Below are 63242 nucleotides of genomic sequence, written 5' to 3' on the forward strand. Positions count from 1 at the left end.
ACTGATATGCTGAGAAGCATAGAAGTTGAAATCTAGAGTAGCGAAAAATACCATGCATAGTAACCAAGTGCGTAATACATAATCTATAGTCTCTAAAACAAGTAACAACTGATAACATGTCTCAGGAATTATTGTAATAAAATGTCGGTAGCTATATCCAGAAAATAATAATAATCATCGCAAATGATGAGTTTTAATGCTAAAACCATTATTAGTATCCTTTAAACACAACAAAATGGTCCACGACAAAAGACTGGTTGTGATTTGAATTGTATTTCAACTTACTAAAACCAATTCAATCAGTCAGTCATACGTAACACAGACCCTGAGAACATATATATATATTGACCACAATTAGTTGTCTGATCAGTCTTCACCTTAAGGACTAAAAGTTGTGGAAACTTAATAAAAAAAACGTCAAATATTTTGACTTACTATCTAAGGTCTTAATGCAGAAGGAACTGCAACTTATATGCTCCTCAGATCTGAATTGTTCACAGGGTAATGCGCACGTACAAACACAGAGATTTCACTCGGAATTGTATGGTCCGAAAGCCATTTTGTTAATAGATGCTATTTTAACTAAATGTCAACCTAAGGTGAAAATTTAGATGTAAATGTCTGAAAAATGTGTACAAAATAACCGTTTCCTTTTATCTTTTATGACTAGTTTCGTAAACCATATCAATACATCCTTTATTGAATGACCATAATCCTAGATAAGAAAACAACTTTTAATGATTGCTCTGAAAACCGTGGTTATTATAATTACACGGGACAATGAATGAAACTAAATCAAGCACACATTTATCATAATTATTTACTAGGTATGATCCACACCGTTAACGAACTCTCTCATCAATGAAAATAAATCTTAAGACCAAGAAATTACCTTTAAGTGCGACCAATCAGCAGTATTGTCTCCAGTCCAAACAGCTGCTGTCTGTTGTGAACCAACAAAAAACGCACGGGTCAACACAAAAGGACGTTCTACGCCGTTCGACCTCAACATGAGTCCATCCCAAGTTGACTTATGTACGTATAACCCATATAAGTTATGTATATCACGATGCTCCCAATTACCTGCATGCTTAGCATCCTTCAAGCAAAAATGGAAACACGTAACAAGGAAAACTGGCAAACAGGTAAATACGGAGATATTCGACTTTACAAAATGAAACTGATAATTAGTTCGCATTTCAACCGACTGTTTAGTAGATTTTTAATGTAGACGTTATTTAGTGGCTATTCTAAAGTTGTCTGTCTTAGGATTACAAGTTGTTTAATAAGAAAACACAAATAACGCAAGACCTGACACGTATTTATCACTCTGTAGTGTCAGTTATTATATTAAGCCCATGTATCTTATTCTAGCTTTCGGACATTCCATTCTATTCATCCTACTTGAGTCATATTTTGACCTTGTCAATTATTCGCTTATCAGTCTTGGCTGTTTTTATATGAGCGTATATGTGTGTACAATTCATATCCCATGACTCATCACATGTCTGTAGTTTATTTTGTCTGACTATAAATATTGAGTAACGCTCGACTAAAATGGAGTTGGCTTCCCAGCCATCTTCCCTGCGTGTCATTTTGCTTTGCTCTGTTTCATTCGCTTCATATACGAAATATATGTGTTCACAAGTCAATTCTCGTTATTCGACTTATTTAATTCCGTTATTGGATAACTTGATTTAAGTCGACGATTGTATACGAGAATAGGCGATAGCAAACATTCGTACGATCTTGGAGTCAGGTCCATGGGCCACTAAAATGGTGAGCCCTTCAACGAATATCGTCGATCTAAATGATGACAAAACCAAACTACGGGCCTCCACTAAAACTCTTAGTCACTACATTCCACATCAAGATCATATAAAATTGAAGAGGGTGAAAATAATATCAAAAGTTGTGGGGAATTGAACATTAATATTTTTAAAGGAGTGAATAAAATCGAGAGATAAAACGTTGAGAACATTGATATGTTTAAAACTTAGTGGGAGACGAGTAATCAAAAGACTTATACTACTGTGACAGATCTTGAGCCAATATCTCAGAATTTGGATTGCAAAATACTAATATTTCAACTAACACAAGAGTTTCCCTTGATAACGCTACTGAGACTAAGGATTGTTAGCTTTATCGATTGAGGTCAGATCATAATTTGACAATCTTTAGGCTTTTTCAACCAGCTCCTATGGTGATCAGCAAGTGTGCACTAGAATCTTTCATACACCTCATTTTGGTGAGGGCTAGTAGTTTAATCAACCACTTCTACCTAATAATCTACATATAACATCAATATTGTTCACTCAGTAGTTCTATTATGGCGAGGCAACGTTTTAAAGATACTGATGATTGAATGGCATCAACCTACCCATGTTTTCTAAGCCGTCCCTTGTACTCTTAATACAGAAGGAATCAGAATTTATAATAGAAAAGCCCCCAAATGCCCTGGTACAGTCGAGGGTGGGGACAGGGTCAACTTATTAGTCTCCTGCTGTCAAGATACATGATAACACAAACCATCTTAGGAACATTAAATTCGAAGAGAAAGAAACATAGCTTGTACAGTATCGCAACGTCACTTGAGACGTTTAAAAGTACATCACTCTTATAAGCTATCAGCAGACAAATGCATACATTCTGTGTACATCACATTGTTGAAACTCTTTAGGTAAATCAATACCTGAGAAATCAGGCAAAAGTTACCCATAGGAGGATATCCACAGAATTATGTTAAAATGTGGAAGGCAGACATCTTCAACAGAGCAGTGGCTTAGTGGTCAAAGCACCTGACTTCCAATTATTATATAGCTGGTTGCAGCTTTGGTCTCAACAGTCAACTTTCATACAAACTGCAGCTTAAGGCTGAGTGTATGAAAGCGCACTCGGAAAAACGGTGACATCAATTATCAAAGAACTAATGGACACTACTTGGTCCTATAAGGTTCTCTGATAACGATCTTTAAGCAAAGTGCACATTTGTGTTACGCCACTTAAGATGACAAAAACATTCTATAGAGCCCATTGACTGACAACGTTTGATGGTGACGTCAAGTCAAATAATTCACCAACAGCAATCAATGATGGAAAACTTGAAAATAACACGAATTCATCTTTTGTGGAAATTCCATTGTTAATTTGCGAAAAGTATTAAATTTAGGATGAGCGGGTTAGGTTTCACAGGTATAGACCAAGACTGCTCTCAATAAAGCGTTGTAAACCCTAACTTTAACAGCCAAACTGACATCAGAAGGGCACCAAAGATGACCCAAATAGTCACACGCTGTTTTGGTTTTTACTATATATAGATTGATCTCATCTACAGAGCGACCACATGCACTTAAAAAACAACAGAAATACACGAACTCTTCAACTACGTGCAACGGCACCCCACAAAAAGTGAGTGCAGGTACTGGCTCCTACCAGTCTTGTCCAAGTACTGTGGACTTAAGTGTTCAAGCATTTAGTGGCGAGTTAATATATGATCTATACATCCACAACCTGAACGAAAGCCAACCTACTCCTCAGGAGTCAGTCTTTGACATGTTCTGTAGTATGGTGGTAGTCAGTCAATTAAACGATAAGATATACCTAAATTATTTTCACATAAATCATGTGGGACGTTTCAAAAGATGAATACGGCAATGTCCTGATTCGAATACTGGAGCATCATCAGTTCATAGTTTTGCACAATTCAGCTAGTTATGAAACCATTATGTCATCTTAATTCCGGAAAATATTGAAAGCTATGGTTTAAACCTAGTTCAAAGTGATACTTGATTTCAATTATAAGTCCAGTTTATTCAGACAGAGACTCTAACCCATGTCTAAACAATGACCCATATAGATACCTTACATTATACGAAGTAAGAACAGTATTAAAGAGACCAGGAAAATATTTACAACACATATCCCGGTTTGTGCAAGCCGTAGCCAAGGTCAAAGACAATAGTCCACAAACTTTAGTGGCCTGCTTACTTTATGCATAGTGACTTCAGGACCATTAAAAACTGATGGTTCACCCATGTCATTCCAGGTAAACATCGAATCTTTGCAAACAGGTTCATAAGTAAGGAATAGATTTGACCACCACTGCTGAACAGATTTATCAGTGAAATCAGGCCACGCACTAGATCCAGGCCAACACCAACCATCGAATTCGGTCCCATCTCTAGTTTTGACGAAAATCCCATTATTTTGGGAATTACTGAGAAAAGATTAAAAAAGAGGTTTCCATTAAGTATAAATTTATTAGTCAGAATGATGCGTTTATGTTCACAATACTAAGAAATGTTTAACACTGATGAATAAATTCACCCTAATGCCAGATAATTTACTGGTAACTTCATTTATGAAAACGGTTTGATAAAATGGGTTAATTTAGTTTCTGAATATAATCACATAATAATAATAATAATAATAATAATAATAATAATAATAATAATAATAATAATAATAATAATAATGATAATATCAGATGACAGTAATGCTGTACACTGAACGACTGAGTACTAAGTGACAGTCTCTTTTTAATTTATCATTTGCACCAACATCCGTGTCCAAAATGTGACTAACAACTATACTTACAGGTTTCTTTACCTTAAAACCATTCACTTATTATTACCCCTCTTTGAGAGAAGGATAACTTAGATTCTTGAGAAACTTCGTCTATGCTCAATACCTTTTGTGGAACCACTTCAATATCATCTAACAATAATGTATGACAGTTTGACTACTAAACATGCCTCCAAAACCCCGAGTCAAGTATATGAATAAAAATAAACTGTAGGACTGTTTAGCAAAGTTAATTAACATAGAATCAAGACGAGAAACTGAAAATAAACTAGTCAGTATTGTCCCAGATATCAATATCTTAGAAAATGTTTGATACATTATAAAGTAGGTTTTACGTATGCAGTATCGAGAGGGCTATCACAGACACCATGAAGTTTACAAACGTTTCAGATAGACATTAACAAAGTCTTCGTAATAGGACCAAAAACTTCTTTACTATCTGCAAGTCTTGGATGTAATTGTTTCGACATAACTACACACCTCAGATTTGACAATTTTTATCACCTAATTGGTGATAAGGCAATTATGTCAAAGATTAAGTAAAATCTTCATCGTAGTGGGGAAGTTTACCCACAGAACATTGTGTTTAAAGGAACCATACATAAACAACTTTCATCAAATGTTAAAATGTGGGAAAATTACCTGAATAAAGGCCAATTCGAGTCACGCTTAATGTGAGGATCAACAACCGTAACGAGCTTTCGACCTTTAACATTCAGTTTATCAACCATTTCTTTTGGATTTGGAAATTTAGTTCTATCCCAAGTAAAATAACGTTTTCCATCAGTGTGTTCAATGTCTAACCACAAAACATCAACAGGCATTTCATATTCATCAAAATGTTTGTCCACAGAAAGTAAATCAGCTTCATCATTATAGTTCCATCTACACTGATGATAACCAATCGCAAACAGGGGTGGTAACTTGGTAGTACCTACCACACTAGCATAAGAACGCATTGCTTCAGATGGAGTACTACCCATAAACACATATAAATCTACTAAGCCGGACTCAGATATCCATCTCGTTTGTACTGAAGATTTCTCTGGTTTCTTCGAAAAGAAACCTGAAAATATTCCGCTATTTTGTGAGTTCGAATGATCAATGTCGATCCATGTCTCCGACGGATTCAGCCACAAGACACCCACAGTATTGTTTTGATTGTGTCCCCACATAACAGGGACAGAGCCATATAAGGCCATTTTATTATGGACCTCATATTCGAATACATCAAGATTATAAAGTCTGTAGGGGTCGCCATCACTTGTAGTTTTCAAAACGAATCCATCAGCATGTTCTGGGATCCCATAGACGTGACTGAATCCCTGAAAGTCGAAATCCATCGAGATAGAGTTTAAGCCGTGAGGTCTTGTGTCAAGATGTTCCTTGAAATATTCTGACCATGACTGATCTTCCGGAACTGTGTGCTCTGTATCTATATGATCTTGTTTTTCATCTTCTTTGTCTTCATCGGTAGTGGAGTCTTTTGGTACATCTGTATTTCCTGAAGAATCTTCGGAACTATTTACAGTAGAAATATCAACCTCATGATTTTCACTTGGTAATGTACGGTTGTCATTTTGAGATACCTTATTTTTATCGATAATCGGTTTTTTCCTCTGATGTTCAAAATTTAAAAGACTTCTCTTATTTGCTGATGCTACAACAATGTTATTCAGGAAAAAATCGATATGAAAAGGGTTATAATACACGACTGCCTTGTATCCAGACTGTCCATCCAACACTAAACTATTCTCAGCAAATTTACACCTGATAGGGGCCTTTTCAACGCCTAGCAAAACGTCTCCTGTAGGCACGCGATACCTTTTATACTCATCTGTCAATTCATCAATGAGTACACGGAAGGTGGAGTGTTGATTATAGGTAACATCCAGCGACAGATGATGGTTTTGATCTTCAGTGTAAATAACTGCAGTTATTCCATGTGGGTTTATCTTGACAGAACTTGGTTCTAACCTGTGCGCAAGTCCCCCGGGTTTTATTTGTCGTTGTCGAGTACAGAACCTGTAATATGAGTAAACTATAAAATCATTTAACTTACGAGCTCTGGTCACATGTTTTAAAATTAGCACGATCTACCGACCATGAGATATTGAGTATCACGAAAAGTAGACCTAAACTCTCTGGCCTCAAAAACATGTTGAAAGGACTGTATCAATAGGCTAACGGGTTTTGTTTGGTAGAGAAGTGAAGGAATAATCTTGTGTGGGATTCCAGTTCGCCAGGTCAAATAGCGTAACAAGGAGTCTGAGAAAATGAAAAGCGTAGTTCTAAAACTTAATAAGCATATTTTAAATAACCATATGAATACAAGATAATAAGTAGTCAGTGATCGATCTACGGAGTAGGATTCTAGATGACAAACGCTGATAGCTATTTTTGGAGAAAACACCTTTAACCAATTCGTATGCAGCTGTTAAGACAGTAGATAAAAGCTGCTGGTCGCCCTCTATCAAGCTAGCATGATATGAAAGATAATAAGAACTTATTTATTTTTATTTTATTTCAACACATAGATATTGGTACAAGGCACCAAATACATATGCGCAACACAAATCTCATTCGATATATGTGAGGGCTATGATACTGCCCGGGTGTCCAAACCGCAGTTGGTGGTTTTCTTAGGGGGCCACACCTGGAGCCTTCGACCTGAAGGTCTGATCCAAAAGGCAATGGAGAATCGTATGGAGATGCAGTCCCATGGAAGCCGGTGACCAACAATTGGTTCATACGCCATTTGTTCTCGCAGGATACTGGAGCCCATGTGCACCATTGGTTTGGAATCCGGTTAAAGCGCCGGACATTCGCTTTTCGTCCTCTCATTTTCGTAAACAACACCCGTGGTGTCAGAAGGCAGTGAGTAGGATTTCCTTAGCAGAGGCTATATACGCGTGGCCATGTGAGAGCATTTCGAGAGGGAGAGCGGACTCTCCCCAATCTCGGCCGTACCAGGGCATAATAAGAACTAACCCAAGTGGATTCATTGAACACAAAATACTCATTTAGTGATAATGAAACCAGCAAAAGTTAATAGTGAGCAAGATCACCAACAATACTATCTGTAGACGAAAACCCATCTTATGTGATCTACAGCAAATGAAAGGGGCAACCTTGTGACCGATAGCGTAATCTACTAGACACCAAACAGAAGCCGTCATAAGCCAAAGTCCATTCAGACAACTGACACTCAGGAGTCTGTAAAAATGGTATGTCAGGTGTTTATGATTAGTTAATTTCAGAATACGGTGTGTTAAATCCTGACAGTAAGATTAATATGAGTATCGTACGACTCTGACTCCTCAGCCTAATCCATTATACAAATTACACGATTGATCGGCGAGACCCTAACCTTAGGCTACAACCCTAACCACTAACCCTATGGACGAGTTTCTATACCATATGCATTATGAATTCAGAGCCTCTGAACCTTTATCAAACCTTAACAAGTTTTTAAATCATGTAAAAGAAGAATATCCACTGTAATTCATTACTTACAATATATTCTCACTTTATACTAACTGTCTTCTGATTGGCTAATAATTGTCAAGGTCATTTAAGATTCGTTCAAGGGTCGTCGCCAAATTAGTCTCGCCATTGCTCGAAGTCAGATGGACACTAAAGACTAGCGAGCCCGACTGAAGAGGTATATGCCGCCCATCTATAACGGACTACCACGGAGTTTGCGCATCAACGAGGTTGCGGTTAGAAATTAACGTGCGTTACTACGACCTCAGCCTAATGAACAAACCCGTCATACTTCAGGAGGCTGCTGAGCCTAATGTGACTCACTACCGTTGCGTCATAGGCTTGACAACCTATTGTGATGTCCATCTTCATTACGCGGTTGCCATTGCCCTATGACCATGCCCTTCAACGAGATAAGAACACAAAGCGGATGGTCTGTACCTCGAAACGACACACTTTCTTGATAGAGTAAGCGCACTATGTGCTGTGTACAAACGGTACCACGTGTGGAGATCGTAGATGAGGAATTACATGACAAGGAAATTACCGACGACCCCATAAAAGCATGTGGCAGACCTACGTTCAATAGCGAACCCAAAAGACAAATGCTAATGATATCACAAACTTGAAGTTTAGGAAACTTGACAAACCAAACCTGAAGTGAGCGAAAGCTCTTGAACGCGTCAAACGACCCACAGTCAAGACGCGCGCCGGTGAATATTCACTTCAGCACTGAATAATTCTAAATCTAAACTTGTTGAGGCCTGTTCAGAAGAGACTTTCTCTATATTAACACAGCACTTCGTTGAAATAATTCATTGTAATATCTACCTGTAGTCTTGAGCATATGAAAGAAAAGTGAGGGCATATCAGATGCGAATTTATCATCAAGTAATTTGAAAGCCATGATCAAGTCACATTTGATTCTTCTATATGATAATGGAAATAGATTAAGCCAGTCGAGCATCATACGGGAGCTTTGATATTCCGGGAATCAGTTTAGTTGCAGTTTTCTGAATATTTTTCAACAGCTCACTTTTTCCTTTTAGACAGAAGCTAGACACTTGTATGCAGTACTCAAGTTTAGGACACACGAACAATGTATACAAATTCAAAAAAAGTTAAAGCGTCTACATGACTAAAGGCTCTATGTATTGACCAAAGTGTTCTGAAAACTTTGGCGGCTATTGCAATGCAGTACGCAGTAGTTTATAGGTTTGAACTAACGACGGCTCCTAAAACAATGTGCGTTCGGACAACAGGCAGCTCATTAATATTCACCGTGTATGCATTTCAAGGCTAATCGTATACTGAATCTTTCATCCGGTTCAGCGACACTGTTTCTCAAACATTTCCTGGTACTGATAGTAGTGTGATGCCTCTGTAGTTCACACATGTGCCGAGATTTCTTTTCCTTGATATATTGATGGGGTATTTTCCTCTCCAGTCTGTCGTCACTTGTTCCTCCTCCTTTCGAATCTTCCTGAATAGCATGAGGAGCATGTTTGCAGTTACTTCTATGTGTGACTTCATGCTTCAGCTAGTGTGTTATCAGGTCCTTCTGCTTTCCATCTGTTGATTTGTCTGACAGTCATATTGGTTTCTTCGATTTACTGTGGAGTGACATCTATAGAAAAGTCTGCATGTGTTGCTTCGCTGTTCGGTGGGTTCAGTGAGTCTGGTCTATTCAAGAGTTCTTCCGTGTTTTACCCATCTATTCTTCTGTTCTTGAATCTCGACGATTGTCTTACATTTGTCCTTGATCGGTCTCTCTAGTTCACTTTATTTCCCTACCAGTTCCCTCGTTGTGTCATAGAGTTGTTTTGCACTTCCTTCTCTTACAGCTTTTTTCGCTTTCGTTGGTAGATCTTCCATGTATTTTCGCTTGTCAGCTCTAATGCCCCTCTTCACTTGCTTATTTGCCTCTGTGTATTCATCTTGTGCTTAGACTTTCTCTGCACTTGTTCGGCTGTTGTTAATTGCTGTATACTTGTTCTTACTTTCTTGAATTTTGTCCAAGGTTTCTAGGAGATCCTTTCCTTATGATGATACTTCTTGCGACCCATGACGGTTTGAAGTTAGTGCTGCTTTGGTCCCTTTTCACTTGTCCTCTACAGTAGCTTTTTTCTTTTAGTAGATCCAGTAAGCTTGGAACCTGTTGTTGAGAGCTATCTTGAATTCGTTGAGTTTGTTAGTACCTCGAAAGAAGATTACATTAAACCTTTGTAATGCTGTTCTCCCAGTTGTCTAGTATTTCTTTAACTTAGGTTTCATCTTGACCACAACCAGGTGATAATCTGAAGATATGCCAGCTCCTCTCCTGGTCCTCAGGAGGTCCATCGACGTTCTTAATTTTTAAGTGATGCAAATATCATTGATCTGATTCTCTGTAATGTGATCCGGTGAGTCCCATGCAGCTATGTGAATGTGTTTTTGAGGGGAAATATTGCCACCTATAACCATCTTGTTGACTGCACATAAATTTCCAAATCTCTCACCATCCTCGTTACTCCCTCCCAGTCCATTTCGTCCCATGATATCTCCATACCCAATGTTAGCCACGCGGACTTGGGTATCTAGGTCTCCCATCAGTATGGTCAGGTCATTTCCTGGGCACTTCGCTATGATCTATTGCAGCCTTTCGTAGAACTGGTCTTTGTCGTCGTTGTTATCATTGGTGTGTGTGTAGTGGCATTAACCATAACCACACAATCTTCAAAGCTGAACACAAGACTACTCAGAAAATAGATATTCAATATTTAGCACGGAGAAATACCTAACAATGGAGAAGGCGCGGAGAAGGAATTGAATGGACTGGGTTTGATCGGATGGCATGGCTCGTCCATGCAGGCGTGGTCCATCTCAATGTTACTTTATATCTTCTATTCATATTAAATATATTGTTCTTTCTCTAGCCTAACCTTGTTCTACATCATGTATTGGTAATTGATACGATACAGTGAGTTGGTGTAGTCGATGGTGTGACTTCCACGTAAGATCTTATAGATTAGGCAGTTATATCATGACGAATCTACAATTTTGGGATTAGGTCTATTATTAGAGCAGTACTAATATCATAGTAGACCATAATTCTACATTGGTCAGCCCGACGTAACACTGGATAACGTTCATTGTAATTCCCTTCTTCTTCGTTTTGGGGATGCTTTGATGATCCTGATCCATGAGATTACCATGATTCCAACTTGGTCATCATAATTTGTGGATCGCAAACATGCGTCCTGGTAGGATGGATGAATCGCCCACCCCATTTAGATACTAACTGGGACAAGTTGTTAACACTTTTATTGTTTCCCACCAACCACATACGTTTAGGATCATCGGACATACATTTTGGTCAGCCCTGCGTTACACGCAGTTCGGCTTCGGTACCGAGACAATATAACAAGTTGGCGAAACAACAGAACTTTTTCGATGTGTCTGACAGGTGTGAAAGCGTATTGGTAGAAATAATATACTCGACTCAATATTTACAACGAAATCCGACCCAGTTGTAATGCAGTTAGTAAATTTTTATGAGTGGTTGCTATATTGTCAGACTCTTTAGCTGCAATGGAGTTCTATGATGGGCAGTATAATCGAAAAACATGGAAGCATAGTGAATATCTTACTCGATGTTTACCATGGGAATCATGCTTCACCATAATTAACACTGATACTGAACTTTCCGATTTATGCATCTATTTGACGCATTGCCTTGACTCTACCGCTCAGAAACTCCACTGCGTCACTTATATCGCTAATAGAAGGAAAAATACTTTCAAAACTGTTGGGAGCAATGTGAGGAAATTGGTGCATTGCTAAAACAAATATCATGACTTGCGTGCACTTTTAAGCATCCCAAACGTACTTCCTAAATGATTCATTTAGAAGCAAGTGCCTTTTGATTACAGATAATAAAGCTCCAAGTTAGAAAGACCCAAACTTAGCCATACTTCGACTGTTCAAATCCCGTGAGGAAGGGAATTCTCTTCATACAATTACATTCTTCATAATTAACGATGACATTTTAGTCGACAGTTATGCTATTCACGTCAAATTAATCACTATTGCTGGCGGTGTCACAGTACTTTCTTACGGCAATGCACTTGTATATGTTTCTTAATCATTCGTGAAGTACGGTAGTAAACGATTTTCATTACACAGACGAAATCGGAACACCACAAACCATCAGTTGAATGGAACTCATTACTACACATCATATCGATTTGACATTGTGGATAGGAGAAGCTTACAGAACCTTCTTAGACACTATGGTGTACCCGAGAAAATCGTCAACATCATCCGGCATTCACACGACAGACTACACTGCATGGAGAACAGCTGACAGACTCATCCTGATTGAGGATCGGAGTCAAACATGGAGTTCTCTCTCGTGCTTTTTATTACATCTGATGGTTGATTGGATGGTAAAGACCTTTACATCTTAGAAGAATTGTAGTGGCATTGGACCATAACCACACAATCTTCAAAGCTGAACACAAGACTACTCAGAAAATAGATATTCAATATTTAGCACGGAGAAATACCTAACAATGGAGAAGGCGCGGAGAAGGAATTGAATGGACTGGGTTTGATCGGATGGCATGGCTCGTCCATGCAGGCGTGGTCCATCTCAATGTTACTTTATATCTTCTATTCATATTAAATATATTGTTCTTTCTCTAGCCTAACCTTGTTCTACATCATGTATTGGTAATTGATACGATACAGTGAGTTGGTGTAGTCGATGGTGTGACTTCCACGTAAGATCTTATAGATTAGGCAGTTATATCATGACGAATCTACAATTTTGGGATTAGGTCTATTATTAGAGCAGTACTAATATCATAGTAGACCATAATTCTACATTGGTCAGCCCGACGTAACACTGGATAACGTTCATTGTAATTCCCTTCTTCTTCGTTTTGGGGATGCTTTGATGATCCTGATCCATGAGATTACCATGATTCCAACTTGGTCATCATAATTTGTGGATCGCAAACATGCGTCCTGGTAGGATGGATGAATCGCCCACCCCATTTAGATACTAACTGGGACAAGTTGTTAACACTTTTTATTGTTTCCCACCAACCACATACGTTTAGGATCATCGGACATACATTTTGGTCAGCCCTGCGTTACACGCAGTTCGGCTTCGGTACCGAGACAATATAACAAGTTGGCGAAACAACAGAACTTTTTCGATGTGTCTGACAGGTGTGAAAGCGTATTGGTAGAAATAATATACTCGACTCAATATTTACAACGAAATCCGACCCAGTTGTAATGCAGTTAGTAAATTTTTATGAGTGGTTGCTATATTGTCAGACTCTTTAGCTGCAATGGAGTTCTATGATGGGCAGTATAATCGAAAAACATGGAAGCATAGTGAATATCTTACTCGATGTTTACCATGGGAATCATGCTTCACCATAATTAACACTGATACTGAACTTTCCGATTTATGCATCTATTTGACGCATTGCCTTGACTCTACCGCTCAGAAACTCCACTGCGTCACTTATATCGCTAATAGAAGGAAAAATACTTTCAAAACTGTTGGGAGCAATGTGAGGAAATTGGTGCATTGCTAAAACAAATATCATGACTTGCGTGCACTTTTAAGCATCCCAAACGTACTTCCTAAATGATTCATTTAGAAGCAAGTGCCTTTTGATTACAGATAATAAAGCTCCAAGTTAGAAAGACCCAAACTTAGCCATACTTCGACTGTTCAAATCCCGTGAGGAAGGGAATTCTCTTCATACAATTACATTCTTCATAATTAACGATGACATTTTAGTCGACAGTTATGCTATTCACGTCAAATTAATCACTATTGCTGGCGGTGTCACAGTACTTTCTTACGGCAATGCACTTGTATATGTTTCTTAATCATTCGTGAAGTACGGTAGTAAACGATTTTCATTACACAGACGAAATCGGAACACCACAAACCATCAGTTGAATGGAACTCATTACTACACATCATATCGATTTGACATTGTGGATAGGAGAAGCTTACAGAACCTTCTTAGACACTATGGTGTACCCGAGAAAATCGTCAACATCATCCGGCATTCACACGACAGACTACACTGCATGGAGAACAGCTGACAGACTCATCCTGATTGAGGATCGGAGTCAAACATGGAGTTCTCTCTCGTGCTTTTTATTACATCTGATGGTTGATTGGATGGTAAAGACCTTTACATCTTAGAAGAATTGTAGTGGCATTGGACCATAACCACACAATCTTCAAAGCTGAACACAAGACTACTCAGAAAATAGATATTCAATATTTAGCACGGAGAAATACCTAACAATGGAGAAGGCGCGGAGAAGGAATTGAATGGACTGGGTTTGATCGGATGGCATGGCTCGTCCATGCAGGCGTGGTCCATCTCAATGTTACTTTATATCTTCTATTCATATTAAATATATTGTTCTTTCTCTAGCCTAACCTTGTTCTACATCATGTATTGGTAATTGATACGATACAGTGAGTTGGTGTAGTCGATGGTGTGACTTCCACGTAAGATCTTATAGATTAGGCAGTTATATCATGACGAATCTACAATTTTGGGATTAGGTCTATTATTAGAGCAGTACTAATATCATAGTAGACCATAATTCTACATTGGTCAGCCCGACGTAACACTGGATAACGTTCATTGTAATTCCCTTCTTCTTCGTTTTGGGGATGCTTTGATGATCCTGATCCATGAGATTACCATGATTCCAACTTGGTCATCATAATTTGTGGATCGCAAACATGCGTCCTGGTAGGATGGATGAATCGCCCACCCCATTTAGATACTAACTGGGACAAGTTGTTAACACTTTTTATTGTTTCCCACCAACCACATACGTTTAGGATCATCGGACATACATTTTGGTCAGCCCTGCGTTACACGCAGTTCGGCTTCGGTACCGAGACAATATAACAAGTTGGCGAAACAACAGAACTTTTTCGATGTGTCTGACAGGTGTGAAAGCGTATTGGTAGAAATAATATACTCGACTCAATATTTACAACGAAATCCGACCCAGTTGTAATGCAGTTAGTAAATTTTTATGAGTGGTTGCTATATTGTCAGACTCTTTAGCTGCAATGGAGTTCTATGATGGGCAGTATAATCGAAAAACATGGAAGCATAGTGAATATCTTACTCGATGTTTACCATGGGAATCATGCTTCACCATAATTAACACTGATACTGAACTTTCCGATTTATGCATCTATTTGACGCATTGCCTTGACTCTACCGCTCAGAAACTCCACTGCGTCACTTATATCGCTAATAGAAGGAAAAATACTTTCAAAACTGTTGGGAGCAATGTGAGGAAATTGGTGCATTGCTAAAACAAATATCATGACTTGCGTGCACTTTTAAGCATCCCAAACGTACTTCCTAAATGATTCATTTAGAAGCAAGTGCCTTTTGATTACAGATAATAAAGCTCCAAGTTAGAAAGACCCAAACTTAGCCATACTTCGACTGTTCAAATCCCGTGAGGAAGGGAATTCTCTTCATACAATTACATTCTTCATAATTAACGATGACATTTTAGTCGACAGTTATGCTATTCACGTCAAATTAATCACTATTGCTGGCGGTGTCACAGTACTTTCTTACGGCAATGCACTTGTATATGTTTCTTAATCATTCGTGAAGTACGGTAGTAAACGATTTTCATTACACAGACGAAATCGGAACACCACAAACCATCAGTTGAATGGAACTCATTACTACACATCATATCGATTTGACATTGTGGATAGGAGAAGCTTACAGAACCTTCTTAGACACTATGGTGTACCCGAGAAAATCGTCAACATCATCCGGCATTCACACGACAGACTACACTGCATGGAGAACAGCTGACAGACTCATCCTGATTGAGGATCGGAGTCAAACATGGAGTTCTCTCTCGTGCTTTTATTACATCTGATGGTTGATTGGATGGTAAAGACCTTTACATCTTAGAAGAATTGTAGTGGCATTGGACCATAACCACACAATCTTCAAAGCTGAACACAAGACTACTCAGAAAATAGATATTCAATATTTAGCACGGAGAAATACCTAACAATGGAGAAGGCGCGGAGAAGGAATTGAATGGACTGGGTTTGATCGGATGGCATGGCTCGTCCATGCAGGCGTGGTCCATCTCAATGTTACTTTATATCTTCTATTCATATTAAATATATTGTTCTTTCTCTAGCCTAACCTTGTTCTACATCATGTATTGGTAATTGATACGATACAGTGAGTTGGTGTAGTCGATGGTGTGACTTCCACGTAAGATCTTATAGATTAGGCAGTTATATCATGACGAATCTACAATTTTGGGATTAGGTCTATTATTAGAGCAGTACTAATATCATAGTAGACCATAATTCTACATTGGTCAGCCCGACGTAACACTGGATAACGTTCATTGTAATTCCCTTCTTCTTCGTTTTGGGGATGCTTTGATGATCCTGATCCATGAGATTACCATGATTCCAACTTGGTCATCATAATTTGTGGATCGCAAACATGCGTCCTGGTAGGATGGATGAATCGCCCACCCCATTTAGATACTAACTGGGACAAGTTGTTAACACTTTTTATTGTTTCCCACCAACCACATACGTTTAGGATCATCGGACATACATTTTGGTCAGCCCTGCGTTACACGCAGTTCGGCTTCGGTACCGAGACAATATAACAAGTTGGCGAAACAACAGAACTTTTTCGATGTGTCTGACAGGTGTGAAAGCGTATTGGTAGAAATAATATACTCGACTCAATATTTACAACGAAATCCGACCCAGTTGTAATGCAGTTAGTAAATTTTTATGAGTGGTTGCTATATTGTCAGACTCTTTAGCTGCAATGGAGTTCTATGATGGGCAGTATAATCGAAAAACATGGAAGCATAGTGAATATCTTACTCGATGTTTACCATGGGAATCATGCTTCACCATAATTAACACTGATACTGAACTTTCCGATTTATGCATCTATTTGACGCATTGCCTTGACTCTACCGCTCAGAAACTCCACTGCGTCACTTATATCGCTAATAGAAGGAAAAATACTTTCAAAACTGTTGGGAGCAATGTGAGGAAATTGGTGCATTGCTAAAACAAATATCATGACTTGCGTGCACTTTTAAGCATCCCAAACGTACTTCCTAAATGATTCATTTAGAAGCAAGTGCCTTTTGATTACAGATAATAAAGCTCCAAGTTAGAAAGACCCAAACTTAGCCATACTTCGACTGTTCAAATCCCGTGAGGAAGGGAATTCTCTTCATACAATTACATTCTTCATAATTAACGATGACATTTTAGTCGACAGTTATGCTATTCACGTCAAATTAATCACTATTGCTGGCGGTGTCACAGTACTTTCTTACGGCAATGCACTTGTATATGTTTCTTAATCATTCGTGAAGTACGGTAGTAAACGATTTTCATTACACAGACGAAATCGGAACACCACAAACCATCAGTTGAATGGAACTCATTACTACACATCATATCGATTTGACATTGTGGATAGGAGAAGCTTACAGAACCTTCTTAGACACTATGGTGTACCCGAGAAAATCGTCAACATCATCCGGCATTCACACGACAGACTACACTGCATGGAGAACAGCTGACAGACTCATCCTGATTGAGGATCGGAGTCAAACATGGAGTTCTCTCTCGTGCTTTTATTACATCTGATGGTTGATTGGATGGTAAAGACCTTTACATCTTAGAAGAATTGTAGTGGCATTGGACCATAACCACACAATCTTCAAAGCTGAACACAAGACTACTCAGAAAATAGATATTCAATATTTAGCACGGAGAAATACCTAACAATGGAGAAGGCGCGGAGAAGGAATTGAATGGACTGGGTTTGATCGGATGGCATGGCTCGTCCATGCAGGCGTGGTCCATCTCAATGTTACTTTATATCTTCTATTCATATTAAATATATTGTTCTTTCTCTAGCCTAACCTTGTTCTACATCATGTATTGGTAATTGATACGATACAGTGAGTTGGTGTAGTCGATGGTGTGACTTCCACGTAAGATCTTATAGATTAGGCAGTTATATCATGACGAATCTACAATTTTGGGATTAGGTCTATTATTAGAGCAGTACTAATATCATAGTAGACCATAATTCTACATTGGTCAGCCCGACGTAACACTGGATAACGTTCATTGTAATTCCCTTCTTCTTCGTTTTGGGGATGCTTTGATGATCCTGATCCATGAGATTACCATGATTCCAACTTGGTCATCATAATTTGTGGATCGCAAACATGCGTCCTGGTAGGATGGATGAATCGCCCACCCCATTTAGATACTAACTGGGACAAGTTGTTAACACTTTTTATTGTTTCCCACCAACCACATACGTTTAGGATCATCGGACATACATTTTGGTCAGCCCTGCGTTACACGCAGTTCGGCTTCGGTACCGAGACAATATAACAAGTTGGCGAAACAACAGAACTTTTTCGATGTGTCTGACAGGTGTGAAAGCGTATTGGTAGAAATAATATACTCGACTCAATATTTACAACGAAATCCGACCCAGTTGTAATGCAGTTAGTAAATTTTTATGAGTGGTTGCTATATTGTCAGACTCTTTAGCTGCAATGGAGTTCTATGATGGGCAGTATAATCGAAAAACATGGAAGCATAGTGAATATCTTACTCGATGTTTACCATGGGAATCATGCTTCACCATAATTAACACTGATACTGAACTTTCCGATTTATGCATCTATTTGACGCATTGCCTTGACTCTACCGCTCAGAAACTCCACTGCGTCACTTATATCGCTAATAGAAGGAAAAATACTTTCAAAACTGTTGGGAGCAATGTGAGGAAATTGGTGCATTGCTAAAACAAATATCATGACTTGCGTGCACTTTTAAGCATCCCAAACGTACTTCCTAAATGATTCATTTAGAAGCAAGTGCCTTTTGATTACAGATAATAAAGCTCCAAGTTAGAAAGACCCAAACTTAGCCATACTTCGACTGTTCAAATCCCGTGAGGAAGGGAATTCTCTTCATACAATTACATTCTTCATAATTAACGATGACATTTTAGTCGACAGTTATGCTATTCACGTCAAATTAATCACTATTGCTGGCGGTGTCACAGTACTTTCTTACGGCAATGCACTTGTATATGTTTCTTAATCATTCGTGAAGTACGGTAGTAAACGATTTTCATTACACAGACGAAATCGGAACACCACAAACCATCAGTTGAATGGAACTCATTACTACACATCATATCGATTTGACATTGTGGATAGGAGAAGCTTACAGAACCTTCTTAGACACTATGGTGTACCCGAGAAAATCGTCAACATCATCCGGCATTCACACGACAGACTACACTGCATGGAGAACAGCTGACAGACTCATCCTGATTGAGGATCGGAGTCAAACATGGAGTTCTCTCTCGTGCTTTTTATTACATCTGATGGTTGATTGGATGGTAAAGACCTTTACATCTCAGAAGAATTGTAGTGGCATTGGACCATAACCACACAATCTTCAAAGCTGAACACAAGACTACTCAGAAAATAGATATTCAATATTTAGCACGGAGAAATACCTAACAATGGAGAAGGCGCGGAGAAGGAATTGAATGGACTGGGTTTGATCGGATGGCATGGCTCGTCCATGCAGGCGTGGTCCATCTCAATGTTACTTTATATCTTCTATTCATATTAAATATATTGTTCTTTCTCTAGCCTAACCTTGTTCTACATCATGTATTGGTAATTGATACGATACAGTGAGTTGGTGTAGTCGATGGTGTGACTTCCACGTAAGATCTTATAGATTAGGCAGTTATATCATGACGAATCTACAATTTTGGGATTAGGTCTATTATTAGAGCAGTACTAATATCATAGTAGACCATAATTCTACAGAATCACGGAATACAACAGGCAGATTGCATGCAACCAGTTGATTTGAACTTCGCAGAAGATTTGGCCCTCCTATCTCGTACACAAAAACACATGCAGGTTAAGACAACCAGTGTATCAGAAGCCTATCTACCAGTAGGCCTCAATACACACAAGGGACAAAACAAGATCCTCGAATACAACACGGAGAACTCTGACCCAATATTACTTTATGGAGAAGCTCTGGAAGATGTGGTAACTTTCACGTACCTGTTCAGTATCATCGATGAACGAGGATGATCAAATGCAGATATAAACGCACGGATCGGCAATGTAAGGCCAGCATCCCTATAGTTGAAGAATAAATAGGACTCAAAACAAGTGTCAGCTAGCATCAAAGTCAGAATCTTCAATAAGATAATTCTACTGTACTGAGGTGAATCATTGAAAACTAGTTGTTACGTCCAATATTTTGCTCGTTCCCGTTATTGAAGTATGGTATATCGATCTATTTGCAATTCACGAACCCTAGTTAACAATAGAACCAAACTCCAATTTAGGTACCAAAGTTTATTCGCAATTTACAAATAGTTGACCCAAATGTCAACAACAATAATAATAATTACAAAACAAACCTTCAATTTTGTAGGTTCCCGGAGCAAAAACTCCCAAATACCAAGCTAAAAACAAAAGAAACCGAAGTGTCCGAAACTAATGATATAAACAAACAAATTCGGAAGTTGAGTAAAACAAATACATCCAAAAAACACAGTAAAATTATTAATAAAAGATATAAAAGTTGTAGTCAGCCAAATGTTTTAAGTTCTCCCGCAAAACTACTGCAACCAATGTCAAAAAAGTACAAGGATTTACGAAACAATTATCTACTCAATGTACTCGATGTCCATTGAACGGATACCATCAGCAGATGAAGAGGAAATTCGAAAAAGAAGTTGGAGGTGGATAGAACATACATCGCAGAAGTCATCAAGCTGTATCACGAGACAACCTCTAACTTAGAACCCCAAAGAGAAATTTAAAAGAGGAAGGCCGAAGAACAAGTTGCACCGGGAATTGGAAGCAGACATTATAAGGATGAGTAGCAACTGGATTGAGTTGGATTGAGAATGCTGATGGGCGGCCTATTCTGCTCCATGAAGGGTAAGAGTTGAAATTAAGCAAGTAAGTTTGTGGGGAGCATTTCTTCAAGCTTGAATGCTTTCAGTTATTTTTTCTCGAGGTAGATTTTTCTTTATTTTTAACTTGAGTATTACTCAGTGGACAGGTGAGTGAACTCTTAATAGTCGAACAGATCATTAGAAAATCGTACGTCATCAACATTGTGTTAAGTCGCCCGCTTGTGGCAATTTCTCAGATCTTCTTGACTTAGTTTCTTACTTTCCGTCGTCTTACAGGCTCTGATCCCCATAAAATGGACACTTTCATCAAGTCATAAGTTACAATTTGTGGAACGAACTAAATGCTGCGGGATAATATATTGAAGGTGCCACAGGTATTCGGAGTTTGACAACGCTTTAACCAGTAACACCTAATATGAATCGGATGCATGGCCGAGCACCTTCAGCTAGGTGAGTCCATTAAAACTAATATGGTTAGCATCCAATGTCGAAAACTTACGGAGTTATTTATTTTGGGGATTTATTTGCCGCTACAATATCAAGTAAGTTAATTAAATGATATCCATGTTTCATCTCCGAATACTAACAGAGCGTTGGTCATAACTGTTTGAAAGTCAAACATTGAACAAGTCGTTAATTCTGCTTTTGGCTGAGAAGACACAACCAAAATGTTCTTGCTAGGTAAGTTGATCGAACCAACATTCCTGTGAAAGTTGATTCTAGGAGAAAGCTAGTGAAACAATTTAGCTTAACTGGTTAAGAGTTACTTGCAAATACCAAAGTAAATGTCAGAACATCAAGGCTCAAATATTCATTCACCTCCTTATTTCGTATAAGGATTCTGTTTCCCATTTCTTTATATTATTAGTAATTATAGCTTTATTAAATATTATATTTTGGTACAATATAGAATGTAATTTATATACTCAATGTTATTATCTAATCGATCGAGTTGTATTCCAACCAATCCGAATTGCACCACGTTGGAGTATTTTTTATTTGATGCTAGGTGGTTGAAGGCATGGGAAGGGAACCCAGGCTGCGCGTTAATTGTGAGTACATCTCGCATACAAATATCAGCTATTTAAACCAGGATTTAAAGTATTTAATAATTTTTCACTATTGACAATTCGTAAAACCTTGTAATTTAGCAACAGTTATCTCATCAAAAAAACTTCGATGTCGTTTGATTGTTTAAGAAATAAGTTTACTGTTAAAAATTGAGAAGTAAACCACTAGTTTTGCTGTGAATAAGACGAAGACTAAAAAGGGACATACAAATAAACAAAAATCTAGAAACATCAAAGTGATAGTCTTACAAAAAGAATAATAAATTAATGACAACCAAGTTGGTCATTACAGTATTCTGTTACATTTAAAATAATGGAGTTCATTTTGTGTACATGTATTGTCTGGCGAAATTCTTTTGACGAATTTCCTTAATTTTGGCATTGATTTGTTTGTAGTCATCTTCACGTACATCAGTGAATGTTTTCTGAGTAATATCATCTGAATTTACGAAACGCATTTTAATAACATTGTCATCCCTAGGCTCTGAAAATAAATTAAACCACACATGATTATTTAACCAATCAATCGGATTTTCTAACGTCTGTTGATTACCATTAGTAGGAAAGGTAATTTTAGTAGTTGAAGCATTACGGGCTCTCTGACATGCAGCACATTTGTTTTCATTAATTATTCTTCGTAAGTTCTTTAGTAAAGACAGTTCACATTCTTTAGAATTCGCAACTTTTACCAAATCAATATATTTTGGTGTGAGACGATGAATTAATGGACCGATTTGTTCATTAACTTGACTGAGGAATCGATTATGTACAATAGTTTGATACCACATTGGATATATAGACCATTTACCGTTTGTTCTTTGACACAATGCCCAGTCACTTAAATTCAAATAAACGAAAATTAATATATCATTCCACGAATGCTTAGTATGATTTGACTGATAATGAACTAGTGCACGTGTCATGTAAAATTCTGATTGAAATGGTGCTAAACGAATACAGCGATCTAAATAATTTATTGCCTTTGACCAGTCACTTTGTTTAATTCTACTTTTACTTAACTGGTAACAAGCTAAACAGATTCTTCCATTGATTGAATTAATACTTTCGGGAATTTTCATCACATTGTTATCACAAATGCAATGATTAGAATCGGTCAATAGTTTACTAATTATTGACTTTGCGTTTTCATATTCTTCAAGTGATTTTTCATAATTATTCAGAAAATATTGACAGTCAGCAGATAAAATCAATAATCTATAATTTTTAGGATCCACTTCCAAGAGTTGACGAGTTAATTCATTTGATTCTTGGTATTTCTCTTGTTTTAATAGTCTTATTGCATAAGAGCTCATTGTAAGAAATAATTGATTTCTCCCTAATTGGTACAGATCAGCTGAGTTCTTCTTATCAGTATCATTCCATGTATTGAATAAATTTATTCCTTGCATAATACAATCTAAAGACTCGGTTAATCTGTCAAGTTTCCTTAGGATTGCTCCTTTATCAAAATATAAAGAAATATTCTCTGGTTGGGCATAAATCGCTATAGTGATTGAATGTAATGAATCGAAGAAACGATTTTTCAACATTAATTCAACAGCTTCCTCTTGTTTATTGAAGGATATAGTTTCAAGTTGATGTAATAAGTTGTAACTTTCTAAATGATTTGGGCAATAACGTAATGCTTTTTTCAAATCATAATAGGCTTGTATTATTGACTGACCATTTTGTTTCGATAATAGGTTAGCTCGTGCATATAGTAGATCGGATAACTCTTTTAGGAGAAAAAATTATTTGTCATTAGTAGTATACCAAGTGAAAAACTAATTTTATCACAGTTATTTATTTGAAATATTGAGCTAAAGTGTCAGGAAAAGTGAAGACATTTCACACAGAATTATCAACAGTAAATGACCGAAATTCTTAAAGATAACAAGTGGAATAAATAAATCACACCATGAGAAGCTGGCGAATTTCATTATTTACTTGGCTTACCTAATAATAAATAGGTTCTGCATTTGCTGATTTTACACGATTCAACATGAAGAGAATATTTCTCAGAGTTTCTAGAAAATATTTCATAAGCTTATACTTCTTAACTTTCAAACAGAGGTAGGTATGGACAAGCCGAATTAATATAGGCATCTATAGATAAATGTTTTGTTCCAGGCTGTAGTATAAAAGGAGACAATTATTCAAATAAGTAAGAATAAAAGGGGTGGGTTTGGAATAAGTATAGAGCGGTGAAGTGATCCGAATCAAGAAGACAAGTAATGAAATAAATATGCACCAACGTGATTTATTTCATACCAGTATACATCAATTAGCCAATACGAAACAATGATGATTTTGAGACAATTCTCAATGGTGTACGTTGCTACACCTCATATCAGTGCAGCACATGACAGTTAGAGAGATGGGAAGGAAGAACAATAAAATTCTCTTATTGGTGATATCTGAAAAATGAACACACAACTTCTAGAATTTCCCAAATATTCTAGAGATCATGGACACGAACCTGATATTACTCTAAATAGCTTTTAATGTGAACTACATGAATTGATACCATTGCTTAGTTTATTACCTTGTTTGCAAATCACTTCTGTCTCACTCAATATTACATGTTGAAGTGGACTGTAATAACTTTTCCCTAAGTGTGTACAAAATGTTCGTATTTTACATCAGACTTTATTAAAAATTCATACCATTAATAAATAATTATCCTTACTCAAGTGTGTGTAACAAAGACTAAAACTGAAGTTACTAAGGCGAACAATGAAATGTACTGGATATAACAGCATTAAGTTACGTTTAAAATCCTATACAGTAAGCATAGATAAAGAAACTGCTACATGTTAAATACTATTTTAAGGTTAGAACACACACACCTACGAGGTAAATATAATTTCGAGGTCAAGATAGGATCTCCCATTAGTATTTCCTCTGGAATTTCCATATTTTCACTTTCCAAATTATTTATACATTTTGTTATCAAATCCACATAGTCATCATTACGTTTCATTGATTCATAAACTTGTAAAGCACCCATCAATGTTACCAATGTTCCTGGTGTGATAGATGAGTTGGTAATTAAGTCTTTCATCTGAGCATATTGATCAATGAAGCTTCTGCCTAACTCATATTGTTTCAGGGCTTCTTCCAATTTTCCTTCATCTTTTAAATTCTTTCCATGAACTATGTGAAGCTGACCAGTCATCAATAAAGCATTTTCGTATTCTATAAGATCCAAACTTACAGACATGATGGATGGTGACTCCAAAGCAGCGTTTGTTAAATCTCGATTGACTGACATAGTGTCTAGTGTATTTGACCCTAAAGATATGGCCAAGTGTAGGTCGCTTATTGCATGCTGATAAGCTAATAGCTTATGTAAATTGAATAATTAAGAAAGCGAAAACAAAACAAAAATGGCAGAAAACGCTGGTTTTTAGACAATTTTAATAATACATATGGCATTAAATGCATCAAGATAGCTGATAGCTTGATATATTTTCAATCCTGTAGGCAGTGTTGCTTTAACAAGGTCATAGAAACCCTACACAGATGACTTCTAATTGGTTGAGAGCCAAACAAATCCAATTAACAGCACAGGAAAAAACAAAGCTCGTTGTGTGACAACACTTCTTGCGAAATACAATTAATTTTCCTGTTTATGGGCATCAGAATCAAAAACCCAAAATTGTGACTTAAATTCTGTGCGGTACAAAGTTATTGCACTTAAAAAGAATAATAACAATGCTATAATAGTTTGTTTCAGTAACATAGATTATCCAATTGATTTATTGTAAACAACCTCTGGATTCTACATGATCTTTTATTTTAAAATGTAGACAACGTCTTTACGTGACCATAAGTACCAGCTGCTTGTAAATCGAAATATACTATGTGGAAACTGACGGAAAATGACAGTTCAAATTATCGTTTAGGCGTTAATCTCAATATAAATGTCAGAATATTTAAATCAAATTCAGAAGAAGAACTGTCAAATAAACAATTCCTGTTTTATTATTTTTTATGTTCAGTAGTATTCTACCAAGTTTATTCTACAATTTGTTATGCGGATATTGAAAGGACTAATGAAGTATCACTATAGCTTACATGTTTTTATATCGGAACAATTATCAACGAAGATAAAGGTTTAATACTCAAGTTTTAAGGGGTAGTAAGACGCACATAAGGTACTTGAGACTGTACGACGAATGTCTAATAATAGAAGCATTCAAAATGTATTGTATATGACGGTGTTTCGTTTTGCAGATGAAATAATGGTTCAAAAGGTGATTACTATTACAGATCACGTGAAAGAATGTCATTTAAACAAAGTGGATACTTTTAAATTTTAGGATCATGTGATTGGGGAGATCACTGCAGAAGAAAAAGTAATGGCATAAACTCCCTATGAAGGCAAGAGTTACGTCAACCTCTATAGACTTCACTATGTCTCATGAAGCATAAATTAAACTGAATTTAAGAACCACATTGAATTATTTTGACGTCAATTGTCGAGTAGATTTGAAACGATTTGCCTCAGTCTTTTATTCACAACTACTTGAAAACTGTCTTAACGAACAAATGAAACAACAGATCTTGAAATGATCGTGGAGTGAGCTCTTACAAAACGTTATAAAACTGGATTTTTATTCGACTATAGTGAATAAATACAATATGTTTTTTAAATTCATCAAAATTTAGTGTCATTTTTATAGATTCCAACCGCTTCTTTAATTTGAATTCATATTAAAGATAAGTAAGTAATTAGTCTTGTTATACAATTATTTGGAAAAGCCAACAAACTTATCAAGCAAGATGAATTTTATTGTTCGTTGGTTATATTCATAGTAAAAAATTGGGTATCCTAAAGGATTTCAAACTCCTCTGACTGTAAGCGTTCACATAAATTAAAATGTTATCAAATAAAAGTTGGTCTTGTCTAAATCATTTAGGATAATACATATATTTTGAAAACTAGGATTTGAGGCAGAAACAGGATAGCTTGGAGTACCTTAAAAATTTTACTATTCACTAGAAGACTCGCAAAGCAAACAAAATCTCTCATAAACTTAAATTCTTTTGTGCTGGAATTTTCAGATCGAGTTGTCTACTCTCGAAATACACCAGATCTTTAAACATTAACTTAAACGTTTCCAGGATTTCAATCTGAATTATATGTTGAGGCAATGACCGGTAGTGCGATTAAAGATAAGCGTTTCAGTACTGTGGTAACTGATCAGTAAAACGTATCTGTACAGCCGACAGTATTCAGTGTGTCATCTAGATTCTGTTGCTAGCTGCTATCAAGCATTCAAAAAAGTTAAAAAAGTAAAAAATAGTTCCAATCAAGACACTATACAACAATCTATTTAGGATGTAGATGAGATGTAGCTTACAAGTTAAAATCCAGACAAAATTTAATTTACCTTGATATAAATTCCAGAGCGTTCTATAAGAAACTTAGCATTGTGTGGCGCTAATTTGATGCATTGATCAATATGATGCATAGCTTTTGTCATATCTTTACCTTTCATAGCCATTTGTACACATTTATGATGTTTTCTGATAGTTGTAGAAAAATATTGCGCAGTTGTTAATTTGAATGAAGACATATAATTTTTCGATTCATTGCGAATTGGACTTGAACCAACATCGGAGAATGAATGTGAGGTTGCAATAATGGATTTCAATGTATTGCTTTTTAACTCTAAATTTTTATTGAAATTCGGTTTAAGCGCAGAGCATTATTAATACCTTTAACTATAACATTGTGCCCCAGCTGTTCGTTTGCTGGATATCGTGAACGGTTTTCAACGTCAATACAAACTACCGTGTTTTCAGGTCTCCATTCTGTTTTGTTCATTGTAACATTAATTCTACCATAGAATAAATTTTCAGTTTAAAAACATTTACAATCACTTTAAAACGGTTGAGAAACTAACTCCAAACTGATAAATATGTGTTTATAATAAATGTGGGAAATTAGGATATAATACATTTCAAGATGATCAAATAAACTAGTGTTATTAGTTCAATCTGCATAGGTTAACATGTATTTAAAGTTTTGTATTTTATAACAAACGTACATTAGCAGTTACTTGCCTAAATGAAAACAAACTCTATCTGTGCAGATAAATTTGCTATTTATCGTGAATTATACTCTTCATGGTCTAATGTATCATCCACAATTTTGACGTCATTTTTCAGCCCTCCATAACTCTCACATTTTATGTTAGTTTTATATGTGTCAAAGCCCTACCGTGAAGGCTTTTACAAAAAGTAATCAACCAACAGCTATCTCTCTTTAGCCCCGCTCCTCTTTAAGAACAAAAAACGTGAGTGGATAATAAGCTGACACAAACGTATTTTTGTGTCTATCACACCGATTCAACATATCAATACATGGACTAAGACTTATCAAAAGAGGAAACTTAACCAGAGTTTCGGATTGATTTCATGAGGGTAAAGCAGATCATTTAGAGATTCGTAGCTTAAAACAACTCACTACCAAAATATCTAAACAGTTTTGTTTTAAATATCGGAACAAATATTTTCATATAAATACCTTTTGGCTCACGTAACATCACTTCAGTATCTTTATACCCACAATCTTACTAAGAGACCATAAACCAAAGCAACTTTTCAATGGTATTATACCTAAGCATACTGTTCTACAATTTAATAACACGTTCCGAATCAATATGCAATAGAAATAGGATATATGTTTGAGTACAGTCTGTACAAAACATTTATGCCATTAAACTAGTACTTTAGATTATCTCATCATTTATTCTCACTGACCCACCGAAATTAGTTCTAATCACAAACCACACAATCAGCCAAAGTATATAGTATAAACACAAGAACGTAAAACTGAAGTGAAATTCCATGGCCTTAAATCAGTAAGAAACTGTAAAGCCTCAAAAACACAGTAGTAAAAGTTATTATGAACAATGTTTTCAAATTAACTGTACATACGAATCAAGATCCAGAAAAATCAGTATTAGTAACAACACTGTCAGCAAAATTATAAATAAGCTCAGCTACATCGTACGATTGTTCAAAAATAACTGTTTTAAATAGTACAACTACTATTTTTCCTCTCTTTTAAGTACTTAGCAAGGCATTAGAAGTTAAATTTCCATAGTCTTGCGAAGTTGAAAAATCATTACATAACCATATCGTTTTATTAGTATCATGTTATTTCAAACTATATGTATCCTTGGGTGCTGAAATAATGAAAATGAGTTGGATAAAACATTTTCAATTAAAATACACAACAATAATATGTACATAACGGTTCTTAATAAGCTAGTATGATCATTTCCCTTAACGTTCTAATTGAGGAGTAAGTATTTGAACAAAAACGCGAGTGGTTTTTCTTTACGGTCAAAAACACGGTAGACAGTAAGCAGTATATTCCAAAAGGATGTCTGTAGATACGTAAGCGTTTTAGTGTAAATAGGGAAATTCGAAAATCATGATAGAAAGCACTGAATGAACTTCACCTTTACCATTGAGGAGCAAGTGACATGTAACTTCTGATATAAATGGTCGCATAAGCTCTGTCTATGAATCCACCTAAATAGACAATCAGTTTTTGGGAAATATCACAGGAGTTATCATATGTTGAGTTATCTGCAGAAAAAGATCCCTATTCATTGATAACAAAATTATTGATAGACTGTGAGCTAAATTATTCACCAGCTGATGACTAATACTCATAAGTGATTCTTAATATGTTAAATGACAATTTTCATATCCATTCCACCGTAAATGCATCACGATACTTTAATTAATTGATATGACATAATGTGAACAACACGCGCCACCTCCCCAGGTAATATGTAGCATGAATGAAATGGTAGTAGTCAATGGAAATCAAAGCCACTTAAAGGATAAAATGAAGATTGACTCATCGAACACGAACTTTAGTATAGAACCAAACCAGAACATAAGGTCAAACGCGTTCAATAGGTGTCAGACGTGCAAAAATATGGGACCACATAGTAAAAACGGCAAAGTAGAACGAACTAAATTCACAGTTTGATGAAAACTACGAAAGCTAGAAAGAATGGGGTTTTTTACAACCCAGAGTTCGGAATATTGGCTGAAAGCAACTTACGTTAGCTAATTCTTGCGGAATCGCTGATGATTGTTTGAGTCGACTCAAACAGTCATCACCGATCAGTCGAATGATCATTCGACTAAGTAATCAAATAACTTTTTGAATGGCTCTTAGGTTCATTTATTAGTCTTGTTATGATCAGCTAGTTCCGCAGTCTACAGAATAAACACGTACCTAACAGGTTTCGAACGAGTAATATGAATGGTTGTTGGTGTCAAATAAATTAATTCAGTGACTGATAAATCATCAATGACATGTAAATTAGCAAATACACTGTAGCAGTTAGACCTTATTAAGATAAGTTCTTGCATAAAGATAAGTCTTGTGTTCGAGGTAAGAAGACCAGGATGATAAAATCAGTAGGAGAATAGAACAGGAGAGCAGGTAAACCGACAACCCAGAACGTACATAAAATTGACTTAAATTAATAAAGGAAGTTAACAACACTGAACATCGATATAGTAGTGGAATTTAAGCAGTTTGGTAACCAGAACTGGATTTCAGTAGTGAGTGACTCGTAATACGTGACGCGTTATGTTATCCAGAATTCGAAATGTCGCACAGAAGTTTCTATGACTTTGTTTTGTATTCGAAAGGCAATATATTCCTTGAAAGCGAAGTACGACCAAACGTAGCCTATTTTTAAGGTGAATCAAAATTTATATAAAATGATAGTATCAATGTTTAAATGAGGTCTAATTGCGACTAGTTAATAATCAAATGGACGACACAACTAAACAATCATCATGTGGCGGTAAATAAATCCACAAAATAAATAGCTCTGTAAGTTTTTGACATTGGATGCTGACCACATTGGTTTTAATGGACTCACCTAGCTGAAGGCGCTCGGTCATGCATCCTCACCATATTACGAGTGGAAACGCCGTACTCAACATCTACTGCAATCGCTAGCCAGATTAGATCAGACGATTCTCGATATATTGATAGCCTGTCAAATATATCTTCGAACGTCTTCACTTCTGTCTTTTGATTTCACTTGATGGGTACGTTTCATACTAGATGGTGTTACTGGCTATATCGTTGTCAAACCCCGAATACCTGTGGCCTCTCCAATCATTTCATCATGGTATACGGGGATCGCAGGCATGATACCTTAGATCTTTTACTTAGTCTTTTAGGTAACTTGAGTTACATAAAATTATGACTTCATCAACAACAGTTAAGTACATACATTATTGTCCTGTTCGAAGCAATGTTTATTGTTGTTATTATGCTGGCAAGTTCTTATTTAAATGAAAATGACCAGGAGGCCACTACTAACATTCTCTGTGCTTAGGAAGTGCTAGTGATTGACGGAAACGCTTTTACATTGTGAAAGCGCGATAACACACTGAAAAGCAGATAACAGCCCCACTCAAAATCTTTGATTGTAGGAGTTTAACATGTCTTTTATTTTGATTGAAGAACTGGTTTACACATTCATTTCGTAAATTAACTCTTTTTTCTTTACTTCATACACTCAAAACATGTTTCGATTAAAGTTGTTTCTCTGATTCATGTGGCAGTTTACTGAGCCTTTAGTTTCTTCGTCTCCTGCTTATATCAAAGGTAAATTATTGTTGTTTTGCAGTGGATGTTGATGAATCTTAAACCATTCAGTGTAGGCAACATAATCGTCTCTTTATTCTTATCCAAGAGTGCGCTGTGATTAATGCGGAAAATGATTACACAAAATATACATCAAAGTAACACACAAGGCGGAAGAACGATCGTATAACGTATCATCGGTTTTGTATACTGTGTTTTTCGAGAAAGCTTTGGCCGGTACAAAAGATTATAGACCTGTAGTATGCCTAAAAACATTCACAGGAAGAATGCTGGGGATTCTAGCGACGACAGTAAAAAGCATGCTAGCGCGGTAAACGCACACATCAGAACATATAACTGACTGTTATCTGGGAATATATATATCATTAATATTCCAAGCTTAATAAATATTCCAAGTGGAAGAAAGTTGGAATCATCAAAGACGAAATAATATCTATACGACAAGCTTAACATAGGAAGAAGGGGAGTACTGAGCATCTTAATTTACATTAGTCCCATTTCAGTCCCATTATAAACCTGTAAAGAGGCACAAAAAAGACGAAATCATACAGGATGAAGGATCAGTTTTACATAACGTGGAAGCGAAATCTGTCTTATCTGAACGACATGATACAAATGTCACTGAATCAAAGAGTCGCAGATCCGAAATTTCCGTGCCAGATCCGGTGCATTCTGAAATGAAACCACAAAGTAAGCCGGTTTGTTTATAACTTTATTCCCAGCACTTATATGAAACGCACACAAACTGATATTTGACGATCTTTCTTAGCTCTTGATTTAAACTCTCATCGAACATTCCTAAATCCCTACTGCCTAATTTCTTATTCTACCAATAAATCTTACCACAACAATAACATTTTAAATCCAATATATGTAATATACATCACACCGTTTAATATTATTCATCATCACAAACACTTCTATCAAATTATATGAACACCCTTCGCTGTTTCTGTTTTTATCTTCTTTCAATGTCATCGTAGTATATTTTTAAACATGACAGAACGTGTTTAAATATAGTGAATATTATCTAAACGTTGTTGAATATTGTGATTATTTGCATTTGTGATGAAACTCGGAATGGTTTAATCAAAACTCTCATGTAAGCATAAATTATCTGTGAATGAACATAATATTAACATGAAGAAAGTGTTAAGGTTGCAAAATTGACGGTATGTGGTGTGTTAACTAATGGCGTTTATCAGCACTTCATAAATTCCAGTCTGCTTTTGTCAGTCGTTCTACTGCCACATTGATCAGTGAATTCTCATGTTGTTGAACAGTACAATTTTCCAATAAATGAAGCTCTGTTATCTCAGAGGCTTTTAGCGATTTGTACACCCTCTAAATTGTGTGATGGTCTATTCCTATATTGTGAAGCACAATGCTGACAGCAACTGGCATAAAATTCAGTGTATTTCGGCACCATTTTGATATTCTTTTGTGGCTTATAGTAAGTTCTCGACTGTGGTCTTGCCTTCTTTCTGATCATAAGGTACCAGTCTTGTCTACTTATGAAAATGGGCTTTCTGTTAACCTTCACTGGAGACTGCGTATCATGAATTATTGGTTCGGTGACAGCTGTATTAAGCCATCTAGACAATATGGGTCTTTTGTCCATTTTATGTCGAAGTGATCCTTCATCCTGAATGGTTTCGTCTCCAATGTGCTTCCTTTCAGATTGTTAACGTGACTGAAATGCGACTTATATCAATTAAAAAGATCAGTCCTCCTCTTCATTCAGTGTTAAGCCTGTTGTACAGACATCAACAAGTGAGACTCAGCAAACAGTTACCTGAACACGAATATTTCATCAATACATTTAAGAAAATAGTGGATGTAAGATCCAAACTACGGTTTGGAGTGAAGGACAGCTGTCTGGATGAGTTAGATACGCGCCCTCGCCCGATTGAAACCAAAACAAAGTAATTGGGTAAGATGACGGTTCTATAATTTATCATAAATTTAAGTGTACATTATTACCTAAACAAATATAACCACTCAGCTATCCAACCAATAATTGTTCAATTGATCAAATCCAAACTACAATAAATAAGAAAGTTGATAAAGGATGCAAGAAAATTACCAATCACCACAAATAAATGTTATTCTATCCTGTCTGGATAGATCACGTACAGATTCGTTCAAAAGGTAATAATTGGTCGATCTATAACACAGAGTGTTTTCAATTCTGGAAGAGTGCTTCAATTCACAACCAAAATGCACAATTCCAGTCAACACAGGTCAAGCAATCAAAAGCAAGGATAAACCAAAATGGCTGCCGCCCAGACTTAGTATAAAGTAAAACAACATAAGTGCAGTTCGGGAAGAAACATGGGGAATTAGTGAAGGTGTAGTAAAAACGAAAACTATAATAAAATACAAATATTAACAATTCAAATGTAGCCAAAAAGTTAACAATGTACAACTAAGAGGATCAATAGGAACAAAGTTCAAGTATATACATGGAGGGATTTTCACAAACACACAGAGCATTCAAAATGGATCTTACACCGGCCCCCAAAATCCCTCCATATCACACAAGCTGCCTTGATGCCTATGGTCATGGTTCATTATGTAGCATATGACACTATAGGAACGAGTAGGACTTACAACAGTACGCCTACTCGACCTACCTACATTAATAACAACAAAGACTAATCCGAAGCTTCAAGGAGACCTGTTTCACTTGTTCTCTGGTGTTCAACAATAACACTCGTGGTATAGACCTAGTCACTTTTCCCCAAACTCCACCCATGCTGTTGGATGAGGGCCTCGCTGACAATTCACTATTTATCTTCTGCTGATCCGACTGTTGCACAAACTTCCTTAACTCAGAAACTGCCCACACGAAGCTTGACGCACTGTCACTGTAAATCTCCGGAGGTTTCCTTCTTCTTCCAATACAACGCAATAAGGCAATTATAAATGATTCAGTAATCAAACTACACATCATTTCAATATGTACTACCCATGTTTGCAAACAAGTAAACACATATCCATACCCTTTTTCTAATGATCTTCCTATGTGTCCTTGTTCTTTATGACAATGTCTAATTATCATTTCCGTCACTAAGTGTCGACTGGGTAAAATTACTGGATGTTTAAAAGCATTTGGGAAATCGGAGTATCTTAGTCGACCTTCAACGCAGAGTAACCCATCAAGCATTATCGGTGATAAGCCCTTCAGATCATTGTGACTAACTACTTTACCATTGTTTTTAAATCCACTAAGTATTTCTCCATACACTTCTTTCTGAACCATCAATAAAATCTTACGCTTGGCGATGTCAATCTCTTTGATCTTTAAACATCCTAGATGAACGGATCCTTCATGACTCGGGGAACGAAGTACCATCAGGAATTCTATGAACCTTCTAAGCCAGGCTACGGCCCTGACTAATTTCAACCACTCGGAGTAATAAGAGAGAATAGGTGACATGTTGTACTTTATACTACTCAAGTTAACCACAACAGTTTTTCTAAACTCACTATCGTCAGAGAATATTTGTGCGGTCTTATTGAAGGCAAAGTTCGCACGAAACGGCGATGATGTGGCACCAAATGCATGAGTTGTCATTTGAAACTCAGATGGTTCCCTCGACATGTCCCCCTCCTGCCACCACAGAAATCTTGAAGCTCCTCGACCAGACTCAGGGAACTTCACTTCCATGAACATTTCTTCAACATCTGCAGGGATTGCAACTGTCTCCTTGCGGAAACTTAATAATATGCACATTAACTCAGCAGTGGTATCGGGTTCTTGATAAATCATATCAATCATGGAAACCCCTGCAAACTCGGCGGCACAATCAAGGACCACTCTAAGTTCTTCTGGTTTCTTCATGTTTAACACAGCATGATGAGGTAAATATCCTCGAGGGCGATAACTAGGCTGCAAATATATTTCAAGGACCCTCTCTGCATAAGTCTTAGTAAATTTACTCTCAATACTGTTGATATACCTGATGTGCAGACTGACATCCTTCGACAACATACCCTTCAAACTTCGTAATCTACGGTTTGCTACTTCATAATTATCCACTTTCATATTTGGATTCTTTTTCCACGGTATAGAAACTACAAAATGACCGTTGTCGAAGCGCGTGCCCCCTTCCACAATCTTTATAGCCGTCTTGTCGTCTACTGATAATGATTTATCACTTGAGTAAGCATCTGAAAACTCTACATCATAAAGCTCACGTATTTCGTTCTCTAATGTCTGTACCTTATTGGTATGGTTCACAACTCTTCTCCTATATTCCGGGCATGATGGCTTATCATTTACGACGTTGCTTGTCGAGTCAGTGTGCAGCAGAACGTGATGTCTCTTCTCACAACTGTCAACGTTACAGAGCTTTGTCATCTTACATTCATTAACCTTATGTCCTTGTCTAAGACAGACAAAACAGATACCCTTGCTTTTAGCGTGAGACCATCGGTCTTGAACTGTATGCGCCAAGAACTGTGGACATTTATCAATAGCATGGTCGTAGGGACACATACTGCACTTAGTTTTCGTTGTCGAACTATTCCCTTGCTCCGATTGCACGTGACAGTTCGTCTTTACGTTATGTCCTTTTCTTGAACGATTTGCTAACCGTCCAAATCTACTACAAGCCACTCTCGCACGCGATGCGATAAACTGAGTGAGCTCGTCAAAGGTCGGTTCCTTGTTATCTTCAGTCAATTCATCCACCCAGTCCGCCCACTGGGTTTGCATAGGCTGAGGCAAGAGTCTCACTATTCTTTCCAAGGTAACTAAGGAATTTAGATAAGAGACATAATTCATCTGTTCCAAGATCATAGCACAGTTTTCCATTTTAATAGCCAAGTTTGTTAGTTGCTCTCTGTCAGTATAATCAAAATTCACGGCATTGAATAAGTCTTCTAGTGTCTCTCGAGCGATTACATGCGCCTGTCCTAATAACCGTTTTAGAATTTCTTTGGCCTTCTTGTAACCAGAAGAGGCTTCCAACATAACACAACCCTCAATGGCTGTTTTCGCTTTACCCTTACAGTAATGTGTCAAATAAAGCAAGCGTTGACTATCATCCCTGACCCTTGATTCCACATAAGTCTCAAACTCCCTTAAAAACCTCCAATAACCTCTAGGTTGACCGTCGAAATAACTTAACTCAACCTTTGGTAACTCTAGACCTACGAAAGGCGCCGTGGGCATCGCGCTTTTCGCTTGCTTTACGTCTAAACTAAGGTTTTCTATGCCATCTGCCATTATATCACAACTAGATTCACTATAATTACAATTGTCCCTATTAGAATATGAACCATGACACATAGAAGCATCATAAGGCACTTGCCTTGATTGAGGGGATCCATCCTTTTGTTAATCTCTTTTAGCTTCCACGAGCCTTGGACTTAATTTCTTTCGACGATTGTTTGGCATCGCAAGCGAACGACCAAATATTCCCAGAGACAATGATTGAAATCGGCGAAACGAAAACCAAACGAATTCGACCAAATTATTTGTTTAGAACTGTAAGATCCAAATTACGGTTTGGAGTGAAGGACAGCTGTCTGGATGAGTTAGATACGCGCCCTCGCCCGATTGAAACCAAAACAAAGTAATTGGGTAAGATGACGGTTCTATAATTTATCATAAATTTAAGTGTACATTATTACCTAAACAAATATAACCACTCAGCTATCCAACCAATAATTGTTCAATTGATCAAATCCAAACTACAATAAATAAGAAAGTTGATAAAGGATGCAAGAAAATTACCAATCACCACAAATAAATGTTATTCTATCCTGTCTGGATAGATCACGTACAGATTCGTTCAAAAGGTAATAATTGGTCGATCTATAACACAGAGTGTTTTCAATTCTGGAAGAGTGCTTCAATTCACAACCAAAATGCACAATTCCAGTCAACACAGGTCAAGCAATCAAAAGCAAGGATAAACCAAAATGGCTGCCGCCCAGACTTAGTATAAAGTAAAACAACATAAGTGCAGTTCGGGAAGAAACATGGGGAATTAGTGAAGGTGTAGTAAAAACGAAAACTATAATAAAATACAAATATTAACAATTCAAATGTAGCCAAAAAGTTAACAATGTACAACTAAGAGGATCAATAGGAACAAAGTTCAAGTATATACATGGAGGGATTTTCACAAACACACAGAGCATTCAAAATGGATCTTACAGTGGATGAAGTGACTTCAGGAAATACTACAATAAACGGATATGCTAACTATGATAACTTTATTTTACTAACAGATTGTCGGCTAACTCGACCGTCTAACTTCGACTGTTCCTAGCCCTACATCCCTGTCTTGGAATAGTTGTACAATTATGGTCTACTATGATACTAGTACTGCTCCAATAATAGACCTAATCACAAAATTGTAGATTTGTAACGATACAACAGCCTAATCTATAGGATCTTACGTGGAAGTCATATTATCGTCTACACCAACTGATCGAGTCGTAACAATCACCAATACAGGGTTGGGAACAAGCTTTGGCTAGGGATAGAGCAATGTATTTAATATGAGTAAAAGGTATATAACAACATTCAAGGATAGCTACGCCTGCAAGGCCGAGCCACGCCATCTGGTCAATTCAAATGCATTCAACTCCCTGTTCCCGCCTTCTCCATCGTTGGGTTTTTCTCCACGTTAAATGTTAAATATCTTTTTTCCCAGTTGTCTGGTGTCCAGCTTTGAGGATTGTGTGGTTAGGGCCCAGTGCCAATACATAGTCTTTATGGCAGCATGTTCATGAAACTGTAGCGAGAAATGAATCCTCAAAATAAGTAGTTCTGTAGGTCTTTGATATTGATGCCGATCTAAACAATTTTACTGGACTCTCCTAGCTGAAAGTGTTCTGCCAGTCATCAGCACCAGATCACGGATAATTACACCTTGCTGCACATCCGTTGCAACTGTTGACTAGCTTATCTTAAAAACTTCCCAATATATCAGGAGCCTTTCAAATATATCTTCCAACCACCTCATTTATGACTTCTGATTCGACTGAACTAGGCCACTTCAATTAAAAAGGTGTTACGTGTGAAGGCATTGTGAAACTCCGATTACCCGTGGCATCGTAAACCATTGGACTCCTCTTGTGTGTGTTTACATATGATAGTAGGAATATTTTTCGTCCCTATATTGTCTAGGTCTAGGCCTCTCAGAGCAGATCTGAAGGCTTTTACTCCGTGTCTAGAGCGATGGGATACAGCCACTCATTTATTATATTTGATATTGACGATGGAATAAACCTCGACTATCATCTCAGGCCATTCTTGAAACTGAAATTACCATCAGAGAACTCGTGGTGTCCATTGGGTACTGACGAAAAATAATTAAGGTGAACCCGAGAACTCCATGGAGACTAAATAGTTTGGCTATGTAGGCGTAATAACTGTTTATATTAAATATGTCATCATTGAGACCGGAATTTGTTCTTCCAAATTCTTAAATGTTATACAGCTGATCGTCACGATATGACGGATCATTCTGGTCAATGACGTGGTTTCGTCGTAAAATCATTTGAATTAGCTAGTTCCACTAAATGAATTCAATAATCCTCAAATTTTAAAATTTAACACCTAAAGAACGTCGAAAATGCTAAATGCGGAAACACATGTTTGGTATTTCATAGTCCATTCATGAAGGCGTGGTCATTCTGTCACTTAACCCCCCGCATATCAAATATACCGTTGCATCCACAGCCCAGATGTGTTCTTCAGGTGCAACCACAAGTTTTCACGATGGGATGGGTCAGTATAGACAATAATGTGGCTTCCACATAATTGGGCAGCCACACGATAGTAAAAACACTGTTTTGGTGCCTGGTGAATTATCTTAGTAGAATAGATAAGTATACTGATACCCATGTAGACCATAATTCTGCAAACCAGTACCAATGTTATTAGTAAATCTACAGTTCAAGTTTTGACGACAATTGAACAAACTGAAATCGTACTGAAGCATTAAAATGAAATGTTTCAGCTAACGACGGCGAGAGGTCAGCGTACTTCATATTTTGGCGTATTATTGACGAATTCCCTTTTCAATGAAAGCACATCGTCTTACGATTTATGGAATACCAGATGGACATAATTGCAGAATAAATGGAAATGCTGTTCGATTCCCTTATGAGGCATTAAAACCACGAGATGATTAGATAATAATATTATTTGGTTAAGTCAATATAACTGGTGATAAACGTTCGAGAAATAGATGCTGCTTAATCAGAACTAGAAGTGGTTTTTGATTAAGTTGTACTCTTCATTATGCATAATTATCATGAGCGGATATCGCAAACGGATAATCGTTAACCTGTTTCTTTTTCGTCTCACTAAAATGACCTTTATAGAGCTACAAAATAGTCTGTTTTAATACTTGATGATACAACTGAACTAGAACGGTCTGAAAATTATGTTGTTGAGACGAACAATATTGGTATATGACGCCTAACGAAAAAGCCTTCCAGCCACTCAACGTGTTCAGTATAGATCACACGGTCAGTTTCAACGCGAAACAGTATTAATGTTGGGACGTAAGTATTACTTGAGTAGACCTATGCATGGTTTTACTGACAAAATAAGCTAATAGAAAGATTTGAGTGTCCCGGTTGAGACGACAACTCGATGGCCATCAGAATCAGACTTCTGGCACGATTGTACCGAAGCGAACGGGCATGAATATGGCTTTTGTGACACGGTAGTAAATAAAACGTCTTTGCCATGGGCTAAAGTTTGTAATGATTTAGGAATCATGGCAAATAGTGATTTGACATCTCTATAAGGGAGTTATCTGTTCCTCCAACTGAAAAATATCTAGAATACAGTACATAACTTATGCGGAGCGGCTTGAAAGGCGTCATCGACGAGGCGCTGAGGTTGTGATAGGTCATGAAGATGAACTGAAATGCTTCAATCGAAATCGGAAATGTTTCAATTAACTAGGATTCAATCTAATACTGTTTTACTGTTGAGTGGACGGTGATTGATTTGTCTAGGAGATATTCCAAGAGATCTCAAAAAAGAAATCACGTGATCTGTACTTGAACAGTTGTTTACCGCACAGAACGTTAAAATACAGAAATGATCAGTCAAACCAAACTTGTCGATACATTGTAGTAAATCGCTCATAATGAAATCAAGTCTTATCAGTGCTACAAATTTCGAGACTTACGATGTAGCTGGTTGATTTATTATCTACTTTCGACCGCAGCATTATCCTTATCTCAAGTTTATATTATTTTTTAGTTAATATCGATTGCTTTCCTTATTAATAATGCATTTTGTAAGGTTACTGGGGCGTCGGGTCACCTAATTTTTCGTTATTCAGTTTTCTAGATCTCCACACTGACGCTACTCTCCATGCTCCTCCAGCACAAAATGCACCTTCTGGCTAGATTCAAACCTGCTCAAGTGGGAGTCGATTGACCTTTCCTCCTTAATGCCGAAAATTTCGAGCTCAATTGTTTTTCCACGCTAAAAAATCACCACTTGTGTCCTTGTGCTGAAACGACACAATGAATTTGTAAACTACTGTTACTTGATAATGTTGTCCACTAGATATAAGGAGTAAGTCGTTTTATGTTAAGTGTTTGATAACTAATTTACGAAGACACAAACATGGAATATGATGTTGGGAAGGGGTTCAGTTTGTTAACAAATACCAGTATTTAGACTAGAGACTAGTTTCCACTTGATTTTAGACTAGTACGGAAGGTATGAGGTGATATACACATATGGTGTCCTTAATAAAACAAAAAAGGTTGATTTTAGTCTAACTTAATGAACTCAATCAGAACAGAGTGTTTATTTTTATGTGACTGACACTTAAGTCCCAGTTGTTGATATGTCAACAGAAACATAATTCTGTTTTTTAATCTGAACACAAACCACTGTTATTGATAGCTTCAAAGTTCATTATTTCTAGGAGCGGTAGGTGAAGACAATTATTGCTCTGTTTGTTCTACACTACAAAACTTCGTGAGGGATAGTTCAGTAGCATCTCGGAAACCAGGAAGACTATTATCGGGACTAACATGCAATAAGCATATGCGTTAGTACGCAGTCACCGGTTCTGATGTAAAAGCCATTTCCAGCAAGTGATTGATTAATCCTAGGTCATTGAGACTCCAAACATGGAAACCTTCAAGATGTCACAGGTGATGAATGTGTTTATAATATTTCGATAATTTTCCTGAAACACCCTTTGACATTTTAGTTGCACCGCTTTTAATTCAAACCTTTCGTGAGGGTTGTCGCGGCACATCACTTTGATGTGATAACGTAACTTCATTCGACGCGCAATTCACCTTCTCATTTGGTTTTCGTTGTTTTTGAGACATTTATTGTGTATCACTACAATTGGAATACATTTTTATCAACCGGCCTGTTTTGCGTCTGTACATGGCAACAATGAGTTCAATGAATTACTTCGTGGTTTGTTTTATGATTACCAATCTAGATCCCAAACTACAAATTCCAATGAGTTATTATGTAGAATCCGAAATAAACTGTTTCCTACCACTCTTCATCCGCTTCTGTCATACATCTTTGTACTTCAGCGAATCGGTTTTGCTGTATTTATGTTTACGTATATCTTTCCTGTATGTATTGGAGTCCTTGCTCTTTTCCCATTTAGATTTTTTACCTTTTTGCCTTTATGAACTAAATCCATAGTCAAAAATTTGTGTGTTCCATTAATCTGTTTCAATGGTAGTTGCGTATTCTAAGTACACTAATATTAACAAAAGTCTTTTTGTCACACTTGTGAATTGTATTGCGTCGTCACTTTCCTAAGTAGTAACATTTTTAGGGGTTCGGGCTCAATACAAGCAGTCTGGTTAATTTATAGATGTTTACAATGTGATCTATTTAACTTAATTTTGAAGCGTTGATTGGATAGCATAATGATTATGTGGCGAAATGTCAAGTAATCAATACTGTTGTAAACGTATGTTAACTAAGTTGACTGGATTATATGCTAAACGTAAATAGCCACAAACGTTTGTGGTATGTGGAGTTTAGTATTGGAATGTTCAAGCCTAAAGATGAATCACACCACTGCGGTCACAAACTGTGTTTGATCATTCAGGAGCTACAACTTGGTAGCTTGGGTTAATAGGGCTTCAGTGGCTGCAGGTTCGAAATTTTGAGCCAAAGCTTTACAATAACTATACTGGAACAAATATACTCACTTGCATATTTTTACGCCGGTATCAAATACATTTTTACTTCGTGTCTATCCAAAGTTATCACTTCCTTCCTTCGAGAAGTTAAGGAACCTTTACGGTGAAATGTAAATATTTCTCTTCGTTGATAACCTATTATATAACGCTTGCATCAGAAAGCCTATATAGACAAACAAAATAATCAGCTTTAAAAAGTAAAATACTGATTTCACAGAGCTTAGCTGTTTGCTTGTCAACATTGTCAGTATTTAACTCTATTTTTTATTAAAACCGTTAAACTAATTCATATATTTTTGTTACGTTCCAATTAGTAGAAAAATAGTATTTCTGACGCTTTGTGTCAGCGTAAAACACTTTGCTCTGAAGAAATGGCTTACATTAGGTCACGAAATGTCACTTTGATAAAAAATGTACTTATTATTTACTTTCTATTCAATGCTCAATTTATCTGAAAGTATCAAGTACAACTTTGGCATCGATACTTATAAACTCAAACTGTTTCGGAAAAAGCAAAATGTGCTTGATCGAACTTTATTGGTATTTCATGTCCTTAATCCGAAGTCTCGATTCCAGTAAAAATTAGTAGGAGTTAACTCATAATTCTTGATCGCTGATCGGTGTAGATCATATCATTTTTTAACAGCCACTATATTTTAGTGATTCAACTTTGTGCCTGAATGTGGTCAAAAATAAATGTTTGAGTTTCAGACAGAACGTATCGTGATCTGATAACTGTTTTGTCATCGAAACAGACAAATAGTTTTTGTCTCAAATATCAGCGCATTCAGTTGGAATTTAGCATCAATTTACCATCAGCCAATATTCATTGGTAAATACTTGAATTCCGCATAAAGTCGTCACACAATCTTTTAGCGAAACCTACTTTCTCCAATATTTAGCTTGAAGCCTAGACATCAAGCAAAATGTTCTCATTTTGATACGAAATCTATAAGGCAGTTGACTTTCTGTATTTGAATAAGTGAGAAGTTAGCGAGGATGAATTTTATATTGTCAATTAAATATGATCTATGAGTTGTTTTAATCATTTATTCAAAACTCTCTTTAGGTCCTCTAAATCCATTGGTCAATTTTCTGTGGATTCACATAGACCCAAAATAACCAAATCATGGGGTTTACGGGATAGTTTTTTTGGTTTGAGACGTGGTCGAGGGTCGATTTCGGATACTCATGAATGGCAGTATATTGCCCCAAAGCTGTATCAGTTAGAAGATCAGTTTCATCATCCAGCTTCAAAATGTGATGTTTGGCGATCTCTTTGCCCTCAAGAGTTACCTAATGCAGCTGTTTATCCTACAATACCTGTTTACAGTTTGTCTAATAAAGTCTTTGCTTCCTCTACAGGCCCCAAAAAGGGCTTGTTAGCGGTGAAAAAGTGGCATGGGTCAAAGGACAGCCACAATGTCTGTAAGTGTTTGTAGTCGTCGTATCTCATAGTTGCTTAAAACATTTGTACAATATTAAAGGTGTTTTCCAGTATGATACATGCACTCTTAGATTTGATTATACAAACGTTCGTAATAGATCTAGTATCAGTTTTGTGCTCGCTACAAGACGCCAAAATGAATGAAGGATGAAAATTACTTTAGAGCAAAACTTCAACTCAATGCCTTGATTCCAGTGATATAATTCAGAGAAAAATTGCCATAAGCTGTAGTAGAAAACTAGTTAGACCGAAAATTTTAATCTGTTCACATAAATTGTAGAACAGATATAGTAGGATAAAAGACAAGCATTTCTAGTAATTTCACATTTTTCCTAGGTCTACCTTTAAATATCTGATTAATCAGTTTGTGATTAGGTTCATCAGGTTTTATCTTGCGGGCCATTTGAACAAGTAATATGTTTATCCGATAAGTTTTAGCGTATACATAACTGTGATAAAAACCTAAAATGAAAAATTAGTATTCGCATCGTGCTCTGACGCTATCTGCAGTCACTTGGCAAAATGGAATCAAAGCGACATAATTTATACGTGAGTACTTTTGAATTTTTGTGTTGCACAGAACGATTGTTCAGTCAATCCTAAAACCCAAACGGATTTGAGTATCTTAAATAATGCTTAAAAAGTAGATAAATTTACTATATATCCAGATTGTGACAGAGAGAGTTATTGCATGCGTTAATGTCCTAAATTGTGGGAGACATATAAATCTTAATAACTAACTATTTTTCATTAGATTTGTTCAACAAGTTGTGCATTAAAAATGTTTGATCTTGAGGTATTAAAATATGCCGATTGTAACAAGTTAAACTTAATCGCTTATCCAGTTTCATTTTTACTTTCGTCATATATAAAGTACTTCAACAACAGTCTTCTTCTTGTACTGAGGTTCAAACAATTAGATGGGGGACTACTAGCATGAGACTGGATGTAAAGTTATTCGTAGATTAACCTTTGTATCCCATGATCAAATAGTTGAAACTAATGAACGTAACTGTGTACAGTATCTATGTAACTTCAAGAAAAAACATTTGGAAAGATAGATCAGTAATTTTGAGTGTGACACTTGGTATATAGGAATTCGAAATCAGCTTCACTGGAACGTTACAGTAAAGTATATTCATATAAATAAGTTTCAGCTTAGACGGCTGATTTTAACGGGTACGTAAATTGTCGGTACTTTTGATACTGTAAAGAACAGCCTTATAATTAAATGTAGATGTATTTCAAGCGATTTCCGACAGTTAAAACTTTTTAAACACCAGTCTACTATACCAACTTATATTTATTTCTTGTATGTTACTTAAAGACCAAACGACAATTTTGGTACCATATGTATATCATTTTTGACTTTCTACAGACCATTCCAACTACTGGAAGACAATAGAGAATCGAAAAGCACATGGAATATCTGTTTCTCTATACGAGAAAAATATATTTACTGGAAAACCAAATGGTACGTAAAATATTTTTGACTAGGGCATCGTAAAGATTCTTAGTCTTATCCCTACCATTTCTCGTCTGAGAACTCATTAACATTTGCTTCCAGGGGGTCATGTAATTTATGAAAATCGAAGCCGATTTCCACAAAACCGTTTAAAAGTACCCTAGTTCATTTTTTTTGGGTTAGCGTCTTGTTATCGAGGTTCTTTTTTACAAGGTGAGGTCGCTTACTCCATCCCCAACCCTTTCTCTGTTCAGACTTAGATCGGAAGTAACTGTAGAGAGGCTCCAGACGATCAAGTATTTTGGTACCTTAATATGACTGTATAGTGTTGTGAAATCATAGGTTGAGGATATAGAATACTTTGGCTGTTGCTATAATAGTCAAATCATCAGTCTACTGTTAAATATTTTAAATCGTGTTTTATTTTTGCAACGTTGAGATATTAGCCCACTTTTGGAATTTAAATGGATTGCGAAATCTATAAATTATTTCTGCACAATGAATTAATGCTTCATCATTACTTCTGTGCAGATTAATTACTTTATCAACTAGGGACTTCCAATCAATCGTAAAAGTTCACACCAGGAACAAATCAACTGATTATGACACCAGCTAAGAGTTGAACTTCTGTTTATATTAAAAAGCTTTATTTGGTTATGAGTATTGTTATTACTAACGCCGTAGTCGTATGGTTATGAGAAAACTATCATTCCTAGATAATAATATGATGTCTGTAGCAGGTTGTGTCTAGCTAGAAGATATTTTATGTACTAAGGGAACATTGAGAGTAGCGTCAGTGGGGAGATCTTGAAAAGGGAATAACAAAGAAAAAGGTGACCCGAAGACCAAGCAACCTCACAAAATGCATTTTTAATAAGAACAATAACTAAAACTAACATTAACCGCAGATAAGGACAGTCTTGAAATAGAAACTAGAAGCAGATAGAGGGGAGATTTCAAGTCGTCATATGTCTCACCGTTTAGAGAACGTCATTGAAAAGTTTATTATTCTACTGCTCAATCTAATATTTCATTATGACAATTAGAATAAGATGAAGACATTTCATACCCACAATGCCACTGAATCATAATTATTATGGTTATTCTATTTTTTATTGAGTACTGAGAAGGAATACTTAGTATTGGTATATCTCAAAAACTTTCTCGTGTTTACTATTATTAATACTAAGGTCAGATCATCTTAAAACACACAACGGGGGTTTGCTTATCAGTTTGTTAATTTATTATAAATAAATACTTCAGGTCAACTAGGTTTTCCGTTATACATTATATGTGTGTGTTAAAAATGGTCATTCTTCTTAACTTATTTACTTTGCTATTTGTGATTTTTTTGGTAATGATTAATCAATGCTTTTTTATCATAATTTGTATTTAATTGACTGATAGTCCAGCTATATTTGAATAAAGATCCAGGAGACTTCTGTTTGTTCTTAATTAATTTTTGAACATGAACTCTGGGACGCAGGCACATTCAGCTGATGAGTCCCACATAAGACGAAACACACGCCCTGGATTTCACTGTTAGCCAACATAGATTTGTGTTTTTAAACTTACATCTCTTGGTATTCTTCGTGCATTAAGATTAGCTATGTTTAGTCTTTTCCTTCTGAAACTCAATTAAAAGTCTATTTAAATTACTCCCAACAATTTGACAAACAAGATTTATCAGAGAATATCATACTGCTAATTGGCTTCAGTTCAACATAAAATAAAACTTGGGAACGAGTGTCTCATTCTTATTGAAAAGTTGGATTTTATTCAATTCAGTACCTGAGTAACTTAAAACTCTTGTATATTTTGTCTGTAAAGCCTTTTGTTTCATTTATGTTGACTATTGGCGGGTTTATTTGATTATTAACATACAATTCAGCGGTTGTGGAAGTGGTAATGTGTAGATAGCATTTAAAATCAAAGGATACAGTCATTTTTAATACGCTTAACTAATTCTTCTCTATTTTCTTGTATTTTCATATTAAACAAACACCAACGTGTTGTATGAAGTTTGATTTTTATTTAGTACACCTGCATTGTTGACTACTTATATTTTTGGTGCCAAATTTATTTTTGTTTATTCTCTTATACTTATTTATCAGCATGTCACCATTTCAGTACATATTTACTATCTTCTAGAGATAGGCTAGTTTCGTCTTATGTAGTGTGCAAATTTAATTGCTTAGTTACACTTCATAGCAAAACATGCATACATAGATCTTGTTTTGTTCTAAACTATTCTTCTAACCATATTTATCACATCTTAAACGAGTATGTAGTGTGATACAAAATAATTTAATAAAAATCGTATCTAAGTAAAAATCCTATCATATTAAAAAGATAAATAACACACGTTGGTATTATTTTCACGTAATTTTTTTATTTGATTATGAATTTAAAGATTAAACAACTGATTAATTCAAATAACACCTACTGAAATACAACTCAGTAGCATTAAATGTTCATTGTTGAAATGGATTTCTCATCAAGCTACTAAGTGGTTAAATAAAGTCTGACATATATTTTAAATAATTTAATAGTTGAATTCATGAGCCGATTTAAGCTAGACCATCATTGAAAACCTGAAAGCACTGGACGGCCGTTTCGTTCTAGTGTGGGACTCAGCAGTATGTATCCACGATCCCGTACGCGGGAACGCTTAACCTCTAGACCACTGAGCTGGCCGGCATTATATTGCTCAACAAATCCACGATATCGCGCAACCGTCCGCCATTGTCTTCAGTAAGTAACTGCCTCGTAACAGACGCGGTTGAACTCCACTGGTCACGGCTTCTCACTAGAACTCCAGGAAATACCTCTTGAAGCCAGTTACTAGTGAGCATGTGATGATTATCAGAATTGGGGGTTGTGTGGATTCAACCATGGAATTACTACAATCCCCACAAAACATCATTCTGAGGATATGTTTTAGGCTTAAAAGGCTAAATATTTCTGATCAATTAAAAAAAAACTGTTTACACCACGACTATTAATTTGTCAAACCAGTGGTAAATGGAATAATTAATTTTACAGTAAATATCATGTTTAAAATTTAAATAAACTGATTCATGAATTGCTCAAGTGTATGATTCATACTCTAAGTGTTAGTGGTAATGATATTACTCAGTTACCTAAGCCGAAGTAGATGAAACAGGGTTCTAACCTTGGACTTAGTGGCTGAATTTTGAATGCTTTAATCACTAACCCACCACAATTCAAATGTATAAGCTAACAACTCATCACTGAAATTAATTAGTGAATTAAGACTAATTTAAAATACTTATTAACGTGACAGAAAACTGCTTGGATGTATAAAGAAAAAGTGTAGTTATTAGAATTAACCCCTAACTTTACAATGGCACCCATATTCCTTGCAAAGTTTAACTTCTAAGGAACATTAATTAGCTGCAATAAAAAACGCTGTTTACTACAAACACTATTTCAAATAACACGCTAACTGACCGGTAATTATTGGAAGATATTTTAACTCCATTCTTCTAAATCGTTTCAGTTCTAAAACTTCAAGTTTTTAATTTATTATTTTTGGTTGGTTGCTTCATCCTTGTTTACTTATACTAACTGACACCAGATAAGTCATCAATATTATATCAGCCTATTGACTACAAAACATTATGTATGGGAAAGATTTGTAGAAGACTTCCATAAATTGTAAGCACTGATACTGTTTACAATGACGATGAAAGCTTTGCAAGCAAACCACCTAACACAGAGAAAAGAATTCAAACAAAATTCCTGTTTGTTCATTTTTCTTAACGATATTAGCTCTTTCCATCTTATCCGTATCACTGAACTGCAAAAGGTGATTTTTGCCGACTATATTCGTAAGAGAAAGAATATTTTTTGTTCACTGCCATCTCACTCACCATAGTAGTTAAACTTGTCAACTTCAAAACTATTTGTTAATAAATATGTTTTGTTTTATTTAATTTCTAGGTGGTCCCATTGCTGATGCATTCGTTGTACGAGCTCGGCATGATTCTGCCTATTTAGCTGTGGCAGATGGTGTAAATTGGGGCAATGAATCAATGAAAGCTGCTAGATCGGCAATTTCAGCTATTTACACCTATTTAGAATCGCATTTATTTGGTTGTATGAAAGAGAAACACAACGTAAAAGACACAAGAGTAAGAACTTGTATTATTTGAAATCAATATGTATAACAGTTCCAGTATTATGAGTACAGAAATATTTATTGAGATTTATTATTTACACGTTTAAGTTTGTATAAATCTTTTGATGATATTGACATATGTAGTCTCAAGTTAAAATATAAACTCTACTTTTTGTCGATAATATACACCTTGAGAAATCCGTTTAACGAAAGATATGTAACTAAATAAAATACATTTCACGGAAATCCAGATCACTTTATTCTTCCAGAAACATTCACTAATACTGGGAAACAGTTTACAATTTGAACAGCTGAAGAGATTTTTATGTGCTGTCTTATTTAAGTGATGACAGGTCATATTCCGTAACAGTAGTGATAAAATATAGGTTGAAAATGAAGCAAAAAACATAGAGTTCTAAGTTTCTGTTACTAAACCAGCATATAAATACTTCACAACTTAAATTTCATGTTTCTTTTAAAGCTCACTTTCATAGTGTTTCTATAACCGTTGAGAAAATCAAGTTCGTATGTAAGTCACATTTTTAACCGAAAGTGACTCAACAATGGATTGGTGTATGCTTTGTGTTACCTTTCTTTAAGACTAGATAATGTCTACAGATTGACGATTATTAATTCTAAGACAAGAACCTGAACATTTCACAAGAAGTAAAGGGGTTTTAGTTGTCGAGTAACATTACGGTGAAAGTTTCTGGTTAACTTGTTAGTTTTCAAGGAGATAAACCACTTTTTTTAACAAACCGGTTGAATACTTATTTCATTTACATATTGCAGAGGCATATTGTAAACTGGTTAAATTTTCAATAGAATTCACGTTTAACGTGAACGATGCTGTGTTTGAGCCTCGATGTGACCATCAACACTAGAGTGCAAGTTTATCAAGCTGACCAGTCCTAACTAAGACGAAACAGGCCCACTGGATTTTAATGCTAGTCACAATCCATATTTTCTCTGAAATATATTATTAAATAGTTATATCATAGAAATACACACAGGGTTCACGTATGCCTACAAAGACTGATTGGAATTTAGATCTAGACAGCACGGGAATTATTCAAGTCCTTACTTACAAATAGTATCTAGTTCACTTTCACTGCTAATGTGTTCACTTTTCTTATTGTGATTGCATTACAGGATGCGGCCCAATTATTATTTGAGGCTTTTTCTTTTGCTCAAGAGGAAATTGTTTCCGTTTCCACTGGTCTTACTACTCTTTGTGTTGCACTAATTTTACCGGTACTAACAAATACAACCTATGAATCACATGGATTAACAAATGAACAAACTTCAGCATATGGCAAAGCTCAATTTTCTGTTATAATAGCAAGCGTTGGTGATTGTCAAGCATTTCTTTTAAGTAAATTCCATGGTATACGTGAAATAACCGGTTGGGTAAGAACCTCTGTCTTGTCATCTGATAATTTATCAACACAATCAAATGAACAAAATAAATTGGAGAAAATACTTGGACCACCTGTACGGGATTTTCGAGATACTGGTGGTGCATTGGGTGCTGTGTATAAAAATGGCAATCCAGAACTAAACAATCTTATATGTGCTGGTAAGTACCCATTAGTTATTGTGTTTTTATAATATTTTAATATCAAAATCTTATCATAAATTATGTCAAAAGCCTCATATAATAATAAACCTACAAACGTAAACGATATAGAATTAGCTACAACTGTGTAACAGTTTAATTTGCCAAGTTTCATATTTTGTCACAGTTGAAGATAAAACAATAATAAATGGATGAAATTTAGTTATAAAAAGGACAGAATAATTCTGTCCACAAGAATTTAAGGTAGATGAAAGATGAATACATCTAAATTATTGCAACTGAATCTGATCAATAACATATCTTGATCTGATTGGCTTTAGGTTCATTTCAGCCTACATCTATGATAATTGACATGACATACGAGATATATATTTTAATTACTTCGTTTGATAAGAGTTTACAAACTCATCAAATGATTTAACGGACTGTTATACTGCTCGTAACCTGGATAAATAAATATGTTTATATTTTGCAAGTCCAAAATGTTTTATTTAAGTTCATTTAAGTTCCGTCAATTTCATTATCCATTGTTTGTTTAGTTTTTCGCGCGACAAACACTTTAAGTTTTCAGCTGAATAAGTAAATATGAAACAACAAACCTATAAATACTTTCACTATAATTTAAGGCATTAAGAAAACTGATAGCGAAATCGACAGTATTCCAAGTTTAATCCAAGAAAAAAATAGTTCTCAAGTTTCTAGCAGGTTGACTTGTGGATTATTTTGTACATTTCAGAATTCTTTAGAAAAATTAACAAATTCGTAAATTTTGGGTTCACTTACCAATTAAACATCTTAGTCACGTCATTAAATTCGATCAGAAGGCTTGATAGTCATGTCTTTAATTATGTATTTGTTATTGGTACTAAAATAAACTTATAGTAATAAGCAGTCTAAAGATATGACAACGTGACATCCCTTCAGTCATAGGTGAATCACACAGCTTATTAAAGCAACTGAATTTTAAAAGTTAATACTGACCATCACGGAAATCCAAAGGGGGTACTCTTGTTTTTTTGAATAAATTCAGCGAATGTTTCCGTACTAAGGAGGACTAGATCCTTACTTTGATTTAAATTCAAATTACATTTGTTCTTTAGAATGTTATCTAGGATTTCATTTATTTTATTCGGTTTTGAATCGTCCACTTTTTTGCTTCAGGTCTACTTTATTGTCTTTTTCTTAAATATTATCATATTCAATGTTGTTTTATTATTTCCATCTCCTTCAAAAGTTGAACGATTATTCAACAAAATTAAACAAAGCATTAAATGCTGTACATAGTTTTTCGTTATGACTAATTAATTATAAGTACGTCGTTTTATTATTCATCATCGGTATCAGTGGGTAGTCACAAACTTACATTTTTATTGTATTCTGCGTAACTTATGATTGCCTATTAAGATTAATCTTTAAATGAATTACTGAACTTAGGAACACACTATTTATGATGAAAAATTTTATTGTTTTGTTTGTTTAACTACAAGTTAGTTGGTGTAATAAGCAGTAATTGGAAAATAAACATTCTATTACTCATTTGTTTTCGTGTTCATTGATCCGTGTGTAATCGATTATTTAATCACTGAGGAATATAAATTGGCTTTTAAAATTCTAAGGGAAAGTGACTTCTGGGCTTGAAATGACTCCTCTGTATGTGTACGTTTGTATCTTTCAGCAAAAGTAAAACGATGGAGATGACAGTTCGGTTGATAAGACTATTAATCTTTATTATTCGAAGTTGTTAGGATGTATGTTCCCTATGTCCACTAATCTCTTATCCTGACGTTTAGTGTTGATTATCACTGGAGTAGGTTGAAGAAGACTTAGAGTGGAAAAAACTAAGACGTGAAGTTAGTTCACAAAGTCATCAACTGTTAAACTTAATCGTATCTGTAGGAACGGAGTAGACGATTCAAATTCTTGCTATAATTACTACCCAAGATTAGTGATATTAAGTAACAGACGTATTCACTCCCTATCTTTCTCGAATTTTTGAGTTATATTATTGTCCTACATTTATTTTTTTTCAATTTCATTAATTTCTTCCGGACTATAATCTTCATAATTGCTATTTTGCTATTATCTGTACTCTTATTAATTCAACCTACTTGGCTTTTATCTTGACGAGTTTCTATTGTGCTTCCAATCTGAAGTTTGGCAACTTTAGTCGAATAAACATTATCAGAAGGGGTTTGTGGAGATTTTTAGAAATTTTCACATTGAAATCATGAGTCAGTTGAAGCTAGACCACCAACCAGGTCTATTGTGAGATATCAGCTCACTGAAGACAATGGTATATGGTGGCGCAACTTCGTGGATTGGTTGAAGTTAGACATTAACACCGCTGGATGCCGGCTCAGTGGTCTAATGGTTAAGTGCTCACGCGTGAAGCCAGTAGGTCCTGGGTCCGAGCCCCGCGTGGTGCGGGATCGTGGATGCACACTGCTGAGGAGTCCCATACTAGGACGAAACGGCCGTCCAGTGCTTCCAGGTTTTCAATGGTGGTCTAGCTTCAACTGACTCATGATTTCAATCTGTGAGAATAAACATTAGTTCAAGATCTTCGATTGGGTATAATTGATTAATTCGTAATTTTAATATATAATACTGACAGATGAGATTATTTTGATTGTAACTAAGGAATCTCTTTCTAAAATCCATTTTATCTCTCTACAGTTGACGCGATGAAGATTATTGAAATATAAATTCTTACCTGTATCATATAATTCAATAAAGTTTTATGTTAAAATTGGCCTACATCTCACTTGTTAACTAAAGAATTCATAATTACAAATATGTGTGAAGAACACTTCATTTTCTAAGTCAAATCACAATTAAATTTATGTGGAAAAAAAGTGAAGATAATTTCGCAAAAGAAAAAGCTTCTCTGTTATCTACGGTCTATAACATGGAATGCTATTTAATTGAATAAAAATTGAATCAGTACCCTTTTGTGATGATCTCCATTAACAGCTGTGGACTTTAACGCAGTTTTATTACTAAGCACATAGAAAAGACCGAAATAACATTTTTTCAATATTTTCCTTGAAACCAATTTATCAAGGGAATAAGAGTGTTCATAAGTTCTATTATTGAACATTCAATAGATAGTGGAGATAAGATGGATATCATAAAGACATTCAAATTTCCCATTTAGTCCTCTTTGGAGAGACCATTATCATCAAGCTCTTTTGACCTGATCTCTGTACACAGAAAGAAAGTTTGATAAACCTCTGCTTCCCACATCGACATAGATATAATGTATAACCTCATCTATTACAGACAAATTTTTTTATCCTGGAACTCCTAATAATTACAGACTTACTACCACCTTTTGATCTTGTCTTTTAAATACTTTATTTATTACTGGTTATAATTTTATATGTGAACTAACAGGTGACCGATACTGAAAAATTTTACCATTTGCTTACCTGCTAAAGTCTACTTTCAATCCACTGAATTCGATTTCGATTTCAAATTTTCGACGAATTATTTGACTTTTTTTTATAAACTGAATTTCTCTCTTTCTACTAATTAACATAGTTCTTAGCTTCTCTTAATGTAGGATAATTCAAATTTTTTCTTCCTTTTTTTCAACTGTTAACTATTCTAGTTCACACACTTATGAATTTTCCTCTCCTTTTACTTGTACAGACAATTAAGTAAATAAAAACTTCAAAGGTTTTTACTAATCAATTCGACGTTTATGATGAATGAAGAATTTTTTTCTCAACTTGATAAATGTTATTTGTTGTTTGTAACTATAGCGTTCATTGTCATCATATACATATAGACAGCACACACAATACTTATAGTGACTTATTCATTATTTCTTTTCACTGTCTATGTTCTTTACTTTTAAAAAAAATTGCTATAGGCTTAGTCATTGATTGACGGAGAAAATGTAGTTTTATTATGGCCAGTGAAACACATGTGTACCGTCCATGTATATGTATGTATATGCTGTGTGTTGTGCTCTTTTAATCGATAATTCAAAGGTGATTTATTCATCTCATGGATTATTTGCATTAGGCCTACTTTCAATTTATTACCTCTTTCAAGCTAATATTAATAGGCTTTGTTTACGTGGCATAGTTCTAATCTATAATTTATATCGACTAATCTAATCTTATTCCACTGGGATTCTCTGTTAATCAATTGGAAATTAAGGTGCTGTAAATTACATGACTCTTGGAATTTTTAGAGGAAAATTAAATTTGTAGGAATCTCATTGATTGAACTGTAAGTCGATCCGACGTTTCGCCTGGCAATCTGTAAACAATGTTGAAAGCGAGATATCTTGTAGTGCGTATAATACATTTGATGTGGAGAAAATGTAAATAACAATTCAGCGATGACATTGTATATTCGATAGAGTCTGGCCATACGATCGGTTATAATGACACAAGAATCCTACAAAAACGTTTTATTTCATACAGAGATTAACAGCTGAAGTTCTACAGGTATGGGTGAATCCAAACAATACTAATAGGAGAATTGGAATATAGTAACCTGTTGTATGTTAAATAACGGTTAATAAGTGAATCTGAAGTCCTTAATAACATTCACTTCATTTAATCTATTGCTTATTATGTGAACAACAACAGTTACTTCCATTTGTTCTAATTATTTCGTTTATCTGAATATATGATGTACAATAGGCTTGATCAGCACAATAACAATAACAATAGAGGAAGGTGGCAAGGTATTGCTTTACAACTGATGTCAGTTCGTGTCGAAAACGCTAACCCTATTTTGTAAACTTAACTTACTCTTTTTTCCTTTATTACAAGGGATAATTTGACTTGTAAGGGTCAGTTACCACAATCAAAGCTGTTATTTCATTACTTTATTTTGTTATATTTTTATAACTTGTAGGAGTTTTTTGATTGGCTGATAAGTTACTCAAGGTCATCAATGTATTATGCTTTAACCACTTAGCATTAAGATATTTAATAATCATTACTCAATACCAGTTCCCATATAGTTACAATAAGATTATTTTATCCGAATGTAATGCTTAATCCACCATGTAAAAATTACTCACTGAAAATGAACACAGAAGAACTCATTTATAAATTGGTTGAAATAAATGACTGGATATTTTGTGAGGACGGACCACGGGTGAACCCGAGGAACCTGTAAGAGGCTCAGAAGGAGCCGAAGATATTCCATCCAATCACCTCTTGGAAGAATATTCTAGAATGTTCCTGTATGCGGATTGGATGACTGTAATGATGATTTCGTTCTCACTAAAAACTATAAATACCTGACAATTTTGTACCATAATCGACACTGTCTGGAACAATGTTCCTTTCACTAGTCTTCTGTCTTCTCATTGCGACTTGGAAGGGTTCTGGCGTTCTAGTTATACGCTCAAGTTATACGCGGTGTATCAAGAAAACAACCTAACATATTTCTTTAGCGTTTACTGTTAATAAATATTTTAATCATTACTATTCATTAAGTAGTTAGATCGTGTGTTTTTGTCATTCATTTCTAATATACCGTAGAATATATGAAGTGTTTCTAATCAATGATTGATTTCCTGTTATAATTCCAAGTAAAATATGTAGTATTAAAAACTTTTGATTTCTCTATCTCACAGCACTAAAATTATCATTGGGGATATGCGAATATTATTGAATTTTATTCAGATTAGGCACTAAACCAGTTCAGTGGTCTGAAAACATAGTGAGATTTCTTTTTGGGAAAATACAAGTATCTTTTCTTAATAAAAAATAGGGATTTTATAAAATTTTGTCATTTCTGGAATAAATTATAATTGTCATACTCTTGATTTTTACTTAATGGTTGGTTTTACTTATCCTTATCGTATCCATTTTTGTTAAACTCTATTCAGTACTATGAAAATATACTTCATCCTTTGAGAAATTTGAAGTAGAATGAAAGTAAAGTGAAACAAGGTTTGAAGGGTAAATTGAATTGGTCATTCTATTTCAAGGTTTATCATCAGATGCAAACTGCTTAAGGTTGCGAAGAATAACATGATTCGAAACGAAAATGTGACTTATTTTCATAAATACATATTTCATGCAATTATATTTTTCTAGTGGGATTAAAGTTCACCTTTTATACACAGTGGTAGCTAGTTCTTTAACTGTATAAATTAAGTTTTCGAGAAAGACATAACTGAACGTAATATGATATTCCAATCTAAAAAATTGTAATTTGTCAAATGTTTATTAGCACTCTAAAAATATCTTTTTATTGCTTGATTTTATTTCAGTAACACTTTGTGATCCAGGTGATATAGTTCTGCTTGGATCAGATGGACTAATCGATAATTTCGATCCAGTTATTACACAACTAGCTGTTCCTGAATCACCGCATTTAGATTTTGTTGATGAAGATGATGAACACGAAGGACAAGAAGGTGGTGAGGAGGAAAGCTCATCCATTGATGATATAGGTATTCATGAAGTAAACAATAACAACAAAAATTCTGTCAAAAGTACTTCATCTTTATCTTCAGATTCTTTAAGGTGTAATTTTAATAAATCGCCAACTTCACCATTATGTCGCCCATCTAAATCGTTGCTACATAATTCTCCTTTAACCCCACCACCTCGAGTAAATATTTGGCCACAACCCCCACCCCCACCAAATGATCCAACAAAATTAACTTATACACCCGTTACAAATATAAATACTACTAACAATAATAATAATAACAATAATACTAATGATAACAATGAAACTGAGACAATTTATGCACATCAAATTAACTTCACCAATCAACTTGAATTAAACTGGTATGAACGTAGAAAATATGCAGCGAAAGAATTAGAACGTGTGTGGCATGAATTAGATATTAGTACAGAGAATGCTAGTAGTAAAAAAGGCACTTTTAGTTCCAAAGACTTATGCGAAGCACTAATTAATCATGCATACAGAATTACAACAAAACGACGTGAATGGTTAGAGAATCCGGATTATGCACATTTAAGACAAAATCAAAATGTAGTACAAAACAATAATGATAATAATAATAATAATAATAATAATAATAATAATAATAATAATAAACACTTTGATAATACTTATTCAACTGATTCACAAAGAAAATGGTTTAATGATATGCTTAGACGTATGCCTGGTAAATTAGATCATGCAACTGTAGTTGCCTATGAAGTTGGAGTTTATCGTGGTAATGAAAATGAAGTATATGAAGAGACAGCTCATCGGTTTCTAGCCGCAAATAATTCGAACTCTCCAACTAATCACTCAATTATAACACATTCAGAGCCATAATAATAATAATAATAAAGTAACTTAAGAAAAAGCACACTATACTTGTATATGCAATAAGTGATCTTAGATATGATGTATTCCCATTTCCATTTATTTATTATTTGTTTTTTTATATTTTTAAAGATGGTTCTTACTTTCTTTTTTGTATAGATATATATTTTTTCGGTGTTGTTGTTTATCTTCTCATCATAAAAATAGGTTACCATGTTGAAAGGTTGTTATTATTTTGTACCAAATTATAAGTATTTATATCATTAGTAGCTTTTATTTATAAACATGAATAAGATCATACTACATAATATAGACACAAATACATGTATATCATACCTTCATTCAATGTCTCAATCCCAACATAAATCAATGTTTTTTTTCTGTAACTACGCTTATATAACCAGTCTACATTTTTCTCTTCACAAAAAGAATGAATATTTATTTAAATAAGGATCTTATCTTATTTATTTTTGTTATGTACAGTACATTGTAAGCTTTATGCTGAATATTTTTAAAAAAATGAATGAATGAATGAACGAATTATTTATGTATTCTAGATTCATGTCTTAAAATCTGGGCTTATTTCTCATAATATTCATTGACCACCACTATATCTGTGCTGGTTTAGTACACTGTGTTCATAAATTGGTTCTTTGATTTTAAAATAAAGATAACAAACAATGGAATAGAAGTCTAGTTAGATAAATTAAAACTGAGTGAAAGTTTTGAAGTTAACTTTGAATTGAATAACATAATATCTAAGTTTTATGTTACAACTGTTTATGCATAGGAAAAGAATATTTTGCAAAGTTTTCATTTGCTAAGCTTATATTTAACTTCTTTAATTCCCTTATTCGCTAACGCGAGTTAAGTCAATAATTATATGCAAAGATCGGCGACATGTTTAAGACGATAACGACAATCACATGATCGAATTGGAGTCAGATATTCCAGGGCCACTGAAGTGATTTGAAAGTTGATCGAAGGTTCTGGGTTGGATTTCAAAGTACGGGGTCAGGACTGTTCACTTCTGAAGAGTCATATACTCTGAAGAAACGACCTTCCAGTGCTTCCGGGTGTTTTGATGGTTATCTAACTTTCACCAGTTCATGATTTAAGTAAAACAACTTAGTTTGTTAGCTGCGGACGTTAATTAAACTTTGGGATAACTTATTGTCATCGATTGGGACCAACTGAAAAGCAATTATAAACTATAGTGTACTGAGCCGCTATTTCGTCTCTGTAAAGATCATTAAGAGGACTGCTGAGAAGTCAAGAACTGAGAAAAAATACATTTTATTGAACTCTGTTTTCTTGAAGCTTTCCCAACAGAAGTTGATCAATAAGGAAAATTTTTCGTTATCTTCCGTTTACAAGCTTATAAAGAAAATTGTATCGCAGAATGTTTCTGTAACAAATTTAGTAAATTAATCCTTTCCAATTTTTTTTTCATACGAACAACCGTAAATCGATATCATGGCTAACAAATAGATCATCTCTAATTTCCAGTTTTTTTTAAACCCGATATGTGCTCATAAACACTAGTATCTTTTTTCTTCAATAACTTGTCAACGTATTCCTACTTTTACCGAAATATTTAAATAATCCCAACGTTTCGTCCAGTAAACTGGTCTGGACTTCATCAGAGTAATAATCAGAATCAAAATTATCAAAGATATCCTTTAATAAAACCAGACAAATTTGCTGGACAAAACGATGGAATTATATAAATTTCAGTCGCTGAGACTGTTCCAACTATAGATTTTTATCAACACCTAATGAAGTGATTTGAATTAATTTCAATGTCAATCATTTATTAAAGTACTATGTGAATACGTGTAAGAGTTTGATAAGTATAAGTAAATTATAAGCAAAGATAGATAGTGTCTAGCAGTGATATCGGAGATACGCGTTTCGTCCTATTTGGTATTCGCCAGTTGGATTTACCTGCATCTTAGAGTTGATGTTCACTCTGAGACTGGAACCCAGTACCGTTCACTTCAAATGCCATCACGTTATCCATTCAGCTACTGATTCCTGATATACACTTGCTTGTTCAATGGGGTGAAGTTGAAATTCACTTGGTATTGTTTACTTGAGTCTTCCTATTGATGTCTGGGACTGCACTTGATCCTTCTCTTATTCGCATATGTGCATACTATGCGTATTGCCTCGATATTGCCTTAATTCACAAGCACTATAAGCTGACGAGTCCCGAATAGGACGGAACTCGCGTTCTGGATTCCACTGCTAGCCACTAACCATCTTTGCTTATAATCCTTGTGAATTACGGCAATATCGAGGCAATACGCACAGTATGCACATATGTCAATAAGAGACGGATTAAATGGAATCCTGAACATCAATGGGAAAATTCAAGTAAACAATACCATGTGTATAGGTAAATTCATTCTAAAAATTGTGGTGGACCAAAAACGTATTAACTCAAAAATAGCAATAAAGTTATTACGTCCAGATGTTAATATTATAGTATGCAAATTATAAGTTATAAATACAAGTTAAGAGACGTTACTTATATCAGCAGATTTGTGCGTGTTCGATTGCGTTTGGTACCAGAATCCACAATTACAGATAATTCCAGTGAGGTTGTTGTAGTTCTAGAAATATAGCCAAGCATAGAATATAATGGAAATGTAGCCGCAGTTTATAAATGTAGATGATAGATGTTTCAGAGTTCAGTTATTGTAGCCACAAGCAACGAAGAACAAGAGACGTGTGTATAGTAATGTATTTACGAGTGGTTAACAACGTGTGTCATTCAAAGTGTTACACAACGGAAGAATGTGTGTTCAAGGTCATACACTTAAACTACATGTACAATTATTTTGTGGTAAATGTAAAGACTGTAAAAATTAACAAAATAAATGCAAATAATATCAAAAACTATTTACAAAATAATTTTGTCTTGCCTATCTCCACAAAATTACACCTAATTAATGCTCAAACACATCTTCATAATGTTTTCAACTATTTCAGACAAAAAAATCTGAATTCCTAAAGTTAGACATATGATATAGTTTTATCATTTTAAAACAAAAGGATCGAACTTCAACATTGTAAAACGATCACATACGAATTAAAACAAATGAACAAACTATAGATGTCGGTCTAAAAGTGTAACATTACTTATTTAACTCTACCTATCAGAATGATTCATTCACAAGCTTTAAATCTCAAGGGGATTATTATTGATAAATGAAAACAATAACTTACTGTACATTAATCATCTTAAATTTTAATTTACAGTTTATGAATGGTTTAAAAAGCTACATAAATTTAAACGACATAATGTTTACTGAAAACTGGATATAAACATAACAAATATACCTATGATCTTTGTTTCAGACTAAGTATTGGAACTAGCCTTTTAATTTATAGATTAAGCAATTGAGCTATGTAATATTTGTTGGTAAAAATTTTCAAAGTGTTTCTTTTGTCGCATGCGATATTATCTCATTGGAAATATACAATAAAAACATTGAAGGAAGTAGTTTAGATAAAAGTCGATATTTAAGGTCAGTAATCCATTAACCGGAATTGTGTTTATTTTTACTTCTTTTGATTACATAGATGAAAAGATAAAATACAATTCCAAGTTTCTAAATGACTCCCAGTTTATTTCCTCTATTGATCAAATAAAACATGGTTTAATTTGGAATTGAAAGATTTGTGAAGATGTTAATCTACCTAATGTCTGTTGTTGCACCTAAGGTTTTTCAAATAATAAAAATGTTATTCGACTCTAAGTATTTCAAGTCGAACCAGGTAACTGACCAGGATAGTTGTTTTTTTGCTGGAGATTTCTTTTTTATTTGACAAAGAAATAATGTAGAGTAATTTCATCGTTAATTTCTGTATGATTATATCTTTCTCACTATGAAATAAAAAAATATTTTAAACACTTTCTCCAATTTATAGATCTTAATTCTATTGTATTCTCCATTCAAGCTAAGACATTCATAGTTTATATTGATTTCTGTGTAAACATTACTAAGAGCATGGTCAAAAACTTACTTGTGTTAAATGTTAATCCCGGATTTGTAAGATTTGGCTGTGAACAGCCCCAATAATATATATATATATATATATATATATATATATATATATATGAAGAGGGAGAGAGAACTATACTATGAACCAAAGTAATGATCTTTATTTAATATCACGAAAGTCGGAATCAAATAACAGGGATTAGAGAATTCGTCTTTAATCTTTATCTCAAATAATAATAAAAAGTTGTTATTACCATAGAATTA

At 35.2% G+C, this 63242-nt stretch overlaps 3 protein-coding genes across 3 annotated transcripts in view; 1 reads left to right on the forward strand and 2 right to left on the reverse strand.

The window, feature by feature from the left end:
- The window catches only part of MS3_00005129 (uncharacterized protein), a 17619-nt gene extending 8830 nt beyond the window's left edge, over nucleotides 1–8789 (reverse strand). Inside the window, exons 1-6 of the mRNA XM_051213161.1 lie at nucleotides 8726–8789; nucleotides 6647–6852; nucleotides 5227–6609; nucleotides 3988–4216; nucleotides 893–1099; nucleotides 1–32 (exon numbers count right to left, since the gene is read on the reverse strand). The exon at nucleotides 1–32 is cut by the window's left edge and continues 180 nt beyond it. Coding sequence (XP_051069108.1) covers nucleotides 1–32; nucleotides 893–1099; nucleotides 3988–4216; nucleotides 5227–6609; nucleotides 6647–6744 — 1949 coding nt within the window. The 5' untranslated portion in view covers nucleotides 6745–6852; nucleotides 8726–8789. The remainder of the gene's footprint in view (nucleotides 33–892; nucleotides 1100–3987; nucleotides 4217–5226; nucleotides 6610–6646; nucleotides 6853–8725) is intronic.
- A 13741-nt stretch (nucleotides 8790–22530) lies between these two features.
- On the reverse strand, nucleotides 22531–30719 carry TTC16 (Tetratricopeptide repeat protein 16; the record flags this gene model as incomplete). Its single annotated transcript, XM_012938631.2, has 5 exons — nucleotides 30486–30719; nucleotides 27938–28059; nucleotides 27610–27890; nucleotides 25064–25556; nucleotides 22531–23945 (listed from the first exon to the last, which is right to left on the reverse strand). The coding sequence occupies exons 1-5, from the start codon at nucleotides 30620–30622 to the stop codon at nucleotides 22531–22533; spliced, it is 2448 nt and encodes an 815-aa protein (XP_012794085.2). The 5' UTR covers nucleotides 30623–30719.
- Nucleotides 30720–41406: 10687 nt separating this feature from the next.
- MS3_00010587 (uncharacterized protein) lies at nucleotides 41407–59505 on the forward strand. Its single transcript, XM_051218974.1, has 6 exons — nucleotides 41407–41448; nucleotides 44134–44492; nucleotides 45890–45985; nucleotides 49943–50133; nucleotides 51273–51699; nucleotides 57950–59505. Exons 1-6 carry the CDS (start codon nucleotides 41426–41428, stop codon nucleotides 58972–58974), a joined length of 2121 nt encoding a protein of 706 aa, XP_051069109.1. The 5' UTR covers nucleotides 41407–41425; the 3' UTR covers nucleotides 58975–59505.
- Nucleotides 59506–63242: the final 3737 nt, after the last annotated feature.

This window comes from Schistosoma haematobium, chromosome 3, assembly GCF_000699445.3.
Source record: "Schistosoma haematobium chromosome 3, whole genome shotgun sequence".
NCBI lineage: Eukaryota > Metazoa > Platyhelminthes > Trematoda > Strigeidida > Schistosomatidae > Schistosoma > Schistosoma haematobium.

Coding starts and splice junctions, on each gene's coding strand:
- MS3_00010587 (XM_051218974.1), top strand. CDS start 41,426: ATGTTGTCCACTAGATATAAGGA. Junction 41,449..44,133: donor TTGTCCACTAGATATAAGGA/GTAAGTCGTTTT, acceptor AACTCTCTTTAG/GTCCTCTAAATCCATTGGTC. Junction 44,493..45,889: donor AAAGGACAGCCACAATGTCT/GTAAGTGTTTGT, acceptor GACTTTCTACAG/ACCATTCCAACTACTGGAAG.